Source organism: Copadichromis virginalis, linkage group LG18, assembly GCF_057382275.1.
Source record: "Copadichromis virginalis isolate Kocher_CV1m ecotype Utaka linkage group LG18, C_Virginalis_male_GT1.1, whole genome shotgun sequence".
In the NCBI taxonomy this organism is placed as follows: domain Eukaryota; kingdom Metazoa; phylum Chordata; class Actinopteri; order Cichliformes; family Cichlidae; genus Copadichromis; species Copadichromis virginalis.
In genome coordinates, this window is record NC_140635.1 from 18445465 (window position 1) to 18517553 (window position 72089).

General features: G+C 39.3%; 3 protein-coding genes and 1 long non-coding RNA gene across 4 annotated transcripts; all 4 read right to left on the reverse strand.

Moving 5' to 3' along the window:
• Positions 1-50607: 50607 nt before the first annotated feature.
• foxc1a (forkhead box C1a) lies at positions 50608-52735 on the reverse strand. The gene has a single exon (XM_085438709.1). The coding sequence runs from the start codon at positions 52510-52512 to the stop codon at positions 51094-51096; it is 1419 nt and encodes a 472-aa protein (XP_085294835.1). The 5' UTR covers positions 52513-52735; the 3' UTR covers positions 50608-51093.
• A 6266-nt stretch (positions 52736-59001) lies between these two features.
• foxf2a (forkhead box F2a) lies at positions 59002-62215 on the reverse strand. The gene is made up of 2 exons (XM_085439735.1): positions 60769-62215; positions 59002-59541 (listed from the first exon to the last, which is right to left on the reverse strand). Exons 1-2 carry the CDS (start codon positions 61757-61759, stop codon positions 59375-59377), a joined length of 1158 nt encoding a protein of 385 aa, XP_085295861.1. The 5' UTR covers positions 61760-62215; the 3' UTR covers positions 59002-59374.
• Positions 62216-63179: 964 nt separating this feature from the next.
• foxq1a (forkhead box Q1a) lies at positions 63180-64496 on the reverse strand. Its single transcript, XM_085439791.1, has one exon. It carries the CDS (start codon positions 64302-64304, stop codon positions 63483-63485), a length of 822 nt encoding a protein of 273 aa, XP_085295917.1. The 5' UTR covers positions 64305-64496; the 3' UTR covers positions 63180-63482.
• Positions 64497-71592: 7096 nt separating this feature from the next.
• LOC146687651 (uncharacterized) lies at positions 71593-72036 on the reverse strand. Its single transcript, XR_014916562.1, has 2 exons — positions 71807-72036; positions 71593-71727 (listed from the first exon to the last, which is right to left on the reverse strand). It is a non-coding gene; the product is annotated as an uncharacterized LOC146687651 (long non-coding RNA).
• Between the last annotated feature and the right edge of the window lie 53 nt (positions 72037-72089).

A 72089-nucleotide genomic window follows, 5' to 3' on the forward strand; every position in this document is an offset into this window, starting at 1 on the left:
TCCAGTGAATTTAATAGGCCAAATGGCTGACATTTTGATTTTGGCAGTGGGCTTTTGACTTTGATGTCAACCCCTACAATTTTCCTTGCAAAACAGGTTGTGATACGTCAGAGCGGTATGTGCAATATTTACTGTATTTCCCTCTCTTTCTCCCGTGAGACCACTTTAAAGTGAGGAATCAGAATGGAAATGATCAATCACAAAATCTCCTAAAATCACATATTTACTGTTCAAATACTGCACGTTGTGTTCACGTATTGGCTTGTCTTCCACTCTCTTACTTAATCTGTTTAGTTATCTGGCTTATGAGCAACTTTTTGAGTCCCCTCACAGTTCTAACACACATTTAAGTTGTTTTTCCTGCCTTCAGTCTCTGTCCACCAAGTTACATGGAAATTCCCACCATGCAACGTGATAGTACAGCAACAAATCGAAAAGGACGCATGAATTCTGCTTACGAACATTAAAATCAAAGGTCACGCTGCAAAATGTTCACTACTGGACATATTGTACTCACGTGTGGTATATTCATAAAAGCAGCTAGTTACTCATTTCTATGCAAAATTAATTCTGATTTGACATGTCATGCTCTGCTGCCAGAATTCTGAAGCCAGATTGTGCCATGTGTTTTTGTTTTTCTTTTCTTGCGCATGTGAAAGACCATTTGGAAGCAATTTTTCTCTGTTAATATGAGTATTATTTTAATTGTGGTAATTATAGGTTAAACTGTTCAACCACTCTTAGGTGCTCAGCAACTTTTGACAACAGGTCAACTCTTTTTAGTCTATTTCATCTTTTGCATTACTTCTTTTTCCCTAAAATATGAGCACACACAATAAAAATCGTAAGACTGGTCATTTTTGATCAGTCTCTAAATACAATTAAAATAGTGGCATTTTTAACATTCCCATAAGAAATCTGTGCTCTGTACTTTTCAGTAATCGTGAACATACATAAAATAACATCTAAAGAATAGGGCTTGTTTTTCAAATAAATAACCTGTCTTTGACACAGATTACCACTGTGACAAATCAGCACAATAAGCAGCGAGAAACTGAGGAGAACGTTTTTAGCAGTTCGGGTGTTTGCTGACTAACTTCTTTGCGGTTTCCTGTTTCCGTGACCCCTAAATCACAAGAAAGATATAGTAGTCTAGCTTAAAGTCTGGCAAAATTTAACCATGAGCAGACCTTAGTGGTGGGTGGTACAACATATTTCACCTAAATGAAGCCTACTTACAACTGAATTCTGCCAGCGCCTACAGTCTGAAATGTGACAACATCGTCATCGTTGTTTGTCCTTGCTAGTAGAGTAATGTCTGAATTGCAGAGCAGATTCTCTGTTTGTTTGAGCTGGCCCTAGAGCCCGATATAGCTCTTTAAAGTAGAATTTTCAAGAGAATAGTTTATGTAAACTGTATTAAGGTTTTTGTGAGAAAGTGAAAGTGGTAATTGTCCACATTCCAACAGTTTCAATCCATAAACTTTGGGACCATCAGCCGTGAACAATCCAGCTACTTGCAATTTGTGTAGCAGATAATAATCAGGCTACATGCAAAGCAGCGTTCCTTTGACAGGCATTAAGGCTGTGGCCCATGCTGTAAGGGATTTGAGACATTTAAAGGAATGGTTGGTTTAGTTTAAATAACCTTGGACAAGAGGAAAAACTAGACCTCCTCTGGCCACATTAACAATTTCCCTCCAAGAGAAATCCAGATCATTTATCAGGATAAACCAAAGTGTGGATACATTCATACTTTAGTCTACACAAAGAAGATATGTGGCACTCAGCTTGCATTTCATTTATTACCTCTTCTGCACTTCCAATTTTCAGAGGCTACAAGAGACAGCTTACAGAACCCAAGTGTAATCAGAATAATAACACAAACACATCTAACGACAACTTCTCCGAAGCAGCTATGGCAACAATCTAATGTCTTCACCACATGCAGACACACGCAACAACTGCAGCGTCCTCAGTTGTGATTTATGCCCCTTCTCGCAAGTCTCTCAGGGTCCTCTTCAGCACATGGTCACCTCGTGAACAGCTGGGTGAGATAATTTGACTGGTACTGGTAGACTGGATTGCATGTCCTTTCAATGGGTGCTCTATTCTTAAATGAATGATCTGGTTTCATTTGAGTCAGATGGCTCACTCAGCAACGCTCTTACAGCATCAGGTAAGAGTGTTGCCCTAATCAGGCTGCTCTAATGTTTCCAGAAAAACTACGGGTATTTAGAAATGTGCACCAAATTGCTATAAAATAAAGCTGATGGTGTGTCTATAGATGGAGTAAACATGGTTAAGATGGGATAAACTTAAATTATAGACTGTGTCATTCTAACTTAAATTTTGCAAGCACAAATTTAGTACAAGTGATGTGAATTATATCTATATCTACATATGTCTACATAAAGTTTTAATGGAGTCCATCAGTCATCCTGATGGACCTGACGACTGGTTTTCAAGTAGCTGCCAGCTGATACATCGGGGGAAGTGTATCGGGTCAACAAAGAGCTGCCACTGATCTTGGTATTTTCTTCCTCATCCAGCGCTGCGCCAACAGGTGCTACTTCATTCAAAGAGATTAGGTGATCTCTGTCCTCAGATTCCTGCCCACTTGGAATGTCCCACATGCAGAGGGAGACAGACTTCTCTCTGCTAAGGTGGGAGGAGAAAGCATGAAAAGATCAGCCTTTCGTGCTATAATGCTAGAGCAAAAGCAAAACTTGCTATTCACTGAATCATTTAATTTTAAGGTAAAATAAATATTTCAGCTCATAGCTTAGCTTTTACTGGTTTTCTTTGTCTAACTTGTGATTGCTTTGGATTGCTAGTCAGATAAAACTGTCAATCCGGATCAAGATGTTAGATGTTGAAGAAGTTGTCTACTTGCATTTATTTTTCCTGTTGATGGTTTTATTTGTCTTCATGATAATATCCTCGAAATAAAACAAACGAGAAGAACTCAAGCAGATGAACAAATCTGATGGAAAAGAGGTGGCATTAAATAGGAGGTGAAAAGTCAGCAATAAACTTAGACTTACAAGGCAAGGCACAATGTACATTCCAATTCCTTTAATTTTAAATATGTTTATATTGTCTATCCTGTAAAATAGTCAGATATCTATTCATATTAATGTACAGAATTCACCTGCTTGCTGCTACTACTGCACATTCACCCAGTGTATATACTATATGTGTGTGTGTACATATATATATATATATATATATATATATATATATATATATATACATATATACATATATACATATATATAATGTTCTTCCTCTACAGCCCCCCCCCCCCCCCCCCCCCCCCCAATTTTTGCACATGTCGAGGAGCGTGTCAGGCTACATTTCACTGTGTGTTATACTTGTATAACTATGCATGTGACAAATAATAAAGAACCTTGAACCTTGAAAGAACCTTGAACCTTGAACCTTGAACATGCCGGAGATGGAACATTTTTCCTGTTTCCATCCCGTAGCTTCTGTCTATTATTCTTTTTCTTTCTTTCTTTTTTAGCACAACTGCAATTGTCCCCCATCATTATTATTATTATTATTATTATTAGTAGTAGTAGTAGTAGTATTAATATTATTATTATTATTAGATATGTAACATGGGGGCCTGTCTTGGGGTCTTGGAGCAGGCTGTAACCTCAACTATACTCTACTTTAAAAAAAAATCTGCCTTGTCTGATTAATGGCTAACATAAACCTTTTCAAGTTGTTTTTGCCTATTTTTGATTGAAACACTGAAGAGAAGGGTACAAAATAAAGAGGGAGAGATTATGAAATTTTGGTACATGACTATGCAGTTGACTGCCAGACAATAGCTGGTGAGACAATGTGGCAAGCTCCTTAATTATATTTAATTACAGTGTTTTGATGCTTTCAGTGCTGTTGAGGTGAGAATAGGTGAGTTGTTCTGTGTTACATGTTCACTTCATGCTCTTACTTCCCATATTGCTTCATAAAAGAACCACAGTCCCATGCAAACGTCAGGTAGAGACATAATCACAAGATATACTGGACTTATATGAATTAAATGCTTCATGAAGTTTTATTTTATGTCCACTTTTCCACTTCAGCCAGGCTTAAAAAAATGCATTTAATAACAACACTGTTCAAATTTCCTCTGATATTTCTCTTATTTTTTTTGGCAAAATCTCAAACTGCAGAAATTACCTGTAATAATCAAAATAAAGTTATCTATTTATTCACGGGCATATTTGGATGTAAAATTAAATGGTATATCTTGATAAATGTTGAAGTATGTCACTACAAATTAAGAATGGGACCATGGTGATACAGTGAGAGTAGTTTGTAGATGGGGTGCAGCCTGGGTAAAAGGAGGTCACACATGCTTTGTGTCCCCCAGGGAGTCTTACTGGGCGAGACATGAGTGCAGTCTGCATTTTAGGTGCAGCTCCTGGGCGCCACACAGATGAGCTCATGAAACGCTATGCTGTCCCCCTAACAGGGGTTGGGGCGGGGAGGGTGAGAGGAGAGGGTATTCTTGCCATCAATCACCCAGGGTGGATCTGAGATCTACTGTTCCTGGATGAGTCCAACAGGCAGGAGGAACATGGGGCCAAGGCCACATTAAAGGCATTGCGTGTCACGCCTCAGCATGAAAGGGTTGGGATGGAGTCAAAGGAGAGAGACCATCAGGATAACAACCAGGAGGTGTGGTGCCACGCAACTGGAGAGGTGTAGCAAAGCAAGGAGACAAAGTGAAGAGTGGAGACTGGGGTAGGGGAGGGACACATCTGAAGGAGAAACTTGTGAAAATTGAAGACTGAGGCAAATGAAAAGGGACAAACACTGTCAGAACACCAGCTTACAGCATAAAGCGGTATAGTCAAAATCTCTATCGTTGGCCAAATTTATATAGTTTCTATCGTATATCGTTTATATCGCTCACCCCTAAAACATTATTTGTGAAAGAATGTGTCATTTTAAATCGCTCACTGAATTTGAGGGTGTTACCAATGCGGAAAGTTTCTTACCTCTTACCATCGACTGTAAGTGGTAATTTTGCAAAGTGGAAGCATTTAGAAGCCACAGCAACTCAGAATGGGCCACCAAGTGCAGACTGCTAGTGTGTAAAAGTCACCAGTGCTGTCCTGGTTCAGTTCCTCTTGCATTCATATCAGCACAAAAACTGTGCAACAAGAGCTTGATGTTATGATTTTCCATGTAGCTCCTGTAGGTGTACTGCGTAGGCGGCCAACTACTTTTTTCCATATAACTTATCTTCTTTTGTTGCACCAGACTATGGCCATCCTGATTTTTGCCTTAAAGTGGGGAATTCTAACATGTCTAACATTCATGTAGCTTCCATAAAATTACCCACTAGATAGTGATGTTCTACTAAAATGCCTAAAGCTCAGTGTTTTCACTATCCTGGTGTTTTGGAACCACGAAGGTGAAAAAAAAAAAGAAAACAACAATTGCTCAGTAAAGAATAACCTGCTCATTTTTCTCAGACATTAGAGAAGCATCTTCTCAACTAACGTTCAGCAAGAAAATGATTGCGTTTCCAAAAATGTCCATGTATTCTTTCAAATCCTCAAGGTATTTTAAAGAGTGCCGTTTATTTGTCTTTATCATCTGTTCTCTGAACCTTACAGGTCATCAAACAGCTGCCTACCCAGTTAGCGTATTGCCGTCCTTCCAGGAAAACATGGCAGCTGCAGCCAACAGTGATAGAGAGAGCGGGAGAGAGAGGAGGAAGACAGCAGGAGAGAGCATAGCTATGTGCAAGGGAACTGGGGAGGCACTGGGGCATAATTTAAACAGGAGACGGCTGTTTCACAGACAGGAAATGAGAGGAAGGCTAGTTCCTGGGATGGGACTGAATTGGATGGTTCAGACCCAGACCGGTATCAGAAGGAGACTTATGTGGTGTTCATAAGGATAACAGTAAGGTCATTGAGAGCAGCATTTCCTTTTCTGATCATTTGGCGAGCTTGTCAGCACCAGTATCTCAGTTCCCACATCCCTCTAGAATCATTTCTATGGGCTGGATTCAAACTCTGAAATTCAGGCCGGAGCTGAATAAGACCTCCTGTTGCTGTGCCTGTTTATAAGTTCAGCTCCAGTTCTTATATGCTGACTACTTTGATTTGAAGTTTCGGGCAGCTTCCATCCGATGGAAGGAAGTCAAGTTGAAAAGGCACAATATTACATAAAAAAACAGTATAAAAATATGCTTACAGCTGAGAATGCCCAATGCGACCTGATCTCTTTGAGACCGCAGTTTTGATTTAAAACAGACACAGTACACCATAGTCAGAACCCCACTCTACCTAACGGTTCTCATGTCAGTGTTCTGGAGGAGCAGGCAGTCCTAAGCTGCTCTGGACTGTGTAACATCCAGCCATCTTGTGAGTTCTCACTGATCAGACTCATGAAGAGCAGAGTCCTGTGCCAGCCCAGCAGATTACTGCCCCTAATCAATCTGATTAGATTGAGAGGGTGGACACCTTGGCTCACATCTGGGCTACATGCTCTAACTCCCCACAGTTTAGTCTGACAGCTAACAGAGCCAAAGCATTCAGCTATGCAGGAAGCTGATCATTCAGTGATACTGGTGGTAGCAAACTTTTTATGCTTATGTGCAGTTCTGCAAGATACAGAGCGTGTGTGCCACTCCGTGGTATTAAGAGACCACCGAGCCGGGCTTTGATAAATGAAGCAGAGTAAATACAGTAATGGAGGAAATTCTCACATGTATTAAATCTTACTTTAGGTTAATATAATGCTTTGTTCTGGTAGATGACAATTTCAGGAACGTGTAGGAAGTGAGGCATCTGAACATATTAACTGCTGTCCCAATCTAGCTGTTCAAACACATCAATTTCTATAGTAACATTTCATAACACTCCCTTGTGAGGTCATTTCAACCACGCTTTAATGATATATGCGCGTAGGCCGAGTTCCTCTCACTTTTCTCTGCTCACAGGCAAGAATAACAGTCACATAAATCATCCCAGGCCTCCTATTTTAAACAGGTGTCACTTTGATGATAAAAAATGACATCTTAATTCAGAGGCGCAATGCTGTGTCAGAACGGATTAACACATCAGAAGCAATTTTTATTTTTTTTGGTTCCAGCATCATTTGGGTGGCGGTTGAGCGTGTCAGTAAATATTGGCCTCCGCTTCTCCTGGGAGGGCGCAGTGGAGTGACACGGTCAGCCTTGATGTCTCTGGAAGAGGAGTCATCTGTCAGGTGATCGCTGTTGGAGGGTCACCTCGAGGAACAGATGAGAACATTTTAAGATGTGTTTTAAATTATGTTGCTTAAGGTTCAATTTAAACAGTCATGCCTGTGCTTAGACTGCAGGACAGTTTGAGCTGCGTATCGTTATTGTCTGCCAGACAAAACTTTATAGTACCACTGTAATTTCAATTGAATGTCATAGAAGAGGTAAAGCTGACAGTATCAGGTTAAAATTACAAATGCGTGTTTGCTGTTCCAAGCTGGCACCAGCTGTGTGAATAGATTGCTAATATATATATATATATATATATATATATATATATATATATAATATTGCTAATAGGTATCAGCGAAGTGACTGCTAATACAGGCCAAGGCAGTAAGCAAGGCCCATTTTGAGTAGCATTGCCTGCTAAATCTAAAAGACTTCCTCATATTTAGTAAGAATATCCCATTTCATGTTCTTTAATGATACAGCAAAATAAATGTCTGGTATTTATATACTCTAACTAAACACTCAAAGTATTTAAATACGACAAACCAGAATAACTCAAGCATACATGACTTTATTCTATGTACTTTAATTGCATTTTTTTTATCTATTACCACCAGTGTTGGGACTAACGCGTTATTAAGTAACGCGTTACAGTAACTACGTTATTATTGTGGTAACGAGCACGGTAACTAGTTATTATGCCAAAATCAGGAACGCGTTAGTCGTTACTGGGATTTAGATAGGGTCGTTACTCGTTACTTCGTGTGGTGGCTATCGCGGAGCTTCCACAGATTCAGTAACATTAGCAAGTGGTGAGGCCAGCAGGTGGATGAAGGAAAAGGGACGCAGACGGAAAAGAGACCGAGGCGGCCGCCGGTCCAAGTGTGAACTGAACTTCAGGTAAGAAGTTATGACCTGCAGTCTCTCTGGGTCAGATATGAACCAAGTTTAGGTGGAGTTTATTTTCGTTATTCTGACTTTTTCCGTACTGCGTGCTAGCTAGCATGACGGAGTTTCTATACAGCTGGGTGGTGCTATGATGTTAACGATGTTAAACTTTATTTTGTTCATAAGTTATTAGAGTTGCCAACCGTCCCGTCTGGTATTCAGAGAAAATATTACGCGTTTCTTATTGAGGTGACAGTTTGTCCCGTAATTCAGCTACAATGGAAAAGGCACAAAGCTGGAGTTATTCTGTGTCTTTACGTTGCACAGCTGCCTCTTCTTCTCTCATTCTCTCCCCTCCCTCTCCCGTTTCTACTTCAATCATGAAAACTGATCAGTGATCAGCTGATCGTCTTTTCTCTCTTGTGTGTTTATTGCCCACTTTGCGCCGAAAGAGGAAACCAGCGGATGTCGCGCTAAACAACAGCAGCACGTTTAAGCTTGATCAGCTGTTGTTAGAATTTATTTAATATTAATTTCTAGTATCAGCTGATGTTTGCTGGAGCCACAGCTGCAAAAAAGCTGCTGGTCATGATATGGTTTGGTTATGTGGTGAGAGGGAAACATGAAGATGAAACCAGGAGATGTCCTTACTGGATCATCAGAGCTGAACAGGTGATGGAGAAACAGGTTTACCTTTTAGGTGACATGAATGAGTTGAAGGGAAGTTATGAACTGTTTCTGAGAGACAAATAACACCAGGATCCTTTTCTAAGTAGCTGACAGCTGGTAACTGTGCAGGGGCGGGTCTAGCAAAGTGTTGCCAGGGGGGCAGGTAGGGCATTAACAGGGAAAGGGGGGCACAAAGAAATACTTTTCTTTCTTATTCTCATTTAAAATGTCTAGCTTTTAAAAAATAATTATCTGAATCTTACAACAAACGATTGATAGATTGATGCATATATACCATCAGACAGTGTACATCACTGTCACAACAGTGTTTATTTTCATTCAAAGGCTTTATGATTTTTCCTATAATGGTGGGCCAGTCTCTAGTCAAAATGCCCGGGATGATTTTTCTGTCCCAGTCCAGCTCTGTATGCAGCTCATCTGCAGTCTGGTGTTGCCTACATCTTCCTATTCGGAAGGCAGAATTTCCGAGTTCTGAGTACAATCGAAAGCACCACGACTGCAGTTTTTGTGTTGGATGTAAAAGGCGCAGATGACGCTGTGACGTAGGCTAGAATCATGGCAGCAGTCAATGACGGTCCAGGCGTGGGATTTCTCTCGTGGAAATATGCACATTATCTTTTTCTTTCTATTGGTAGGTGGCACAGTGCACTTGTGGCAAGTAAGCAAGCTAGAAGATTGGCAAAGTTATGGAAGCAACACATTAACAAGAGAATTCTGAGTAAAACCAAAGTTACCTTCCCTAGTAACTAGTTACTTTGAAAGTAACGAGTAACTTGAAGTAACTGAGTTACTTTTGAGAGAAGTAACTAGTAATGTAACTAAGTTACTATTTTAAAGTAACTTACCCAACACTGATTACCACATGCCGATAGGTGCTTAGGGGACAGTTTGAAGTTCGGTATCTTGCCCAGGAATAGTCCAGCATGTGGACATGGAGTACTACCTACACGGCCTCTCAAAGTAAAGTTTAGTGATCTGACAAAAAGGTATTAAAGTAGTCAGTCAAATTAACCATGCTTTGTAAAAATGTGTTTATATCCTAAAAATGATCCTAAGAAATTTGAGTAAATTGAATAGTTCTAGTGAGGATAGTATGAGAGAACTGTATAAATTTTAAAGATATATTTCATCAGTATATGGAACTATGGGCTCACACTAAGTTTGACTTTTTTAAATATATGGTTAATGTTTAAGTCTCCATCATAATAAAAGTGTTGGAATAATCCATCCTTCATCAGCTAATAGCACAAGGGAACTGACATGCAGGGGTCTCTGCAGACTTGCGCTTTCAGTGTTTATGGACACACCCGGTAGTTACCGTCTGTTTCTTATAAAGGATATCAAAGAGGGAGCGCTGCCTGAGCCACAAAGCACCTGTTTCCTGACACTTCCATAACACGTGTTTGCCGCCGTCTTCAAAAAGCTTTCAAAGGATGAAGACACCGGCCGTGCTGCCTTAGCTTACTACATTACATGTTAGATCTAAATCACAGAGCTGCGTTCATTTAGTTGCTGACTGAAAAGTTACATTTGTTCTACGCTGTCACCACACTCTGAAATCTCTCTTAATTTTGCTTTATCTTTGCAATTATCTCCTGAGGTATTCACATGTTATACATTTGGAGTTTTTACTCTTCCATCTGATAAAACTACAGTCACAAATGCAGAGATCAAAAGTACAAAAGGACACAGACGGTGTTGTATGCTTTGATACTGATGGTCAATATAGTCAGTATTGTGGCCGTGATAATGCCTGAGGACAAACATTAGCAGGAAGACAGGAGGGTTTTTGGTCTTGCTGTATGAATAGATAGTTCCATTTATAAACACACATGTAAAGTGATAAAGTCAAACCCAAAGGAAGGAGAGGAAGCAGTGTTATCTCCCTTGTTGCTGGTAACAACAGGGTGTCTCAGGTAGGATGTGATTGTTTCTCTCTCCATGTTTGTACATGTGTGGTGTTTTTAGAAGATCTGACGCCTTGCCTGCTTGTATTTGATCTAGTGACTGTAATCATGCCTAAATTAACCTTACTTACTACCAGGGGTTAAAGTCGGATTTGGCAGGTGGGGGGAGCCCTAAGATAGATTTATAGGGGCACACTCTGAAAGAAGAATTGCTTAGGAATAAATGAGAATAATTTGTTTTGCAAGCTCCAGTGAACATTTCTTTTTGTATGGACTGTGATCAGTGCTGCTCCTATTGTATTGTGTATTTAGCCAAATGAATTCAACAAGATATAAGAATATACCAACCACTAGACACTGTAAAGTTAGTATAAATGTCAGTGTTGGGCAAGTTACTTTGAAAAAAGTAATTAATTATAGTTACTAGTTACTTCTTCAAAAAAGTAACTGAGTTAGTAACTGAGTTACAATATTCTAAAAGTAATTAATTACTTGAAAAGTAACTATTGCGTTACTTTAAAAAAAAAAAAACAACCTTTAACCCTCTGGGGTCCAGGGTATAATTGGCCATTTTTAACTACTTTTGATTTTCCCTCCACATTTTACCTTTAAAATCGATTTACTTTGCCTTGTTTGGTATCATCCTTTTCAGCACAACCTCACGTGTCTGAATTTACAGTTATGTTTTCATTTTGACATACTGTATTAACACAACTGATCTAAAATCAGATAAAAAACATACAATCTGAGTAGAAAGTTATATTTTCACTGTAACAACCACAAACATGTTTAACGAATCATATTTCATAACTTTAAATGCAAATATAAATTGTCAATTTTAAAATCCTATGCACAAGTTTTGCAAACAACAAAGTTATTTGCATCCATTTACCTTTTACCTTAATTTTTTAAATAACCATTTCAAACTATTTACAGAACAATCAGCTGTTCTGCATTCAATATGATGCCACACAAATTATTTGTGCCACTCCAAATATTTCTGTCCACTATAAAGGAGAACATCACAGCCTGATACCTGCAGGTCTGACAGCAGCAGGTGTATCACTCCTTTTTCTACCTGGAGACAGCAGTCGCCTCATTGTTTTGACACACAACACAAAACTATCCACAACACTACATGCTAACTACACAAGACAACACATTAACTACACACTCCAAACACGCTAAACGTCACAAATCTCTCACATCTTAAACCTCGCTCTCTCTGTCAACTTACATTAAAATTGATGTCTGCTGAACTCGATATAACCAAGTAGTAGATGAAACCAGTGCAACATAGTGCATCCCTGTAAGTTTTATCATAGTACTGCAAATTAACCAGTTTAGCCTGCACTAAAATGAATTAGGACACTGTATTACAGTTAAAATTTCAAATTCATAAAGATCCACTGGCTGAGCAGTGCTTACCTTTCAAAATAATATCTTTTCTTCCTCTCCTTTCCTCTCTTTCTTACATCTTTCCCCATCTTTTAGTGTTGCACACTTTCTCTCTGTCCATGTGAAATACTAGCAGGGAAAAACATGCGCACAGTTGGTGAATTTGGTGATATTTGTTGAGCTGCTTGAAAAGTTGTGTTTAAAATTACCTGTGAATTTTAAAAAACGAACGATGTTTAAGTACCATGTCCGCAACTTTACAATTGCATAATGAACACATCCCGGGAATGAGAAGGAAAAAGAACATGTTTAAGGTGTAAGCTCACAATGAAATGTCATTTTTTGGTCTTTTTTTACTGAGCAAATATAACTATGCTGTCATTGGAAGCAACATCAGGCTGCACACGAACAACAAAGTCAACTCATTCAGCAGGAACATGCATGAACCTGCCTATTGGATGTAATAACTCATTAACTGAAGGTGCCAGAATGCTGCTCCCCTGCTTTAACCCCTGCTTACTGCCTTGTGGTTGTGTGCCACTAATAATCAGTCAAGGCGCAGTTTAATTCCATGTTGGACTCATAAAATATGTAGTGAAGACTTTAACAGGTGGACACCAATTCAGTATTTTACCAAATATGAGATATGGTCATAATCTTTCCTTCTGTTCCTGAATAATTTATAACATTGCATAATATTTTTTTGCCAAACAATGTAATTTAAGAACAGCACAGTGGTGAATGAGTTTGCATGTTCTCACTGTGTGTGAGTGGGTTCTCTTTGTATAGACCGTCTTCCTACCACAGTCTAAACAAATTCAGGTTAGTTTAACTGGTGTTTTTAAACTGGCCATGAATAGTCATCCGTCTCACTGTGTTGGCCCTGAATTAGACTGGTGACCTGTCCATGATGACCACACAGTTTCACTTCCATTATATACATAAACTGTTAACACTTTGTAATTGATCAGCATTAACCCAGCAATTCCTGGATTATGGTCAAAACACATTTTGTGAGCTCACAGTTAGCTTAAGTATTTAGCGACAAAAAGCAATCAGTTCCGAATGAGTGTGAAGTTAACCCCTAAGGGTGTTGAAGAGCTATCACATTCCCAAAATTAAGATGGACTGAAGCATGCAAGAATGATGCTGGTGTAGAGGCATAAAAAATCAACACTGTGTTTAGGAAGACATTTCATGATGTGGCAATCCAGCTGTCACATCATTAACATCTACTTGTTAGATCTATTCACACACTGCTATAATGCTTTAAATAAATTCTCCTCATTTTAAATACTAAAGATGGATTTCTGCTGCTTATCCACCTGACTTGTAAAGACCTAACCAAATTACCCCGAGAAAATATCAGACCACATACTTTACATGCTGGTCCCACTAGTAAAGCGTTAAGAACCTTATGTAGACTTTAAGTCTGATGTTTTGATGTCACTGTTTTTGAATCTTTTCATTTTTCCACACTTGTGTCCCATCAAATTCCCCAATCTAAAGTCTAATTTAAAGTTCTTGCATTGCAGTTTCCTGATTTGAAAATGTTCCCAAAATCCAGATACATCAAACAACATGTGGCCACAGTCATTCATGCATATCGAGTGTAATATAAACAAAACTCTGGATTATGTTCAAGCTTTAAGTTAGGCACACTCAGACAGTCTGTAAACATGGCAAAAGCATCTACTTTTGCAAGAAAAAAAATTGGCTGAATTTGCTTTTCAGTAATTCTCCACTCTTAGTTGTGGAAATTGATTTACATATGGGATATTTGAGAAATTAGGTTACCTCTGTAGCCCAGTCAGCTATGTGAATGTGTCTGCACTGAGAAACTCACACTTATAGTCACCTGCTCCTTCTTTTCCAGTGAGAGCATGTTTAGCAAAGCAGGGTACTGCATGAAGAGATTTCCCCCCCAGTTTCTGTCTGGCTGTTCAACTGCCAACCCCATCAACAGACATTACCTACCTAACTTTGTAAAAGTCAAAGTATTTCGTCTGAACAACCAACCAAGCCAAGGGAATCAAAGTCAGGCAAACAAAAGGCAACTTGTGGGAGCAAGATCACTTAAAAGTAATTACAAAAAGTAATGAAGCTACATTAAAAGGTGCTATTTGTCTTTGAGCAGTGGTCTTGCTTTAGAAGTGAACTGAAGGGTGTAAGTACATGAACCAGTTCTTTACAAACCAGGTCTGTTGAAAAGTCGGCGGTTCATGAACGAAAGCGGTAAGGTGGTGAGATCAGGCGAATCAGGAATCAAAGGTTTGTGTACAGTATGTGCATTCTGGTGTGGTTCACAGGCGAATCTTGATTGATGACCACATTATCAGAGTGTTCATACAAAATGCTGCTCTGTAACTGATTCAAACAAGAAGTTGTCCCAGCAGATGGTAAATGGCCTGTATTTGTATAGCGCTTTTCTAGTCCCTAAGGACCCCAAAGCGCTTTACACAACCTGTCATCCACCCATTCACACACACATTCACACACTGGTGATGGCAAGCTACAATGTAGCCACAGCCACCCTGGGGCGCACTGACAGAGGCGAGGCTGCCGGACACTGGCGCCACCAGGCCCTCTGACCACCACCAGTAGGCAACGGGTGAAGTGTCTTGTCCAAGGACACAACGACCAAGACTGTCCAAGCCGGGGCTCGAACCGGCAACCTTCCGATTACAAGGCGAACTCCCAACTCTTGAGCCACGATCGCCCAGCAGAAACAAAACAGGATGCTTAGTAATGTCACATGAGTTAGCCACAGTTCCTTGATGACAGATAGCTCTGCATAAAGGGTGATGTTTTGTCATCTGGATGTCATCAGCTCTGTCTGTCTTTGTCCTCACAGTCTCTGATCCATCTCCCTACAGGGCTAATGGCAGTACTTGTGTTGACCATTACATACAAAACATATTTACTGTTCACATGCACACACACAGACACACACGCAAAAAATCAGATAAAACATCCACATTAAACTACTACCTCTACTCCCCTTTCTTTTTTTTCTCTGCCCTCCCCCCACCCCTGCCTCTCCAGTAATGAAAACAAGATGTTCTTAGTCTCCATAGACAGAGAGTAGTAGCAAGTTAGGGCTCCAGTCTCCGCTCCACAATTCTCTTAAACCCTCATCTGACTTTCTTAAATATGTGACAAAAATGCATTAACGGAGACTTTAGGGGCAGCACCTTGACTGCTGTAAATAAAAACGTGCTGCTCAATGCGAACTTTCCCTCGCCTGTTAAAGGTGGGGAAGTGGCTGAGCCTCATGGAAGTGGGTACTCTGAAGGACTGAGATGAAGCTCGTTGAATAGGACATGAGAAAATTGGGAGTTTCTCTGCCGGCAGGCATCTCTCTCTCTGCATATTTGTGTGTGTGTGCATACTGTAAGCATCTGAGTGTGCACTTTCCACTAAAAAGAGGTGAGTATTACTACCAGACTCTGCACCTGACCTTCATTTTTCAATTTGTAAACCAATCTTCTCACAATTGGGCACCAAATTAAAGGATAAACACAGAAGATATTCATCGTGTTTACTTCAAAGCCCTAAACATCACTATACCTTCCTTGCTCTGTCCCCTTCACTTAAGCCCCCATCAGCAGCATTCCCACCCAATCACTGCTTCTTTTCCTGCCATACATTAGTCCTAATCACGGTCAGTCCTTTTTTTTTTAAGCCAGTTATCGCTTGTCACTCTGTAGCAAGCGTGTGATGAAGACATATAGTTGTTGGTGCTTTCATTTTACATGTACTTTCTCATAATCAAAGTGTGTGCTTGTGTCCTCCTTCTTTAAGACTATGTGCAATTTAAAATATGTGTTAATTGTGACTGATGCACACTGTTAATGGTTCCGATCAAATATTCCTATATTCCCTGTGTTGCATGTCACTGTTTTTTTTAACATGTTTTTTTATATATGTAGCAATGTTGCTTCTTTCATGTGATTTTATCTTAGCAGAGGTTAAAACAAGAGAATGACTGTTATCATGTAGTTGAGTAACCCTGTGTTAGCAAGTTACAGGTATCCATGTTTATCCAATTTTAATACAGGAAATTCGTTTTACTTTACTTATCATTAGCAGTTATTCACTAACAGCAAAGTTAGCAATGTAATATCCTCAACCCAATGTTTCACTGTGCTACACACGACACTATTTTTCCTTATTTGACACAGTTTAATATAGGCCTGGCCATTTTAAAATTTGATTACACTACAGAAATTGTAGGAAGATATACTACATAACACAAAAGCAAGTTGTGTTATGTCTAGATTGTTTCTGATTTGTGAATGTCTGCATGTTGTTGTTTCCCTGTTTCAGAGCTTTCAAGCTTGAAAGCGCAAAATGTGCGTATGTTTACTTGGACTGACACTTGTGTTTAGTTAGCTGCCCCTCAACACATTTTGGGCAGACTGTGTGAGTGGGTGTCTCAGGCCGCCAGTTTTTCAGAGCTTTCAGACATTTTAGTCTTAAATTAATTTAGTACTAGTTTACATGGTAAAAGTGTTTGGGAGAGACATTGATCTCAGTCAACAGTTCATTATCTTTAGTGGGCAATTATCCACATTGTCACGTTTGCATTTATCCCTGTGACTCTAAGGTCACAGGGGTCTAGTGTAATTCAAGCTGCATGGATGACTCCATGGCCTTAGTCTTTAGGGTAAAGTACACCCAAGGGAACTGTCTCCACAAGCACACAAAAAGCCAGTTTGGCTCAACCCATTTTGATACCTTTGCATTTTTTTTAGTGTAGGTTATTTATCTTGCTTTTGTATTTGCAAATACAGATGTGTTCAAAGTCACCTTCACTGGTGTTTTCCTGTAACTATAATAACTCACCATACCATAAATGTCCATCTATCAATTTATTTTCTGCTCGTCTAGTTCAGGTTGGTGGGATGGGGCTGAAGTGTACCTCAGCTGTCATAGGGTGAGAGGTATAGCACACCCTGGACACATCGCCACTTTGTTGCAGGGATAACACAGAGAAATAGACAACCATCATGCATATTGTGAAGAAGCTGAAGGAGAGAACCCACACAGACACAGGGAGATCATGCAAACTCCACACAGAAAGGACTGGATTCAAACCTAGGACCTTCTTGTTGCAAGGCAGTGGTTATTCCCGTCACACCACCATGCTATCCCGTGCCATAAATAATTTTGTAACTGTTGTTTTACATACTTATCTACAAGTTTAAATACCCAATCTCTACTTGCTAACACTTGTTTTATTATGTGCAAATCATTTGCCAAAAAGAGAGAGGGAGTTAAAATCATTTGATTAAGAACTCATTTAAAAACTTTTTTTTTTTTGGCGTAAATACTGAACAGATATTTGATTGATTTGTATACATGATTATAATTAGGACATTATTTGAGTTGCAAGTGCAACCTTTAAAATGAAAACTGTTGTAGCAATACAACATCATAGGAAAATTTATAATAAGCACTGGACTTGTATTTCTAAATCCACCAGATGAGTTACGGATGTATTTAATATAGAAATGCACTTGAATCACATACTTGTTTCTTTTGGCAAGTTATCGAAGATAATATTCGTATGTTGATGATTATGAGCAACCATGTTGTGGTTTTGCCAGGCTAGATGACTCCCCCACCACCACATGTGGCATTTGGCCTTCAGAAACTCCTTAAACAATTTCTCCCTATGACAATACACAATACTTCATACCATAACTGACCCATATGTGTGCAAGTTCTACAGTTGTGTCTGGTAAACAAGATCAGATTTCGATTTCCCTGATTTTGAAGCCAACCATATGTGTTCAGACAGAACGTGCACATTTTCTGATGTGGTTTGATTGCACATGAAGTCAATGAAAATACAAGAGAGGCATAACCAGTTAAGATCAAAACAAAATTAAAATGTTACAGCTTGCAACTCTGGCAGACGCTGGCATGCTGTCAATGCATTTATCTCTACCTCGATCACTTAGTATGCTGGTTGTTCGAGGTAAATATGCTCAAAGGTCAAGCAGTAGACTGTGAACTGCAAGAAGCAATCCTATATAATCAACAAATCTATACACTGGGCCAGCTTTACTGACTACACAGCAAATTTAAGGATAAACAAGTTACTTTAAGCTACATCATGAACCTGAATGCATAACTAAAACTCTGCACAGTATGTATGTGTGAGTTGTAATAGCACAAAAATAATATCTGTGTGTACAAAGCATTTTCTCTAGGTCCAGAAGCAGATTATCCCCAACATTTCCAGTTGTTTTGCAGGTTTTCAAGTGAGATCATACTAACAGCATAAGCTTATGAATGACTCATTTTTAGTTCCAAAGAGACATGAGGGGTACTTACTAAATCTGACATGCACTGACTCTTCAGCACAAACTTCTCAGTTATGTTACATCAGTTGCTGCTGCTGTTTAGTTTATATGGATCCTTATTAGGTACACCGATGCAGCTGCTATTCTTCATATGGTCCACAAATAGCTTCACACTATGACAATATAATAACTTAACAGAGAACACAGAGACATAAATTCTCTGTGTTAAGCCGTTACAGTGCACTGCTGAAACACTAAACTACTAAACTACTGTTAACTGAATAATTAACTTGAGCAGCAATAACTTAACTATAACTTAATTTGCTTACAGCTGTAAATGTATACCAGCAGAACTGAACTCCCTGCCCTGGTCCCTCCCACCTGTAAGTATACATGCACTGGCACGTAACTATCAATCCAATTATTCATCCATCTATCTATCCATCCATCCATTTTCTGATGTAATGTAATTCAGGTTAGTGTTAGAGTAAGGCTGGGGCCTGTCCCAGCTGCCATAGGAGGAGAGGCTGTGCACAGCCTGGACAGGTTGTCAGCCTGTCACATTCTGACACATACAAACAGACAAGCATTCACGCTCATATTCACACCTATGGCCAGTTTAGAATAACAAATTAACCTAACGCTCGGGTCTTTGGACTTTGGAAGTAAAGCCAGAAATTTCAAATGTAACTTAGTTCAAGGTTAAAATATAGCAGCTGCACCTGAAGGCAAATACAAAGGTATAATTTGCATGTATAACGTTTAAGGTGTTGAATGATGCTTGGTTATGCAGGATGGAAAGGCATTATGCGGTGCACTCTCAGAAAAATCGCTGTGGCTATATTTCATTAAAAATTTCAGGGGAATATTTAAAATAGAGAAAGGCTATCCAGCACAAATATGAATGGCTGACTTTAAACACCTTAATGGCCCTCAGACCAGAACTTGGCAGTCACTGGAGTTGTGAGTAATATCCGTCTGCAGGCAGCTAGTTCATTTAAGAGACGAGCAATAAATGGCTCAAGTGAGGGGGAAGAAAATACTGTGGTTCATTTTAAACAAGGTATGGGCTTGTCCATTTCCTTTGTTTTTCAGTTCCAGAATGGAAATCATAAATAATAAATAATAGCGACTTTTTTTGGTTTTATATATAGTATGGCACAACAAGGGTGCACTAACAAATAATGGCATCAAATAACTTGTAAAAGATTAACCAAATCCAGATTTTAGGTCACAAGTTCAAATATGCATCACTTATTTGAAGCTTTGCATTCCAGCTTTGACCTTCTAAATGACTTAAAAGTCACAATGAGAGAATGAGTCACAGCGTTAGTACTAAGCACCATCTCCCTGCAGTGACACATTTTTTAAGCAGATCCTCATGTTTTCTTGAGCATTGCCTGTCTTAATCTTGGGAAAAAGGCCTATTTCCTTCTGGTTCCAAGTTCTCCCACTGAGGGACAAAGTGTGTCCCTAAGTTCAAGCGGAACCTCGGGCAATGTAAAGGGGTGAGGAGGACAAGAGGTAGACCCATGTTAGAGCCAGGATATACTGTGGGAGTGTGTGGGAGAAAACTGAGAGGTTACTGACCTTACAGGGAAATAAGTAAAGCTTGAGAAAATACACAATAAACAAGAGACAGATTACAATCATCTTAAGTCATGGAACTGAAGAATATAGCCTCCATGACATAGAAAGGTTGCAGCAGAGAAGAAGCAAAGAAGAATATCCTGCACAGATACAGCACTGCCATCACTACTGCCACCATCCCTGGACTGCGTGTTGTTGTAGATTTAACAACATTAAAACACAATAAAAATTGTATGAGTGAAATGTCTACATAACAAAGCTTAACCAAACATTTAAACATGCTAGCTTAAGTAAAGAACTGTTTGCTGGTGTGACTTTAATGACAACATCTCCCAACAAAGAGACCATGCTTCCAGCAAAAATTGATGCTTTTACAAAATCTATTGAACATTTGATTAATAGTTCATCATTACAAGTGTTCATAAGAAAAGCAGTTATTGACGAGGAGATCTTTGCTCTAGTTCACACAAAAATTGTTTTTGTGTCATTTGGATTCTTACTTGAAACAAGCAAACCACAATTTCAAATAAAATTCTAGATAACAAAAGAGCTCAGCGCTGTTTCTGATGTAACAAAACCGAAACAGTTTCCTATTAGAGTTTCCAACAATTATGTGTCACCACTTCCCTATACCTCTTATCAGAGCCCATGTACACAATGGAAGTGACTGACCTGTGCAGCTCCGATGACATACAAAATGCTCCCAGAGGCTTTTGGTCATGTAGCAGCACCAACAACCTTAGTGGACGTACTTGGGAGGTTAGCTGAACTCCGCGCAATTATTCAGTATCTCTGGGCATCTGTAAGACATTTTCTATGATATTACACAACTGTAATATTTTCTGTTAGTCGGAACATGTGATCAGATATAAATTACACAGACTTCTTACATTTCACAAATTCATGTTTAACCTGATACTTTAAATGAAAAATGTATGATTGTGAAATATAAATGGAATCACTGCAGCACACACAAACACATGCCTGGATGCCCATTAGCAGTTTAGCAAAGGAGATAGCCCCAGTGTGCAGAAGGGTAGAAAGAGAAATGTTGTCACAGGCCAAGATTAGAAGGTAGGTTGATAGATCCTCTCCTGCTTCTAATGAAGCCCTGCCTCATATTAGCCCTGGGTGAAGGAAACAAAAAGGGAGGGTAGCGTAAGAGGCTACAATAGGGGCCAGGAGGAGAGAGTTATCTCATGCTAACTTAGTTAGCTGATAGGCTCCAGGGATACAGGAGAAGAAGGGTCAAGACCCCTACCAACATCCCTCTGGGGACCAAAGCACAGAGAAGTCAACATTCCTGAGAAACTCGGAGACTTTCCTTCCCTGGAGAGATGGAAAGATGAGGGAAAGACTGATTGAAGGGGGAGACACAGTGGGCCTAAGAGAGCAAAAGAATGAGAGAACTTTGCATGTTCTTTCCATTTAGCCTCCTCACAGAATGACTGCACACACAGACACTCACTTCACTTTATGCATCACATACGTTTTCCAAGCCATTTACAATCCCAGGCATTGTTAGTGGCTCATAAACTCACATTGACCTATGTACACTCATTCCTGTCATTATTTGTGAAATATTTTTAGGCGAACTCCTAAAATAGTCTTTCTCTCTCTTCTCCCCTTGGGTAAGTAATTTCCAGAGCAGTGGTGAATGGCGCCTGCAGAAGTCTGAGGGCCAGGAGGAATTCGTACTCTTTGGCAGAGAGCCTTTGTTAAAGCGATATATCAGGCTTATCGGTTGCATGTGCATGCAAAAACAATTTGCATGATCTGTACCTGTGTTTGTTTACAGACAATATGGGGACGCAGCTAAAGTACCAAATACCATGCGGGGGGCTGATTTTCACTTAATCATCAGCCTTGTGTTAGACCTCTCTCAGCTGATGTTCAGCTGAGGCATGAACTGCCAAATATGTGAACATTAAATTTTGGAGTTCTTGAAATCAAAAGATTGAAAAGGTTTAAGTTTGAGACTTTTCCCTCTGTTTCCTTAAGCCTTTTTTGTCGATTCAATGAACAGTGAAAACCATTATAATCAGGGGATTATTTTGACCACAACCCCCCCCCCCCCTTTTTTTTTTTAAAAAACAAATTGTAATATTTTAGAGTCTTTAAAGAAACTACTTAGCATGAATGTGGCCCAGACTGTGTAAACTGTGCCGGAGCCAAGACCTCTAAACACAGCAGATTTCAAGGTCTTACAATGATGCATTTTAATGGGACTTTTTCTGACCTCCCAACTAAATCCCCATCACTCCCCCTACTGTACAGATAGCACACAGAGGAATTTGAATCTCAGCTTCGTGTGGGTTTGATCGTGTTGTGAAATCAGGAACACTTAAGGAGAGTACGCACACTGACACAATGGACATTTGTGTGTGTGTGTGTGTGTGTGTGTGTGTGTGTGTGTACTGTTTTCATGTTTTCAACATTCAGCTGGCAGAGGTGCAGATCAGAAGGCCAGTGCAGAATAACAAAAAAACAATCTTCTGTTTCAGAGTCATTTCCCATTCCAGACTGAGTAAGCACCAAAGAAGGGAACTCCGCCCTGACAGACTGAGTGAGTAAGTCACCGAAAGCAATCATTTGCCTTTGTTCTGCACAGCAGGCATTATTTTGTCCTGTGTGTAAGCATTTGTCTTTCTTCATCATCATCTAATACAGCGAAGCTTTGACAGCCCTCATTCTGCTCTAGAACCCAGCTTGTCGTCTGCATCTCGCTCATGACAGCCCCCACAGCAGAGTCCTATGCAAACATGTAGGAATGTATGAGAAATATACCCTCCTGGAATGCCCCTGGCAATCACTGCTGGCCAGCGAACGAGCAAGAAGGCGGTCACATGTCTTCACAAAGGTCCAGGCAACTTTACAGCATTCTCAATCACTCATCGATGGTCCCTTTTTTTTGCAGTCATCTGTGGGCTCTGTGCAGCGAGAGAAAGTAAATGTAGCATTGCCAGAAACACCGCACAGCGCTGCCGCGCTGCTCCGAATAGGAGCAATGCCCTCCAGGCACCCCTAGTCTGGGCTCAAAGCCTCCAATATCTGGCAGCAGTTGTTAGTGTGCTCAAGGGGTGGAAGGATATTCAAACTTTCATCCCTGGTTAAAAATAGGCTGGCCCTCACAAAAAGAAGGCCCTGCTAATAATCACAGCTCTGTACTGGCTGTCTGAAGCATCTGGTCTGAGAATGTGTCATTTTTTAGGAGGGGCCTGGGAAACTGTAGACACCATGCTTGCTGCCCAGAATAAGAACCATGGGAATGATTGAAGGGGTCTTTTTTTGTGTGTGTGGGCCGCTGAACTAGGACTAGCCTGTCTGCAGGATTGGACAGCCTTCCTTGCTGCCTCCCGGCTGCCAAGTCAGGCATAACTCACTTAATGGCTGGTTTGCCAGAAACAGATGATTTTATGGTAACACATAAATGGCTGGGGACACAATGAGGTCAGGGACTCGTGGACATGGGAGCGATGTCAACTCTTGAAGGTCAAAAAGAAATCTTATATCGACAAGAGAGCATTTCAGCTGGTTGCGGCACATGTATTCATGTAAATTAAATACTGGGACATTAGATTTGGGCTATTATTCCAGATATTTCCTTTAAACTTGAGGCTCACTTGACTTTTACATGGTGAGAGTTATTTTCTTCTTTTGAATATGTTTAGACAAGAGTTCATTTAGAAGATCCATGCCATTGTCATGTTTATATGTGTGGTAAATGTAGTTGCTAGCCATTTAGGGAATAGAACTGCATTTGATTAAGATTAAAAATATGTATTTTTTGTATGTAAATATGTAGATTTATGTATGTAGATTCTTTTATGTATAAGAAAGATAGCTGTTGCCCTTATTTCCAGTCCTCATATCAATCTAAGCTTTTTGGGGTCTACACAAAATCACATAAAATAATAAAAAGGTTCAATTCACAACGTACCAGCCAACTTAAAAAAGTTTAAAAAAGGAAGACAATTTGTTTTTTCCTGTGTTTTAAAGTGGAATGTACTACTAAATAAATGTGTCACTGTTGCTGACTAATTCCAAATAAACCACTTTGTCTGTTTATATTATATATTACAAAGTGTGGGAATGCTCAAGTATTACCACTATTCTTAATTTACAGGAAATGTGACAGGTGCACTGTGAATTGCCTTTTCTTGAGGAAGCAAACTTGCTGCTGTCATTAACCTGGCTAACAATTAGCTTTTAAAACAGAGAGAGGTGTTCATGGGAGACAAACTGGTTAATGAGTTGTCAGACCAGTACTTGGCTTGAAAAGCTTCCAGAGCTGAACCTGGGAGGGATGAAAACCATCGCAGAGCAAAATGTCACAAATAGTCTGAATAGAAAATCCGTGATCTGCAACTTACATAACCTGTTGTACTTTTATTTATTTATATTTGTGACCCAGTAGTTGTTGCTCTGAAAATAACCATTGCAGAAATGTGTTAAATTTTATAAATAAATGGCATTAATCTGCAACCTAATGCGAACAATGCATGAACAAATCCATTTTATTAAATCCATTTCATCGTGTGAACGAGCCAAAGCTTTTCAGCAGTGCTGCAGTATTAATCAATCCAAATTTCGGTTTAAATGGATATAATACTTGTTTGTTTTTGTAACTGTATATTACTTACCCCATTACTTGTGTTTAAATACTCGAGATCTAAACAGTTTTTGTATTTTTCTCTAACTCTAACATCTTATATTTTAAATGAAACTTTGCACATGTTTGCCAACAGTTGTATCCAATATAAACCTGGCTTGTTGCTATACTAATCAGTTATGATCTGTTATTGATTTTCAATTTTTCTCGCTCATTATGGAGTATGGCCATAATGAGCAAATGACAAACTGTGAATGAAGTACTTGATTTATTTTTGGATTATGGCCCTGCTGAGTATAAAACTGTCATAAACGAACAGAGGATGACCACAAAAGCTTTGTGTCCGTAATTTGTGAAGAATTAACAAAGACACATGCAGTCTCTGTCACGTAGTGAAACTCGTGACCTTTGACACCCGCTGACCCACAAAAGCACAAGCACACTTGGAGCTGCTGGACTTCTGGCTCGGTTCTGGAAAAAGGTGTATAATGATTGGCTGGGTGAAAAGTTTAACATCAATAGCACTTTAAATGAAAAATGACCGAAGTAGGACAAATATAACACGACTTAAAAAAATTGCTTTTGAGAATATTCATTTAAAATCATGCCTGAGGATGGTTTTTTTTTTTCTAAATCTGTACATTTTGTACTTTCCTGGTAAATAACCTTGCGGTAATGTACAACTTTAAAAATTTATCAGCTTGTTTGTTTGACAGTGAACATGTGTGTCAGTACTGCCTGACCTTTTTTCCAATAAAAATAAATCACATATAAAGTCCAAATCTGTTACTCCATGGTTAGTGTATAACCACAAATGAAGAATTCACAGGAGGTGAATCAACACACAACACCTTTATAAGAACAAAAAGTACATTTCAGATTAAAGAAATACGAATCATTGGTTAATTAATCAATGAAAAATTTTACAGCTTTTGTTGAGTTTGTAAGTCTGTCCTTATTTTGATATTTTTCACTTCTAATAGTTCTGCAGAGGTGAGGAAGATTGTAGTACATTGAAGGAGCTCTGTATGTGTGTTTGTAATGTGTGTGTATCCACTTACTACTAATAAAGCTCCATTACTCTTGCGTTTTAAGGCATTAGAGATGTCAACATTGTTAAGGCATGTGTATTGTTTTCTCAGTCAAGGAAAATTAGAAAATGAATTCCTCTGGGCTGAAGTGGAGTGTGTTCACAAGAGAGGGTAAGTGAGGGTGGTGCTCATGTGTGGGGGTCAGAGGGGAGGTGGTGGTGCTGCTAGGAAAGGGATGCCAAATTGTGCTCAGTCACTGGCAGATCATTTGCACTGAGACAGCTGAATTGTGGGAAAAGAGGAAGCATGGTGGCTCTGCCATTTGTTTTACTTGTTTTAGCCTCTTACCCACACATGCTGAGTACATCCTGGCGTAAACTCACACTTTTCTATTCGATTTAGTAGTAATTTTATTAGATAAAAATATTCCTGGAAACTGACTTCATCAAACTCCAACCCACAGTCTTTTTTATAGAATATAGAATAATATAGAATATAGAATAATATATGAAATCCATTGTAAGTAGCTTAAAATATTTGTCTTTGCAAAAATGGTGCATTAACTAAACCATATGCTCATTATGTGTTATATTGGTACTGACTGACTGTATACAAAGAAACTCTCTCTCTGCATCCCCTCCTTTCTCCATCCCTGGCAAGGAAAGAGCAGCTCAAGCACAGTTGAGAGCAGTTATGGCATTAGGACAACAGAGGCGTTGCCTGGCTTTAAATGAGGGGACTAATTGTAGCACAAGGAGGGCCAGGAACCAGCAGTGGCACATGGGAGGTGGCCCCTGAGCAGCTCGGCAGGGTCAACCCGGCCTCCCAACCACGTGAACAGGAAAGGTGTGTGAACTTTTGCCTTGCCTCGCTCAGTCCATCATCCAGCAAATGGAGCACATCAGCCACACTGCAGGAGAGAGGCGGGCTGGGGTGGGAGTAGGTGAACACCTCACACAGGCTCCCTTTGTGCTTTGGGCAAGACTTCGCATTACTGTGAGGGGCAGCTGTGGACTTCAGTTAGGGACATGGGCAGGGTATTGTGAAGCAATTCAAGGAGAGGAAAATACTGCTGGAACAATTACCACTTTGGCATTATGATACTCACATGTCTTCTCCATATTTGTTCATTTTGTGTTTAAGATGAAAACTGATCTAATCAGATCTGTGGCTTTAACTACGACCACCTCAACTGACACATACATAACAATTAGACCAAGCAGGAAACGTCTGTGCAAACTCATGTGTTGCTTTCTGTGGCTTTAGATGTTTCTACCTAAAACTCATTCAAATACTTGCCTAAAATAGATCGAACTTTTTTTGCATGTGTACTTAAATCAGGTCCTAAGATGGATTATTAGCCTGTATGTTTATTTTGTATAACTTCTCAGACTTGTTGGTGAGATGTCTCAAACAGCAGCCATCCTAAAATTACTCTGACTTTTCACAGTTTGACTGTCAAACACTGGCATCTTACAATAATATATGAAATCCATTTTTGTCTGTCTGTTTGTGTGTTTCTTTGTCCAGTAACCCCTCCTAGATGGTCAAAAGTTCAGTAACCACTTGGAATTCAGGTACATGTTAGACCTATGAGGGTCTTTATCTATATCAGATGTTATGGATGTAAGGTGCCTAGCAACTACCTAGAAGTGAGCTAGAATTAGCATAGATTTAGCATTTCTACACCTAAAACACCATATAAAAATCATATCATTTTCATTTCACAACAGTCACATCTAATTTATATCCACAAAAGCTGAATGATGCCTGATGTACTATGACATATTGCCTGGTAACCACCTATCGACAGGCTAAAATGAACTGTTTTTTAACCTTTATTCACCTACAGCAACTTATGAAAGTAGGTTGTTGTTTTCATTTCCCTGCAGTAACATCTCATTTACAGCCTCAAAAGAATGATACATGCCTAGCAACCGCATAGCAACAGGCTACAGTAAACCATTTTTTGCCATATCCACAGAACTGACCACTTGTAATATTTTACTTTTCTAAATGCAATTAAGAATATCAGTTTGCTGACAATACCAAAAGCCCAAATAGTACTACAGCATGGGAATGTACAAGTAACAAATAACACAAATTATGGCATTTGCAATGCAGTTGTTCAACAAAAGGAGTATTCTGCAAATGGCTCACAATACATAGTTCACTGGCACACCTTAATAGAACATGGCCATGGTTAATGTTATTAGTCGCTTTCCTTCCACAACTGGTGAGTAAGTCCTGCCACGACTGGTGAGTAAGCCCTCTTTTATGGACTTCTAACTTTTAATTATCTGTAGTGAAAGTACTGGTAAAGTATGCAATACAGCCAGTTTATTTTACAATGCCAATTCCTCCTCCACTCAAACCAGAGACGAAATTTGTTAGTTGTGCACCTGTGAGCAGATTTTCAGACTGTGAGACATCAAAATTAGATTAGAAGTGAATCTTGAGCCAGTCTGATGTGGAAACTATAATTTTTCATCATATGTACACTAAAGCCATTTTGACACATCACCTCTGGAAAGTATCTGGAGAATCGGTTCAGGGCTTTGTCCAAAGTTAATTTTCTTACCACACAATGGGCGCTTGCCTGAATCAGACATGTTCTCACCACTGGAAAAGCATTCTTTAGTTTACGGCGTGTACCTCAGTAGAGCGTCCAGAGCATTAAGAACACATAACTCTGAATTTATGAAACAACAGGATCCTGTGCTATTACACTGGCTCAGTGTGACCTTATATGGCCTTTGTATTAGGGAGCTGGCATGGTAAAATCGATCTACTGTAATATTCTACTGATTTGGACATTAACATTCTCACATAGATCTCTGCCAGGTAGATATTTTGGGCATGTCATTATATTTATAATTTCATGCCTGGGACTGGGGGGTACAATGCTAGCATTGTACCACGTTTGCATTCCTATTTGGTGCTTATATGTTGTATTAAAGTTGGTAGATTTTGTAAGGAGCAAAGTAATAAACTTGTAAAAATGACTCAAATGATTCTTCTGTTCTATGTAGATCAACTGCTGATAATCTATTTATCACATTGCCTCCTACAGCCCTGTGCTTTAATAAAATCAGGGATAACTAAGCTTTTAATATGGTCTTTATAAGTCTCTGATTTAAAAAGGAAAGGAAACAACAACTAATTGTGAAATTTATTTGTGTAATCTAATTAAGATGTCACTGAACAGACGGAATATTGGAGGGGGAAAAGCCACAGATTTTGTCAATCTTTACAATTGATTTAATTAACTGCAAATCTCTTGCTGTGACCCCTATAATCCTGTTTTTTTGCCTTTTTTCACCCGCTAAAAATTAAAGTTTAACTATAAATAGAGGTGGATAATGCAGTTGACCCGAGGGGTTAATTCTCAGGCTTTTGGATGCTTTCATCCCCTAGAGGCCCCCGGTCTATGCTCTCCTCATGTTACATTACCATGAACTCGAGAACCACCACAAGGAAATTAGTTCATATGAAGAAATCAAGCCAGGATTTGGTCTGCTTGGGTACCTTTGCAGGCGCTCCTAAGACAAGAGGCCCGAATGGGCTGTGCCTAAGTCCCGGTTAATGCTCTGACTTTGTGCAGCGTCATGAGGTCAAAGGGAATTCAGACAAAAAGAGAAGCTGGGGAATAAAAGAGGCGAATCGCTGATGAGACTACAGCACACAGGATTGGTGTGTTAGAATGTGGAGTAGCTTTCTTCTCTCAACGCCTGTCAGAAAGACAGACAAACACACGTGTGAGATGGAGAAAACTTAAATGAAATATCTCAATTAATACCAGATGAAAGTTCTTGGTGAGTTCAGCCAGTGTGAGCAGCCTCTGTGAATACTGCACAGCCAGCAGCATTGCTGACTAATTGCTCCTTTACATAATCTTAAAATGTTTTTACATAATCTCCAATAGTGTTTACACGTGAAAACTTCTTAGGATTAGCGTTATAAAGGACTTCCCAGTGCCAGGATAAATATACATCTTGTGCAAGTGAGCCAACCGTTTTAGCATTTATCTTTCTCAATTTGTTCACCTAATCAAAATAGAGTTGGATAAATAGCTATATATGGCCTGAGTATACATACAGAAGTCAAACAGCAGATGACATGTCAGTCAGTCCACACCTTTATTTGCAGTATTTATTTGACCATGTTAGTGACACATAGAACCTGAGGCCATTGGATTTATGTCACACCAATATGATAAATGCATCACGCTACAACACATTCGCACACCACAAGCTACACAGAGTCACAGTGTACAAACAAACACACGTGTGTGCGCAGCTACAGTCAACCCAAATTTAAGAAACCAAACTGATTGCCTGAGCAGCTGAGGTCTGGAAGCTCAATTCAAAGTGCTACTGTTGGACCTCCTGGAGTGCTGAAGTCTGGGAAAAATGGCCACTGAAGATTTGTTACTGAGGGCATCGAGTGACACAAGACATTGGAACTTAATGGCACGTGCACTTTTTTATTGAGTACATAATTTTACAACAAGCTGGAAAAAAAACCCCTGTTATTTCCCTTGTATTTTAAATGCAAATCCAAACCATGTGTTTTACACATATATACTAGATAGTCGATCAGAACGGAGAAAGGAAAAGAAATTTTAACTCCCAAAAAACTTGAAAAAATATAAAGAGAGGTCAAATAAAGTATGCATTAATTCCATTAATACAATACGTCCATGCTTTCTTGATTACCTTTAAAAAAAGAAAAGCTTTTTCATTTCTTGTTTTTGTTAATGTTTGTAATGCTGTTGGTCATTTTTTCAACACCAACTTGCAGATTTCCGTTACTTTGAAGGCTTCAATTCATTTTTGGGGGGGAAACGTGTTATAGACAAGTTTTCTTCTAAATCTAAACATAATGTGAAGAGTTTAGATTCATAATCTGATTAGAAGATATTCTTAGTAAATGATTGCCTGTTTTATGTTCCAGCCCTGTGATTAACCTGTTCTCATATCAGCTGGGAAATTTCCTTTCCCTGCCACTACTATCTAAAAGATAAGCAGGTATATTTGATAGATGGATAGATAAAACATTTTCGTTATACTCCTTACAGTTGCATCCCTGTACTACAGCAAGGGGGAATAAAAGAAGGTGTAAGATTTCTTCATCCCTGGGTTGTGTACATGTGTGGGTGTGAAAGCAGTGTTGTGATGCCCAACTGAGTCAGTCCAGCCCTTGCTGTTTATCCATAGCTAACTGCATTATAAATGGTCTCAACTGCTTGTGCACTCAGTTACAATGACTTATCACGCTTCAGACACCTTATGGACAAAGCCTGCAAATTCTTCTGCCATTGCAGGACATCCTATATGAGCAGCTCACAGTGTGCAGAACTGTCTTGAATCATTCTTGGTCCAACTGCACATGCCCCCCAAAGTTCCCCCCAGTGTCTCAGAACCCTGAAACCCCCAGTGCATGCATTAATCTTGTACACCCAGGAGGGAAAAATCCAGCAGCTGCCAATGTAGTCCCACCCAGCAAGCTGTGTCCCAGGAGTTCTACTAATTTCAAGGTCATGTGGACACCGCCGCCCCTTTCGCCTTACTTTGCCTGCTTACCTCAGCTGTGAGGATAGGAGAGGAAGTGAGAGAGCAAACAGCAGAAGAGCATGGAGAATGCAAGGCCTTCAAAAGTAGCACTGCCACACGGAGCTCGTTGGCTGTCAAGTGAGAAGTTCCCTCATGCAACAAATCCGAGAGCACAGATTACTGGGGTGTGACAGGGCATGTATTTCTGGAAGAGGGAGGACAGGGGAGGCCCGATGCTGTCTTCAGAGTTCTCTCCATATTCAGTGATTGAATATTTCATTACTGGCGCCCAGACCAGTACCAGACATTCCTAAACCTCCCTCCTCCTCAGTGACCCCTCTCAGGTGGCAAAGGCAATAGATGTGGCTTCTATTAACCCTTGTGTGGTGTTTAATGTTTTTGCTACTCATTATATTTTTGGGTTTACAGCTATAAAAATATATGTAAAAATACTTCACAGATGTTTGCTTTATTTCACCTCCAAGCAGAGAACATATAAGAGTCTACTTATAAATAAAAGTGCATTTTTTACGTGATATGTTGAGATTTTATGTCCTGTACATCAGATGTTTGTGTTGGTCCTTGTTGTAAGACTAATTCCTTGGGCAGTGAGACCATTAAACCTGACAACTTTTTGACATTCATATTTCTCCACTTTGTGACTGCTGAGACTAGTTTTGGAGCTGACTTCTGGTCAGGCTCATCCTTGTCTTCAAAGTCACTGTAAGACTCGAACTGATGGTGCTGAATTGATAGGTCGAGGCTGAGTACTGAAGGTTTCAGTCCTGGGGTTCTGGGTTGCCCCAGACCATTTCCTGTGTTTCATTCCCCTTCACTATCTCCCCACCTTCTTGTTTAAGTTTCCTGTCTAATAACAGCAAAAATAAAAATTTTGGCATCTCGGTGAATAAGTGGCTGCATAGGCAAAGGTGTTTATTTATTGTGTCCCATCTCCGATATGCAGCCGGTAGGTAGTGTGAGAAAAAAATCGAATGGTTCCCACAAGACAGGATAAAATGTGTGGGAAGAAGCAGGTGTAGGTGCCTAAAATGTAACAATGTTGGAATTTGTGCGGCAAGAGCAGGAACGCACACACAAACTCACACATAATATTAATGCGGAAAAAAGCATTCTAAATGTGTTATTTTATATGTTCTTCACAGAAAATAAGTCAAAGGTAAAGACTCTGGGGTTGAAAGACTAATAAATCATATTTTTTTCTTTTGGTAAATGTTGAAACGGGTCCCAAAAGACACACAAGAATTAGTCTGAGTCCACGGTGGAGACACAGAGGCCTGACCAAAATCTGCCTTGCTTTTGCAGATGTCTGAGAAAAAGCAGAAAACAAACATGCTATATTGGTTAAATATCAACTGTGTTTTGTAGTAGTTTCCAGTGTTCTTTCGAACAGCTGTGTTAGATGCTACCCAGTCAGGATGCTGACGTTTAGAAATGTTTATATAACAAATATGTACTAAATTAAAACACAAAATAGTAGAAATAATATACCGATAGCATGGGGAATGGATTCACAGAGACCCATTACATGAAAATTTTGCCTAAATTACATAATAGCAAATAGAATTACTTTCATTGTTCTATTATTATATGCTGTATGTATGCAAAACAAATATTTCTTAGTTCACTTGAATCCAAAGAAACGTTTTTTGACCTTTTTGAACAAATTTGACCCTTTGATTGTTATTGACTGCTCACAGTCACTGTACCGTTAAATAACATTTATAAGTTTATATTACCAACAATGTCTGCATGGAGAATGCAAGCTATGTAACAACAACCCAAGACAGTGTGTTCACAAAAAATTTATTTTGCCTGCTGTAAGTCAAAAGGAGATATTTAAAACAAGAAAATAAATGTTTTATTTTGGTGTAAGCCTTTCTTTGTCGTTTCGAGCCAACTCTTATGACTCTATGCTTACATGTTGCCATGACTCACATACTTTGTTCTGCATGAGTGAAGTCTTTTAGCCCTGTTTTCTCAACACTTCTTTCAGTGTAGGAAATGTGTTGAAAGGATGCCTTCTTTGTCTTGGATATAAGTGAGATACTCACAGTAATAAATAACTCCTTCTGTCAGCAGGATGAACTTTCTTGTCGACCTGGGATGTGCAGCAAAAAGTCAAACTTTGGACAGAGGTCTGCGACTCCCTCTCTGCAGAGATGCCTGCTATTTTGGCATAGCACAATATAGCGTTCCGAAAAAATGGAATTACATCAAACTTATCACCTGTTTTAAGTCATGCATAGAGAAAGAGTGTGCTTAACATGTACCGTGGCTAAGCTTTTGTTTTTGTAAGTAATCAAGTACTTTTTTTGTCCATTTGCCAACCCTATGTTTAATTCTAATTCAATCAGCAGGTCCATATGTTGCAGCTTTTTTCTCTTTCAAGAATGGGGCCTATGAGGCTGTTTCATTAATCATGCCTTTAAGTCAGCTCTCCCACCACTGTCCAGCAGACTCATTAGCTGAATCTGAGATGTGGTAGTCATAAATTGTGCTGGGTGGGTAGGCAATGGTATGTGACAGCCATGGGAGGAATTATAAGCTAGGTGATCCTATTGTTAAAAGAGAGCATGGTTACCTCCAAGAGAGGGATGTAGAGGCTGGAAGAGAGACGTTAGGTGTCAACAGACCCCAGTACCCGATTCTCAGCGCAGGTTGGTTAGTAGTAGGACACTGACAGTGGGAGATGAATGGGAGGGAATTATCTACTCACTCGGTCAGATAATTGCTCCATTTGGCCCTGAGTTAGAGAATAGCTTCTAATTAGCTCCCTGCAGTCCCCTAGACCTTCACTCCTCCCCCAAAAGTAAACACTCTCACACATGTTGGATATTTAACCAACTGGGTCACTTTGATGAAACCTACAAAGATGCAACCTCCTCAGCCACTTGGCAACATGTCAAATTTAAATGATTTTCCACTTCTTAAAAAAGTGAGGTTATTTGTTACTTACAACTGATTACCAGTTTGGTGCAGGTTTACTTCCACAGTAACAGAATCCGATAGGTGTGAATGATTTGCAGCTCTGCAATCTCATCTGCATATATGGGAAATGTGTCAACAAGGTGCCAAGTGATATCAAGTAAAATAAAAAGCTTTCTTTGCTTTAAAAGGACTAGTTTAGGGTAATGCTCAGAATTTGGTGTTTATATCATATACTGCAGAAAGCCATTTTCAGGTGCTCCCTTATTCACAACAGGTCCGCACAGCTATGCATATTTGATTTTGCATATTTATTTATTTATTTAATATACTGGATGCCCTTCCTGAAACAACCCCCAGGGGAGGATCTCTTGCTGGTTAGGTAAATGTGTAAACTACTACACTGTAGATTCCATTTATATCGTTATGGTAAATGTGAAGCTAGCCAGCAGCCAGTTAGCTGTAAAAGAAAATGTTGCACTGGCCAAACCCGGCTCCACCCTCCAAATTAAAAAACTAAATAAAAAAATCTGCATGCCAGTACCAGTAAAACTCACCAATTACTAGCTTTTATCTTATTTGCACAATCCTTATAAAACCATGTAGAAATAACTTCTGGTCTGAGTCAGATACTGAGTCATCCACTGTCTTAATTTTAGATTTTCTCATCAAACCAGAAAGTATTTTCCTCTAATGGTGAACTAGAAGAAACCTCACTTCTGCTCAAATATAATTCAAAATTAATCACCCTTACTATGGAGCTATTTTTTCGTCACCATTAGCTATTGTCTGTGATATGCATACACCTATCCTCTTCCGTTCAGCTGAAAGATTTAGAAAGAAAAACAAATCAAATTTGCTACAACAAACTTGCATGACCTTTTGGGCTGTTATCACATTTACAACCGCTGAATGGCCGTTTTCACCATCAGCGGGAGGCCATTTACAACTGAACTTCTCTAATTAGCATTCTGTTTATTTCTTCTCACAGTTCAAGAGCAACAAACCTCGCCCATTTCCTCCTGTTGTTGATAGGATCCATAAACCCACAGTCTCATCAGTAGTCTAGGCTTTACACTACAACCACAGTCTTCTTCAATATTTGTTGCTCTGTGATTCAATACATCTCACTAAATCCTGACCTCTGTTGAAAGTTGATGAATATCTTTGTGTGAATTCAGATCCCTTGCTTAACCCTTCGCAAATCTCAAATCTTGATTTAAAGACATTTTAAAGCAGAGGAAATAAAAGTCATTCAGAGGGCCATTTGGGACTTCTGTGGGGAAGATAACCTCAAGCGCTGCTGCAGTAGAAGGCGGTGACAGCTTTAGTGCACATGCCTGTGTCCCTGTGAGTGGACTGCGTAGGGACCTCTGACATGTGCAAGCCTGCAGAGTAGCCCAGTTTTGTGCTGCTGCTGCTGCTGCTAGGGTTGAGTGGGGTTAAAGTGGGTGATGATAGCTTCAAGGATTAAAAAGTCAGGAAGGGTTTATAGCACTGTGATAACCACCCTGACAACTTCTCCTGTTAGCATGATGTGAGTGGGACACTACATCAAATGTAGACATGCTACATTAGACAGACTATGACATTAACACTATCACTGATGCACCGAGTGCTCTCAAAATGGTTACACCAGGCTTTGTATTCATGAATTTCTCATGACAGTCTCAATTTCAGGTTCATATTTTTATATTTGTGGAGGTCCATCTCATCTGTCAAATGTTTATTTGAAGTGACTTCAGATATCTCAGGGTAACACGGGAACTACGGGCTTCGGCGATTTCTTTGGCAAATGGGTGGAGATAATGGGGAAAGCACCCTGGGAAAATAAACTGCTGCCAATGATCCTTGTGTGCAACAAAATCCCTTCTCAAACTCCACTGTTTATGGATGTTGGGATTTCTTTCTGCAAGTGTGAAATATTTTTTACCGAGGTCATGTGACTGCTTATTAAAGCAAAGATGGCTTTAAGGCAGGGAAACAACAAAATGCTTTGCTCATTGCCAAAGCTGACATAATTGTCCCAATTTGTGAGTTTAGCAGACATGTTCAATTGCAGGCAAGGATTCACTTCTGACTACAATTAATGAGGGTTCGGCAGTGGTCCTTAGAGACAGGGGGATATCATTAAGTCATTAGTATTGTTTGACAACTAGGAATTTATCACTTTTCCTTTGGAGGACAGTTGGAGTAAATAGGGGGTGAAAAGAACATAAAGACTTAATATGCCTTTAGATAGGAAAAGTGTAGTTACCTGTATTGATAACATTTTCAAGTCAGATATTGTGAGCATGTGCAAAACTCTGGATAAAAATTAAAATAAAATTAAAACATTAGCAGGACATAACCTAGTTTTGGTTGCTCAAATAAGCATAAATCATAATTTACAGAAGATATTGGTGAGTTGAGAATGTGTCACACGTCACCTGTGGGAGAATGAGTGTAGCAGAGCTCAGCAAAGTGGATGGAGCTGATAAAGCTGGATTGTCTGGCTGTAATCAGAGCCAGATGTGGTCAAGCCCCCACCACGGTGGTCCAACCACATCTGCTGTGTCAGAGGGACAGGAGAGGGGGGCACAGCTGGATGACCTCTAACCTAAAGAAGGGAACCACGAGCCTAGGTTGACAGCTGCCATGGATGAGGCAGGCGACCTGCTATCATATCCGTTGTTTGCGTGTTTTATGAAAATTTCATAAACATGCTTCAAATGTGGACTGAATATTATGTGTAGCTTGTAAACGCACATTTTTGGCCATTATGATTTAAACTGTGTTTCCATGCCATTGTTATGGGTATATCAAGGTAGTGTCCTTTCACACTAAGTCGGCTTCCTGTTGAAATGCACATAGAAGCGTTTCTTTAAGTTTTTGTCCACTGAAGGAGTTGGGTGCAAACAGCAAGAGGAAATCTATCACTACTGCAGCTAAACTGACTGACATTATCTCCACGTTCACTCTAGCCCAGAGACGAAGGGAACTGTAGCCGGGTGATGGACAGCTTTGTGCCTGGAGCTATTAGTAGATCATGGGAGAAGCGTACCCTTCCTATTCTCAGTTCTCACTGGGAGGAGGGGGAAAAAAAGATACTGATGTGATTTAGCTTACACGACCACATTGCTGCTGAGGTTAGCCATTTGTTCCATCTCCATGGAAGGTGAAATCCTACATAAGCATTCATTTGTCTGTTCATTTGTTCTTCAAGTTTCTCTCCATGTTTATCTTTCTAATATTCTGTGTGTTGATTTTCTCCACCTTTTTCCCCCTGAATAAATAATAGGCACTAATCCTCTCTGTTTTTTAATGTATTTTTTCCCTTTAGTGTGCACTGGACTTTATGTATTTTCATTGCTAAACAGTCTTACCCGTATACATGGAAAATATTTGTTGAATGTGTTTAACATGTGTCATCAGAAGCCCACAGTGTAACCCCCCATTTCAGCCAAAAAGATGACACAAATCAAGGCCTTTCATATTTGGTCTTGATTGATAAGAAGGGCAGGCAGTCAAACATAACTCCCTATACTTGAGGTCTGTGAGGTGCAGTGATAGGGGTGGGTCGTCATCACCGTGGCAGCGGGTGCTCTATCTCCTATGCCTGATGATGGAATTGCCATAAAAAAAGAGATTTATCTGTCTTCACAGCACCAGAGATGAAGGAGGTGGTCCATGAAGTATCCCCACCAAAGCCTGTCTCCTTAGTTTCACTGCTTCAGGTGCCTCATATTTCCTTCTCCGTACCCCCTCATTTTACTCCAGTCAAGGTATGCATTTATCAAGAGGAAGAGAACTAAATCATTTCTTCCACCCAAGCTAGGGGTTGGAATGCCATGGCTGATATGGCTGAACACACTTGTGCTTGAGTGTGCATGCCTCTGCTTATGTGCAGTATGTCTTGTTGCTGTTCAGGTTTTCTCTTCAGTGTGCTCTAAAGGACACTGGAGATGACTCCAGGTTAGCCAGGAATTACATATTTACATTTCAGTTTAGGATTTACAGCCTTCATTTAGAAATAATCTACAATGTGTTTGATGCATTTTGGGTTATTCAAGCCCCCCTTTATGCCTGATTAAAAGTAAAAATGTTCCAAAACTATTGGTCCCTGTTACAGTATCCCGAGTTCAAGTCTGCCCCAGGTCATTTCCTGCCACTCATCCTTCTTGTCGAAGCAGTGGAGGGCAATAATAGCAATAATAGCTTGCTGTACATGTAGAATTTCTCCATTTGCTGACGTCAAAAGTCTCAGTTCAGTACAATATCTTATTTGTCTGTCACCAGTTCTCTCGGTGCCATAATTACCAACAGTAATTGTGTAGGAACAATAGGAAGAGAAGCTCAGAAGGGGTGTGATTTTTTTCCCCTTCCTGTTATCAGGACCCAGCACTCCATTACATAAAAGCAATAACACCCAGGACTATGCTAAAAGTAACAGAAGGAGGAGGGCTTGGGGGTGGGATGTAGAAACCACATACACCTCCTTTAGAGCTCAGGTATTTCCTTCTGGGATATTCCCCTATTTTGACCTTTAATGGTAAAAGAAGAAATGGTGTTAAGCAGGGAAAAAGTGAGTGTAAAAGTTGCAGTGTCCATTAAAATGTTTCCTCCTGAGGCTCTGAGGGTTGGAGGGTAGCAAGCTACACTGACCTTTAATGGATTTGAGTGACAAGCAGTCAGCGGTGGATCAGCCAGAGAGGAGTGGCTGGAAGGAGGCTCTTTGTCCATTGTTCTCTCTGTGACGTTCCCTGCCATGCTTCAGTGAGGGCAGGTGCTTTAGGGTGTCAAAATAGGAAGACCCACGGACAGGCTTGGCTGCAGTCCATGCTCCTTTGACATATGACAAAAGCCCCAGTCTCACTTCAGTACAAAAGGGAGACCAAAAGTAAGAGCAGGTCATTTACAAAGAGCTGCTGGAGACTCTCTGTGCTGTGCTTAAACGGGAAAGGGCTGACTAACCTTTGGACCTAAATGAGAGCATTCTGGAAAGATTTTCTCATCTCCTTTTTTTTCTCTCTCTCTGTGTGTGTATGTTGTTGTTGTGTAACTTTGCCATGATACAGGTCACACTGATAACTGTTTCTCCATGGGAGATGGATGATATCACCATCTAATAATTGTTTTGTTTCTTTTTGACTTTCCAACAAAGAGCTTCCCTTAGTAACTTTAAAACATCGTCAGAAATCAAGTGACCAAACCACACTTTAATGGCTTGTGCATGTTTTTATTGAATCATTAAAACACATTAAAACATGGCAAAACCAACGCAAGATAAATAAATAAAAGTCACAGATAATACCAAGCCAGAACTGGACACTACCCAACTGAAGACTGCAAGAAAAAGCCAAGTTGTTATCAAAGCCCAAGTTATTATTTTCCACAAGATTTTCCTGTCAGGATGTTATGAATGTCTCCATGCTCAGTGGTCAGTGATAAATAGTGTCACTTTTGCTGTGCTGATGTCACCCGCAGCCTAAAGCCCTCTTGTCCTGTCCAGGGCAGATGGTATATATGTGTGTGTGTGTGTGTTAATTCAGCATGGTGCTTTGTGCTTCCATACTTTCCACAACTGTATAAAGCCTTTAGGAGGATTTTAGCCACGGCTAACCCGCACAATCCTCACTTTTTTCAAGTATTAGAAGACTGAATGCAATTCTGTACAGAAGCAATTGGATCTATCATCATTACAGCTGCTCCAGGGGACATTATTTACACTAGTTACTACATTATTGATTGTATTTTATCCCTAGTATGTGCTATGGGAGAGTGGAATGTATTTTTGTTGGCAGTGAAAAATCCTTCCACCGCAATAATGTATGCCATGGCATTGCATTAACAAGTCTCTATGCATTGTTTGTTTTTATAGGGTATCTGGCCTTTACTTTGCATTTAGGTAATTGGGGTTAGGTTTCCTGCTGTGTAAAGAAAGACATGGGAGGAATGTGAGCATTTCACTGATGCACTGTGGAGGACAGTCACATAAAGCATGTTGAATGGAGATTTCAGTGGATCATGTCACTGCCTTCAAACCGATCTGCTAACTTTGTGCGCTCTAATTGTGGGAAAGGAGTAAAGGTGTACTATCATTACTGTAGCATTAGTAACAAGAAATCCCCTAGAACCCACTTTTAAGTCTTCTGTCCTTTTGAGATAGTGCATTAGTTATGTAAACTCCAAAGAAACAGAGGGGAATCTAATGTGTACGCATGCATGGAAGTGAATATTCCAGGATTCCTTTCCCTTATTTGCCTCTTAACGTTATCTCTTCTCTCAGTGCCAGCGAGATTGCAGGCTGAGTAACTTTTCCCGATGCCATGGGAGTCTGCGGCTATTGTTCTAGGCCCTGACGGCAGCATAGCTGTCGTTGATGGACAACACCACTGATTCGCCTGTGTTTCCTGTGCAGACCCAGACAGAGCACACAGTTTGCTTCGCTGGCCTTATCATACAGGTCACAGTGCCAAGAGAGAAGGGGAAAAAAAGGGGGGGGGGGAGTCGGGGGAGTATTAAGAGCAAGAAGAGGGTTTTTTCCTTTATTCTTCTTTGCTGGACAAAAAGTCCACAGTTAGCCTGAGTTGATGGCGTATTAGTTTCAGAATATCCAATATTTATGGCAGAGCAAGTAGCTAAAACGCTGCTTTCATTATGATTCGGTTTCTCCCTGTTTGGGCACGATGAGGTGCAAGATTGTTGCTGCTGATAAGATAAGAATGTAGCAGTCGCTTTGCTGGTGAAGAAGGAGGAAATTCCTATCTGATAGGATTTTCAAATTGGATTTTGAATGGCCAGACAGGGAAGGAGAAAAAATATTTACATAAGTGACATCTCCATCAGTGGGAGCTGTAGGCATGGGCCCTGGGCAGTATTATAAACAACAGAAACACATAAAATTAAACTGCTGACGTTTGCAAGATTAGGTGACACTTGGCTTTGGGGGATTTGCTGATGTATTTGTCATAGTTTGACTCACTTCTCTCCTTTGTCTTTTAAACTCATTTGATATATGAAGTGTATTTTTTTAAGTGTTGACATGCGCTAAAAAATCCCCTAACTGAACGTTTAAGGTGCAAATTGTATCAATATAATTCAATCTGATGAATTACATTCCATGCTATGATAGCATAACATGTGACGAGAATATTAACACCTAACCTGCATTTACATAAGTCTGAGCATAACTTCAACCCTGTTTTAACTTTAACAATGTCCACTAAAATACACACAGTTCTTCCTCTTTATGAAAAAATACCAAGCTATTTTCCTCACAATAGAAAAATAGAAAAAGTTTTGAATTGCTTATATTTTTGTAGTAAAAGATATTGTGCATAAAGACTCCAAAAGAGAGGGGAAAAAAAGTTTATTAACTCTAATGAAATTTTATGGTTACCCATCAACTGCACTGACGCTGGAAGCACAGCCATGGAGCCACCAGCCCGCATCAGGAAGGTGAAACCTGTGTATACTCCCACATGGCCCCTGTCTACCTGGCCTTACTGTCCGCTAGCATTCACCACCCACCAAACATATCTCTTTCTTTACTCGCAGAGAAAAGGCACTTGAGTTGAGTTGTCCAGATCAGATATGCAGGATGAGGCTTGTGAAGGAAACGGGTTCAAGCATATGTGTACATGAACAAAAGCAAATTTTGTAACAAATAACAGAGGAGACACAAGGCTTCTATTGTGTCTGTTTTCTTTAGAAGTAACATTTACGCTGCGCATTATCCAAGAGTGTTCAAATGCTTCTCAGTTGCTTTGCTAAATAGCAGAAAACCACCAACAGAAGCTAAATTAAAGGCACTCAAATGTGGACCTACTTACTGGACTCTTGACCAGTTGTCAGACCCCATATGTCTGCCCAGTAGTACAGCAAATGCAAGTCAGTTATAGAAAAAGTGCATGAACAGAGGGGTCAGTGTTTTTTGAGAGTTTGCAACCTCCGCACGGCAGATTGATGGCTCCCTCACAACAGCCAATGAAACACGCATCCTGGGACTTTTAAACTTCAGAGTGGCCAGAAACCCTGGCGCTCAATTTGAAGAAGGTGCTGTGCCAGGTGGCTCAGGAACAGAGCTGTTTGTTTCTGTGAACTGCAGGGGACTGCGGTCCTGCAAGGAGTCCCAGAGCCTTCATGTTTCCCCCGTACACCACATGCCCTATGCAATCCGCCTGTTATGAGCATGAAGTAAACAAAACATTAGGTCATCATAAATCACTGGCCAATGACATGTCTGGAACTGAGATTAGACAACCAGAGTAGAGCAGTGGAGCACAGGGAAGCCAGACTCTCCTCCTGCAGCCTGCAGCTCCTTCGCTCCTCCTCGGTCCCAATGTGTAAGATCATTATTAAAATTGCAGCTCAATTAAGATAAGACTAAATTACTTTCTCTGTCTACCTCTTTGATGTACAGGGGATTTTTCTGCTTTCTCCAGATGAAAAACAGGCAGTTTAAAAGGAGCAGGGGCAGACAATTGTTCTGGCTGTGCTTTGATGTTGGAGTTGTAGCATTGCATGGGGCTTGGATTTGATTGGAAATGTGCATGATTATTTTTACCAAGATTATTTTCAGACAAAGCTCTATTTTCAAAAGTGAATGTTACATCTCATTTGCTTCATTGCAAAGACAATTTAACCTTCTGGCAGAATTGTGCATTCACATGTGTTTGCATGTGTGTGTGTTTCATTCCACTTTTCCTGAACTCTTCATTTTGGTGGCCAAAGGCTCTGAATGCTGAAACGTGACTTTTTTTTTCTGGGTCAGCCCCTGGCTATGCTGAAGTCATGTAATTGGGCATGTTTCCTATTGCTTGTAGAGTGTGGTGTGCAGACCAGTGGGTGTAGAGTGTGGTTACAGCTCCCACGATGTTGCAAGAAGGGATAAGAAATAAAATAATAATATTTTAAACAGAAAGGAATTTAGCAACATTGGCAGTGTTTTTAAATGTTTGGTAAACAGAATGAAAAATTAAAATTAGATTTTTTTATGCAATTACTAATGTTTTATCATAAATAAACACCCATTTGCGCGATGGAACAATTATAATGTTTCTCTATAATCAATTGAAGCATTCGGCCACTCAGTCTATTGTTCGCCCTTGTTCTCTTTGTCGTAAAGTTAACATATTTGCCTGACTTCTCACTGTAAACACAAAGGCCGAAACATCAGAGGCCCATGAACTGGGGATGTTTATATGAGCTGAGAACCTGGAGATGGAACAGAGATATGAGTGCTGATCTGTGAAAGGAACCACCGCTGTATCGCTGTTGCTCGCCATCACACACAAACACCATCTGGCTGTCTCTCACCGCACAGAGAAAGCCTCACACCTGCGCACATAACAGAAATTCATGGAAAACCACTGGCAATATTTGAATTTGTCCAAGCAGTTGGCAGTGCCTTTTGAGTGTCAAGTTCTGACTTTTGGGGTATGTTAGGTGTTTTCTAAAGTCAATACTAAGAATGAGAGAAAGCAGAAAGCCTTCACCCCTGCTCCTACATATATGTAGCACATTATATATGTGTGCATGTGTGCGTGCGTGTGTGAGTTAATTTTCTTAAATTATCATACTCACCCCTGTGTTTCTATTTCGAATTCTGCTTGTAGCACAACCAAGAATGAAAACGGAGAAAGGATTACTTAAAAAAGAAAATTGTTAACTGGCTGAAAAGTAAACAACTGACTGCTGAAACGGACCGTCGGGAGGAAGGCTTTCCTTCTCAGAGGTCAGAGGGCAGTTTGTCTGCTTGACACAAACTCAGACAGCTGACATTTGCACTACATTTCGAATCACTGTACACTTCAAATGTAAGAGCACTGCATTTTCCACAGATGGGTATATCGTATTACGAATTTTGCAAGAATGTGTGAGAATGATGGAAGTTTACTTTGTGATTGTAAAACGTTTCATTGTTCTCTGTCTTCTAATATTTCAATTGACTTGCTTCAGGTCACAAATTACATGAATAATGGAGGCAATAGAGCCACTGTTGATGAAACTTCAAATTTGTCCTCATCAGTTACTCTTTTCAATGGTAGCGATTTGTTTTTACTTGCCTGTGTTTGATTGTGTGTGTGTCAGTGTCTGGAGGGGGGGGGGTGCAGGTAAACCCCTGCTTCCTACTATTCTGGTTGGAGATGTAACAGGAAGCAGCATGTGTGAGTGCAAGCCTGTCTCTTGAGCACAGCCACACCAATGGGTCAGCACATACACTCTCTCTCTCTCTCTCTCTCTCTCTCTCTCACACACACACACACACACACACACACACAGAGTTAGTGAAACATTGTGTTGTATACTTTTTTTTTTTTTAATGCAATTTTGACAATTGCTGTTTCTGACCTGAAGGGAAATTCATTAATAAGATAAAAAAAAAAACATTTAAAGCTTGATTATGTTTCAAGCTTCAAATTGTGTTTAATCATGATGCCAGCTATCATCACATAAATAGGAGGAATACAGCCGTGCAATTACTGAGTGACTGAAATAAATCCAATGATTACTCTAAACCTCATTTGCCTAAACATCACTTAACAAATCTGTCAGCAATATTAAAAAGGCAGGAAGGACTGAGGATAAGAGGGAGGAAAGAGTGGCGTGAGATTTTCCCTAATTACATGTGTTATTGTTGACATTCTGATTAGCTGTAGTAGCTCTGAATTGTCAGCACTTTTTAATCAGATAATTTCATGACCTGTTGACCACCATGTAGGCCATGACTGAGAGAAGCAATATGCTATCAGATATTTTCATCTCTGACTCGATACATTATATTGGATTAGTGTAACCTCAGGGGCGCAGAGCTGTTGTCAGCATTGTAGTCTTTTTGATTTTAAGATTTTATCTGAAGATATAGCAAAGACCCTTTATAAGACCGTAGCAGACAATTTGGATTGCCATGCGTTTTTTACAAAAACAAACTCTGAATTAATTATTACACACATACTGAATATTACAGAAGAGCGCACTCTGCCAAAGTCTAAATGACAAAATGATGGTTTAAAACCATGCACTGATTTACCTCTTTAGTCACATGTTTTCCTCAGTGATCTACCTCCTGTGTGTGTGAAGCCACGCTCCTATTTCTATTTTAAGAGAGATAGCTTTTACTCTGAAACCCAATTCATCACTGTCTCTGCCTCAGTTGGTGTTACAATCCTTTTTCTTCCATGGAAGTACTATAGAAGAGGTGGAGTCGCGAGTGGGTTTGAAAGAATCACTTCCAGGACTGTCCTTTTTGTGTGTGTTTTTTTTTGTTTTTTTGGTCACCCACCCACCTTCCCGAGTTTAAAAGATGTGAGGAAAAGGTAGGAGTCTGGAGAAAACAAATGAAATGTGTGTATTTGGACTGATCAACTGAAAAGAAAATAAATATTTTAATCGGCATTTCTTGAAAATAATAGTTATATTAACCTTCAATTATTTTTGGAATGTCATGAGCAAATTTATTTCAACAAAATAGCGTTGACCTTTGTTTTTCGGTGTCTTTTTATTTTCCAAGTTTCAGTTTCTTTAATTCAATTATTTTTGACTGGTAAAATGTATTCAGTAAATGAACAAAAATATATATAAGGAAAACTACGTTTGCATTTTATAAACTATATTTTATTCAAATATTCCGATATGTTAGTTTAGTTCTCATGATAAAAACAAATATTGTAGAGTCATAATAAAAAGAGTTGAAGGATTCCGTTTGAGATATATATATATATATATATATATATATATATATATATATATATATATATATATATATATATATATATATATCGGACTTACAGCAGTTTAAGTCTCCTGGCCGTGTTTTCATAGCTCAGTGGCCGCCTTGCGCCATAAATGAGAAGAGACCCGCGAAAGACACAGACAACTGCTACTGTGGCTCAAATAGCAGTAGCTCGACAGCTTTGAAGTGTCCCTCTCTTGACACAATGTTACGAAGTTCAAGTTGGTGCACTTTACTGCCTGCCATCAGAAACACTGCAACCGAATCCGTTCGTCACAAGAAAACTTTTTTTTTTTTTTTTTTAGCTAAGAATTGTTTAAGTATGTAGGTATACATGTATGAGCGTCGTATTCACCCCTTGTAAGTATAAGGCCTGGATTTTTTCAAGTGTTTGTTTGTTAACAGACCGTTGGGAACTTCTTAGATAAATATTGTTAATTTTAAAATTGTGTAAACCGCTTTGTTATAACGTTTCAACTCCATATATGTGTGTGTGTATATATATATATATATATATATATATATATATATATATATATATATATATATATATATATATATATATATATATATATATTATATATATATATATATATATATATATATATATATATATATATATATATATATATATATATATATATATATATATATATATATATATATGTATGTAAAATGTGCTATAATTAGAAACCGCAGGCCTGAGCGGCAGAAAAGCATGTTTTGTGTAACTTGAAGGCAAGTCTGTTCGTTTTTTAGGTATTTCGCCAGGGCTGTCGGGTTATTCGCAGGTCGGCCGTTTCCCAACGGTATGAATTCACAGTACTCCATTATCCCACCCTCCCAGTGGTTATGAAGTCTGCACAAGTACATTTCTTTTTTTTTTATTTGAGGATGCTTTACCATTTCAGGATCATTATTTAATTCAGAAGCTTTGTTTACAGCTCGCTACTCGGCCTGTTTTGACAAAGCGGGGTGAATCATTTCTTTGAAAATTATCATTTGTCTCGAAAATGAGACGTGCAGGATGAGAGGCTGCATGCGGCTGGACCTCCAACCTTTCACTCTTTTGGCCGCAGAGCAGACAGAATTTGAGTCTATGGGCTCCTAATTAGAAACAGATGGCGCTTGTAGCAACCGAGAGCTAAAACACAGCATTTTCCATACTGGGCTGTGCTCACTCAGCCATACAGGTGCACAAAGTCTGCAGGGGCTCGCTGAGCCTTTACCTCATTTACTTTCTCCTTTTCTGCCCTCCCCCCTTTAAACCCAGCGGAACAGGGGGGAACAACTAAAAAAAAAAGAAGAAAAAAAGGTGCATATCCGAAATTACGCATTAGTATATTCCTGTTTGCAGGTAGTGTTAGGAGGAAAAAGTTCAGTCAAGGTAGACCTACTTTACGCTTTATACACAGCTGGTCGCAGTCAAGGCCAACGTAATAATCCAGTATTTAAATAGTAGTTGGTTCATGAGTTATAAAAAACAACTGCAAATTTTATAAAGGCCACTGTTTTACGACCTTAAAAATACTATAGAGATGGCGAAAGGAAAGTGAACTGTCTTTTGTCCTGGTAAAATATCCGTGTTTATATCAAAGAAAACTTCAAACTTTTATCCACAGCCATAACAAGTTATGATAAAACAAAATATAAACCTCTAATCTGCCATTCTGCCATCACATTGACTGAGACAAGTCAAATCTAAAGCTGGAGTGAAGCTTTGCCTCTGACTTGCTACCTGCATGCGCATCACTGTTTTTCGTTAGCTGTAATCTATACATTGAGGAGAATATATTATGTAATGTTGTTGCATATATAAATATGCAACAATATATATATATATATCTTTTGACTAACACGACGTTTGTTTATATATATATATATATATATATATATATATATATATATATATATATACATATATATATATATATATATATATATATATATATATATATATATATATATATATATATATATATATATATTACTCGTATATCAGTTGTTTACTTCTTAGGTGCATTTGTTGAACTTTGACCTGACCCACAAACAAAACCTCCCGCTTATGGACGCCGTAGTGTGTCAGTCAAACCTATGAAACATAAATTACGACCAAGCTGTATTTGACAAAAATCATACTCTATAATATATTTCAAAAGAGGAAGCTCGTGTAACACGACTTTTATCTGCTTTCAAATCAACGATGTAACATATTTAATTTTTTTTTAAATTCTTTATTGTTATATTAAAGACAGGACCAGCACTGACTCTTTTATCTTTGCTAGATGACCCAAAGCAGTGAGGGATGTTGTGCATTTTCAGGAATGTAGCGGAACGTTTCAGGGAGAAGCAGACTAAAGCCTCTACACAGACTCAGACAGTAGTCTCCAAATGTCTGCTTGTTAGGGAGCCATAAAAAGACGTGCCATGTTTAATGACAATGAGCTCTGAGCAACATCTGATTAGAGTGTTTTGCTGTGAGAAATAACGGTCACAGCCATCTCTACTGTAGGTGGAAATATAGCTGTAAGCAAATGAATAAGAAAAAAAAATTCATTCTAGTCCTTCCTTCGAAAAAGGAAATGAAGGCGAAATTTAATTTGTACCTATTTTGCTGTGGGAACCCTCGGGATGGATGAAAGCCCCCGGGCCCCACGTAGGAAACTTCCAGCATGCTGCTGATTCCCCTGCAGTATCATTCTAGTACCACCTATAATCTTTTTCTTTTCTTTTTTTTTTTTGTGGCATGCCTAAATTCTGCACATTTGAAAGTCGTTTCTGAAACATTTTGTTCACCATGTTTACAGTTTTAAGCAATCGAAATCATATGGGATAAACCAAACTAACTCATCATCCTCTCCCTCTCTCTCTTTCTCTTGCTCTCTTTGTATGTGCTATGTCCTGTTATATTGTTGATGGTGCTCTGGCGACCGACATCCTCCTCATTGACCCCCGTCTCCCTCTCTGCCTTTTCCGTCTCATGAAAAACGATTCCAGCTCTCTGATTGAATTTTATTCCTTCCTGACCTGGTCCATTCTGTGAGAGCGCCATCAATCTTTTGACTAACACGACGTTTGTTTATTAGGCCTACACTTGAGAAACTATCTAATGACTTTTATGAGCCTGATTATGGTGCAATCGGAGACCCGGAAGACGCACATAAGCAGGCTTTTGTGCTAAGTTGGACTTCTATTCATAAAAATATAAACATGCTTTAAGGCCTCATATTATATTCACGTGGCATGCAGTTATTTTGTTCTATTATCCTTCATGTTGATCTAAAGGACTGCAGCTGCCGAAAGAAAAAGATCCAAACCATTTTCCATTTTAGAAACTGGGTTTTAAAACATGCAATAAGAATTGTCGTCAGTCACGGAGTTGTAGACGCGTTGTCCTCCGTTTCTGTTCAGTGGGAAACTATTTTATAGAAATCCTCTAAATTATCCTCAAAAAGTAAGTAAAACGGCGTTAACAGAAACTCGAGTAGAAAATCTGTACTGTAGCTTATTACAAGTTATTTGCCAGCTAAAGGCTATCATTCCTGTTTCATTAAACCATATATATATATATATATATATATATATATATGGTGAGATGCCTTTATTATTATTATTATTATTATTATTGTTGTTGTTGTTATTATTGTTGTTGTTATGCAAACTGTAGATCTTTATCAAGGCTATTTCATAAAAGGCTACTAAAGTAGAAAAATATTTAAAATAAATTTGTCTGCATTTAATAAATATAACTCGCAATAAATTATAAAGTCAAATAAGATAAAATGACGCTTTAATCATAAATTAGAGCAGTGGGATACCTTTTTTTTTTACCTTTTTAAAGGAAATTCGTGAGCTGCATTTTAACGCGACTCTTACCATTAATCCTACTAAGGAAAAACAAAACTTATGCTATTAATAAATATATATTTACATCACCTTTCAACAAGGACTACAGTAAAACCTCAATTGGACTAACTTCTACTTATTTGTCTTTAGTTAAATACCAACAACCTTTTTAAAATAGCGGTTTACATATATTGAAAAAAAAAACCGTGACGGTTATGTTTGTCAGCGTCACGTCAGACTAGTCAGAACTCAGACATCAAAACTGAAGTGACAACGGGACTATCTTTGGCATGTGCGGTATGATATTAAGTAAGCGCTGGTATGCGCCAGTAAACACACAATGCAGTCCAAAACAAAGTTGTGCTGTGTGCAGGCTCTTTCCAGGCGCTCTGACTAAAGATCGTTTTGAGTTCTAATCATCTGTTATAAAACTCAACGCCTCTTGCTTGAGATTGAAATATATATATATATATATATATATATATATATATATATATATATATATATATATATATATATATATGTTGTATGAAGTACGAACAAGAAACAGTACATCCTAATATTTTTCATAATTTCTACATCTCTCATGAAGAAGATATAAGGCGACCTCCAGGGAAGTTTTACTTTTATGTGTAAATAAGGTCGTGTCCTTGCAGCAGATCACAGTACGAATATATTTAATTGTCTTTAAATTATTTGGGAAACAAAACACACACACACACACACGCACACACACACGCACACACACACACGCACACACACACGCACACACACACAATTAAATGAATTAAATCCGAGGGGTCACTTCACTAAACTAACAGCTCGGGTGTAAAATATCGCGAGCCTGTTTTCAAGTCTGCAAGAAATGAGGCGTAACTTTAACTCTCATAAAATGACAATTTATTAAACAAACAAACAAATCCTTCAGAATATTTTTTCAACAAATGAAGATTCTTTGAAATAGTACGGCGATATACACGTTCCTTTTTCTTACTTTTATAATGGAACAATTGTTTAGGACACTTAAGGCAGTTCAATTTAGAAACACTTTTTTGGTGTTTGGTCCATAATATCCGGCTACAGTTTAGAAATAAATTACTATATGCATTTTACACGTCCATGAAAAGTGACATATATTTAACACATCACATAAAGCCACAAAAGCAAAGGGAGACTTACGTGTTATTTGCAGTAACACTGTTCTTTAGAAAGATCAAGTCTTTTTTTTGTTTTCTTTTCTGTTTCATATTAGTCCATGTGGGAGTGAGGGAGGTAAGGAAGGGCAACAACGCTGGATTTAACTGAACGAGTTCAAACACCGTGAGGGGGAAATACTGACCCTGTTTTTGGGCTGTTTTTGTTTTGTTGGTCAGAACTTGCTGCAGTCGTACACGAATGCTCCCGATGTGCGATAGATGGACTGGCTTGGTGGGAATGACATCTGACAGCTGCTATTCCCATTCACAGGTGAATTATTCAAGCCAATTCTTTGGGATTCAAACATCTCTCTGACCGCATGGAAGTTCTGCTGTTGTGCTGGGTAAGCTGCACCCAGATGGCCCAGGTCCCCGGCCTGGTTGAGGTACCATGAGGTCAGCCTTCCTTGGTGGGGATGGTGGCTTTCCTGCCCAGAGTTTAGATTACCGTGGGTCAGGGAGGATGAGGTGGTTGTGACTGAGTAATCTGGCAACGTTTCGTCCACGGTGGTGCTCGGTGCCAAATGGCTAGATCTGTCCCCAGCGTAAAGGCTCATGGCTTGCATGTTACAATGATAAGTTGCATTGGAGGTAGTGGAGATGGAGTTTTGGTTACAGGGTGAACTATAGACAGATGTCTGACTTGGAGAATAGTTTAAGGACAAAGACGGTGTTATACCTGTCCTGGAGGAGGCGGTGAGGCTGGAGTTGAGCTCAGTGGCCCCTTGTGGAGATCCCCGGAGGGAGGTCATGATATTGTCTACGCTGAAGCCCTGCGTCGAGGCCTGGCCGTGATGTTGGTGGTGCTCGGTACTGTCCATACCAATGGACCTATTGGAGGGGATGCTGTGGGGGCTCCCGCTGGACATGCTGCTACTGTCTGGACTCTCGATTTTGCGAACGGAGCTCAAGGAAGGCGACTCGGCCTGTGGTGGCGTGACCGCCCCGTTCTCGGTTTTTATATCCTGGATCCTCACAGGCTGGGAGCCCTGCACCGGCTGCTCCTGCTCCCGGCCCTGTTGCCTCGGCGGTATCTCCTTCTGCAGCCGCTCTTCTTTCTCTTTTAGTGCGTCCTTCTTTTTGAAACGCCGTCTCCTTCTCAAGAAGCTCCCGTTCTCAAACATGTTGTAAGAGTCTGGGTCCAAGGTCCAGTAGCTGCCTTTACCGGGCTTTTTATCATCACGGGGCACTTTAACAAAACACTCATTCAGAGACAGATTGTGTCTGATACTGTTCTGCCAGCCCTGCTTGTTGTCTCGGTAAAATGGAAACCTTTCCATGATAAACTGGTAAATCCCATTCAGGGTCACCTTTTTGTCAGGCGAGTTTTGGATAGCCATAGTGATGAGCGCAATGTAACTGTAAGGGGGTTTGACCATATCCTTGGGCTGAGGCTGGGGTGTGTAGGGTCCATACGCCCGGGCCATGCTGGCAGGGTACTGGTCATGAGCCGCGTGAGAGTACATGTTCATAGGTGCTGGCATCCCCGTGTATCCCCCAGTGGTTGCGGCCCGATAGTAGCTCGGGTCGCTGCTGATGTACGGCACGACGCCCAGTGAGTTGGGACTGGAGACGGAGTAGCGAGCCTGCATGTCTTCACTTTGATCCGGCCAAAATAACGCTCCAAAAAACGCAGAATGAGTGCTCCTCTTCTAACTCCTTTGGAGATAGTGGCGCTCAAATCACAAGACTTCGTTCCTCACTTAAAAAAAAAAGCAAAAGAGGGAAAAGTCTTAACCGCAGTGCAACTTGTTGTGTTTAAGCTGTCCCCATCCTTGTGTCCCAATGAAACGCACACTGAAAAACTTCTGAACTTCGGACATCCGTCACTACAGAGGACTTTTGCGCAGTTAAATTCTTTCCTCCTTTTTTGCTGCCAGGGAAGCTCCGCCTACAAAAGCGCAGGAGCTGTCCAATGGGATGTCCGGGCGTGCAAAGGGAGCAGAAAGCTGCTGGCCAAACTCAGGGATTTTAGAAAGACAAAAAAAAAAAGAAAAAAAAAAAAGAAAGAAACCTAGGAGGTGTAGCTAACTCCCAGTCCGCTCCAGCCAAAGCTTCGGACACGACAGAGCAACATGTACACAGTCAGCTCATGGAGTTCATTTCCCCGCACTCTGTGTTAAGATCAGACATGGTCTACAAGACATTTAATTAAGCTGAAATGGCACAAACATGGTATTTATATTTCAAATGTAGAAGTGCAGTAACTGTCCGCTATTTTCAGTGCCAAAATATTTCTGATCCCTTTAAAACAATCACATTGTATTTAATTTACATTTTCTCCTACGGTCATTGCTCTGAAAAATAAATTATTTCATTGCAATATTTCCTTTTTGTTTTTGCAGAAAAGGCGCTGACACCAGCGAACCAAATGGTGCAATTTAACATCTTTAAAGTGCATTTGATTGGTTAAAAACATTCAACACCAGCAGTAGGTCAGTGTGAGATCAAAGCGGGAGAGAACCTCACAGTGCTGGCAGTGGGCGTTAAGTGCGACCTCATTACAGCGAGAATCAGAGACAATTTGGGCTTCAGGTGACCAGAGTTGTGAAAGTTTATTCAGGGAGAGCATTTAGGACCGGGAACCAAATGGGACGACACCTTCCATGTGTGGCTTTTCATCAAAAATATCTGAATATTTGTTGCGCGGTGATGGTGAAAGCTCATCTGGAAATTATTATCCTAAAGAAAACTGGACTGTAGAGAATAATTTTAGCATCAGCAAACAATTATTTACACGCACAGTTCTTCCGTTTCTTTACCCAGATTTAATTCTTTGTGTAATTAAAAAAAAAACTCTAATGAGTTTATAATGTAAAAGGTCTGAAGCGCAAATCAGATAAATAAGACATTTTGACCAAATATAAAAAACAGTTCAATAAGTCGACCCTGAAGGGCCATAGATGTCCCCTAACTGTCAAGAGCGACGGTGCATGAAATTGTTAATGATCATTTTGAGACAAGGTTACAGTCCCAATATCGCTGTAATCCTTCGCAGGTCGTCTTAATTAAATATCCGTGCAGTGGCCTGGTTTCTCCTTACATGGACCCGGGCATGAACTTTTTCCACCGCCCTGGGCTGTTTACACAATTCACGACGGGCCTTTTACTTAATACCACGGCCTGCTCACCCACTCCTCCCTAACCCTTTATTTACAAAAAGAAAGAAAAGAATTCACGGCTGGATCACAGTGAAAGACATGATATAGTGTCAAATCAATAAACACAACTTCAGGCGCTTTATGTGTGTCTTTTCTCGAACCAGTGGCAGTACAAGTAATGGAGATGTTATTCTCAATAAAAAAATATATATTCCTGATATAATTTGTTTAAAAATTACATTTGCCGTCAGTTTATCATATTTGTGTGTTTATGTTGATCATCACTTTCTGTCTTTCGCCTTCATAATTACTTATAACATTATACTAAGGGCCGAAATCATAGCAAACCACATAAAGAAAATATAAACAAATATAATGGCAACAGCCTAAAAGTGTGAATTTTGAATGAACTAACTATATTGTAAGCTGTATCGTCTTGCTAAACAACCGATGTTTCAAAACACAAATACAATACTGTGAATATGAAAAAATATGTATATCAAACTTGAATTTTTAGTGGAGTGTAAAAAAAAGGAGAAACAGAGCGGGGGGGGGGGGCGGGGGGGGGGCGTTGGAGGGTTTATCCCAATCACTATGAACGTGGCTCCCTCTAGCGTTCAGAAAGGGTACAGTTGCAGTTGCAGCCTGTCGTCATGTCAGTCTTAGCTGAGTTCATGAAGTTCAGCTGATTTCTACAAACGCAATAATTTATTAATGAGACAGTGGCGACACTGAAATAAGAGCTGTTTGTGATCACACCACATTTCCCACATTGACAGGGACTTGCTGGTGTTTCGAGGATCAGGAGAATCACAAACCAGTGAAACAGTAAAGCAGTGCCAAGAGACATAAACATACAATTCAACAATGTCGCCGATGCGCTCTGAAACATATCGTTTCCTAAGGCTCACACCGCGCACGAACGATTTGCCAGTGCGATGAGAAGTGCGCCATCCGGTGAGCGCTCTCGCAGTATGACGTACGTTCTCCCAACCAATAAAACCGCAGAATGACAGGGAGCGAGCGTGACCGAAAAAAGTACGGATAGAGCACAGAAGCAAGCGCAACACAAATTTCTGGCCATTCATCCAGTCTAGCGGTCAGTGCAGCGCATACAACTTCCTGTGTGAAGGGGCTACAAGAGTGGTCATGGTGCACAGAAGGCAAAGAGGTCATATAGGGGTCAGAGCTAACTGAGATTAAACTAACTGACCATTACCTCAGAATAAAACAATGATTAATGGAGAAGTTGGGCGGTGACCAGGTTATACTTTTAGGGCGCCTGAGCTGCCATTTCACTGAGTGTGGGAAATGCATGAGAAAGTTCCACAGACAAGTTTTTGGGTTTTTTTTTACCACTCTTTGAAAGCAATTTTTATGTTAATTAATGTGTGAATTAATATTGGTAATACTATGTAGGAGTTATTAGATTGTTTTATGATATAGCAGTGAGGATGGTGTTAAATCTTTGTAACGGTTATACATAATAAATGCCAACAGTTCCAGTATGTTCTTACCTTGTCATGTTTTCAGGTCTTGCTATGGCCTCTGGATCACACTGTGAAGGGATGAAATATGACCAGTATGTAAGAATTATTTCAACTCTTGTCAGCTGTTGCTGTTGTGGCCATCAACCCTTTAACGTTAAACCTAACTTTTCAGAGGAACTATAATAAATATGAAGAAAGAAACTTCCTAAAAATCACCCATAGCGGCCAACGAACTAGTCTGTTTATTTTTTTGTGTACATGATAACGGTATATATATTCAGGATATTAATTATATTCAGTGATCCACATGAGCCCCCTGAGCAGCACTGACATGGGTTTCAGAACATTTTTTAGCGGCTGCTGCCATCTCCCGATTTAATTCTGTACTACAGTTGCTGACTGACTGAGCAAATCAGAAAATACAAACAAGCACCTTCAGTTATGTGAAAGGAACAACCTTAAATACTATGAAGCAAAACTGATCATAAAAGCCTGCTTGTTGTTTTCATGCACTAAATGTGCGAATAAACTAAAATAATTTCCACAGGTGTTTCAGGATACCAGAGAAGAGCATTTTCTCTGTGGCTCTCTAATGTTCCAGGTCAGCGTGTCAAGCAGGACTAAAGAGATTCATTAAATGGCAAACAGACAATTTTTGTTGGCCTATTTGAAAGAGTAAACAGGTTGTATATGGATTATGTGTATTTAACTTAGTATGCATAAATAGCATACTAAAGAACCGTTTGGGTTGCGGTGTATAAGCATGACCTTTTAGGTTAGTAAAACAATTCCTTCATAAAAACGTGTATTTTTATCTTTACCTTAATTTTAACAATGACAAGTGTAGTGCCACAAATTCCTTTAAATATTCAAACAAATAGAAAAATAAAACAAAAACAAAACAAAAAGCTTCTTACTGTAGCCAAAGCATTACGATCAGTATTTCACAAGTCATTTGCCTAATAAAGTGACAAACGAAACAAAAGAAAACTGTAAAATTTTACAGTAAATTACTGGCAGCATCGGTGATTTCCTGTAACTTTACAAGGACCATACTGTAAACATACTGTTTATTTAAACATATTTAATTTAATTAATTAATTTATTTACAGGATGATACCCGATTGTTTATTGGAAAAAGCTGTACAATTCTAATGACGTTATACTTTTATATACATCTATCTGTCTATCTAGATCTAGATAGATAGATAGATAGATAGATAGATAGATAGATAGATAGATAGATAGATAGATAGATAGATAGATAGATAGATAGATAGATAGCTGTGCTGTACTTTTTAAAGTATTTTCTCGGGTACTACTGTATTTCACTTTTTTTCTGAATCTAGACTTCTTTACAGTGATATTCCGTTTTCTGCTTTTACTTTCTTTGCTTACAATAATAACAACAACGACAAAACTAACAATAACAGTCATTTATATTTTGTAAATAGTTATAGTTGTTAATGATAAAAAAAAGTTTGTCTTATTGTAAGTACTGTATTATGGTAATTTGTTTATATGCAATTGAAATATCTCATGTCAATAACTGTGCTTGTCACTGACACTGACTGTTTCAAGGCGCAAACCACTTCTCTGACCCATATAAATACAGCGGCTCGTAGCTTGGACCATTGTCTCTTGCGGTCTTTGGTCTCATTCCCTTCAGTGACATGTTGAATGAAATTATTTTCATGCGTTTGATGAATTTTCTGCTTAGACCTTGTTTTATCGTCTTTAGCTGCTCCGACGCATGCCTTTCATTCTCTTGGTCAGTTAGCAGTCACTATAAAGAGTAAAGTATAAAGATGTCAGTCATGACTGAAACAAACTAAACCACATCAGAGCACTGATCGAAACTGGAGTCCCAGAATTCAAAATAACCATGTAGTTAATTTGTCATTTGCTGGGCTAGTGAGGAGAATTTGACTGTTCCTCCAGAAATAGAACAACCTCCTATTTCGGTTTTTGTTTGAAATGTTTGTTTTTTCTGACTGCATGTTACGTTATGTTAATTTGTATTAAAAAAAAAAAAAAGAATAATAATGCCAGAATTTTAATCTGTGACTTCCCAATGAAATTTAACCTTGAAGTGATTCATTAGGAGAATGCTTGGATAAAGGAATACGCTTGATGACTCTTATGCTGTCAGCAGTATCACATAAAATCACACCTACAAACACCTCAATATTTGAGATGCAATTTAATACAGTTAACCTTTGCCTTTATCGGGGCTGGACTTGTAAACCCACCAACTTTGAATTACCGATCTCTATATCACATAAACACAGTGTGTGTATTATTATATACCGAGGGAGTATTACAATCTTAAAAATACAGAAAGTGCCCCATTACTTTTGCGTTTATAATAAAAAACGTATCAAAATAAAAAACACATATTCAGCACCATGGACAGCAGAGCCGTTAATAAGGTTTATGTAGGAAGAAGCCTTTGCTTTTAGGAAATTTAAAATTATGTAGTAACTTTCCAAATATATATACATATGAACATGTACTTTCATACTAACAATGTGGATTATGTTCGCAATAATGTGATATAAATCGATATGTATGACGATAGAACGAGACCCACGTGTGGGTAATTAAGCGAGAGTATGGCTGTCTAAAAAAAATCAGGGTGCGTACACTGTCATTAGTCTATGTGAAATATAGTTTATTCACCTTGTCACGTTTTTATGTCTGGAGGTTCTTTTGGTCTGAAGGTTCAGTTTATACCAGAAGAATTGTTGGGTTTCTTTTCATGTTTTCATGTTTATGTTTTTGATCGATAAATACCGTTTCGTATACCGTCTGCTAAAGTGACTGAATGTCCATCTGGCTGTTCTGTGGGACCTTTAGAATCCTCTGCAAATACCAAACGCAGAAATTTTATTTTAGAATTCCAAAAACTTTCACTTACCACAAGATGGCAGTGCAAGTCAAACCAAAAAGCACTGAAGAAAAATGTAAGATTTTGTCACTTCACTGTTGCTCACTGTACGTGGCCTCCTCTCCCTCTTCTTTCTGGCTACTAATTATGTCAGTATTATATTTTACATCAGTGATGCTGTTGTGGCAGCAGTTTAATGCAAAGAAGTCACAACGTATACATAAATTATCCTCAAAATATGAACAACCTTGAAGATGAACTACTTTTCATTAAGCCCAACTTTTCACAATAAAAAAAAGTGCAAAAGTCGATATAACATTAAATAAAATAATCTATACTTCGTTCATATTTATGAAACTGAGAAGAAAGCACCCATAACACAGCTGGTGTTCCCTGATGAGTGTGTCTTTTACTTTTGCTTTCTCATGGTTTCAAATTTGTGCCTCTGCAAAACTTTAAAGACTACTGTTCTGCTGAGCTCCTGAGAAACAAAACTTACTTTTTAAATCCAACATTTAAAAAAGATCTATACTGTTTTAGGAAACACGTTGTCTACCCTTTCTTATAGTCATTTAGTATTTAAGACATCACTTCGAAATGGTCCTTTCAAAAATAAATCTCTTTAATGATTAGGGATTATTACAGGCGGGAAGCAACAGTTTAACCATCAGAAAAAACACAAAACAAAATTAAGTGAAAGGTTCAGATATATTGACGTTTTTGGTACAATATAGATATTGCTTATCCATGTGTGTGACGTCAGTCGCATAAGGAAAACGTGAAGTGCTAAAACAAGTCCCCACAACAAAATGATTACTAAAGAAATTGAAAGGTCAAAGTTCATTGGAAAGAAAGATGTGCTTCATAAGCTGCCGTATAAGGAAATGTTATGTTAGAATCACTCCGCCAAGGGCTTAACTTAAATGAAGTGGATTTGTGGGTTTTATTTTAGGAACCACTTTGCCTCTTCTTGTCACATTACACATGGCTTTACGTCCTGATAGACGCTTTGATGATGATGATGATGATGATGATGGAGCTGATGATAATAAGATCCACTGGTGTTGGGATGAAGGTTTAAAACGAATTCCTTCCTGTCACACACGGGAGCTGAGTGGCTGGAATATCGAGACAATCCCACTGTAAACAAACAGGATACAAGAGGTCAAGTAGTCATTTCTTTGGTCAAGCTGTAGATTTATTGAAGCACGCAACCAAAAAAGGAAAGAAAGAAAAAGGGCCACAACTTTAGAGCATTTCCTTTTAGACAATTTTAGACCTAAAATTGGTTGGCGCTACTTTTGAACAACATTTATTTATTTCTGTCTTTCTTTTTATCTTTTTTCTTTTAAAGTTGTCATATTTTCCATAGCTGCCTTTATCCAAAGGATATAAGAGCAGTTCATGTTTACACTGTTAGGCAGTTGATGATGCAAATTCTAGTGGATTCCTCACTCTAACATCCTAAAGTCACAAATCGTAATAAAACAACAGATTTTTCCCATTGCAAACAATAAGGTATTAAACGCATTTTGAGACAGATTCTGATAAACAAATCAAGTCTGCTGATTTTCCTAATTTTATATTTCTAAAAAGAACTACTTGTAAATATATATATATATATATATATATATATATATATATATATATATATATATATATATATTAATGAATGTTTTTCATTGTATACAAATGTGCCTTTTAGCGTATTTTAACAAAAAAAAACGTGTTTACAGACTAATCAATAATACAATAAAAGCAGGTTTGACATTTTTAGTGAAGTTTATGAATCTGCTTGAAATTTTTAAAAAAGGTTTGTTTTCATAATTAACAGTTTTAATGAGCTGCTGTTATTGTGTATTTAGACCTACATTTGTGTAACACGGGGACCTCTGAAAAGGCTTCTATGCAGACGCTATGGCATGATAATAAAATGTGAAATAACAATGATAGCAATAAATCAGTTAAATGAAACAAAAGCCACGATTGAACACCAATATTTTGATGCGTGATAAAAAAAAAAATAATAATAAATATCAAAAAATATTTTATAGCCTTAAAAACTACTTTTCTGTTCATCTTGCTGCTTTTCAATTTTAATTTTAAATATATTACAAATTGATATGTTTTATGTATAGATTTTTAAATAAACCTGTTCGCATAAAAAATACATTGTAAAATCTTGATTTTTCTATGTATTTTTTTATGTGTGTGAAACATGAAAATCTGTTTTTTGTTTTGTTTTTTGTTTTTTAAAAAGAGCGTTGACTTTATCTGTGATAGATAAATGATCAGTTATTCACGGCCTCAAGTGACTCACTGTGGTAAGCAGAGAATATAAAACAGTGTAGGTAATGAAATGCATACCTGAAATGTCAGAATCTCGTGCATTATGGTGCAAATAGCCCTGGTCCAGCGCGTAAGACGTCATTCCCGCATGTACGGCTGAGGAGTTTGGACTGCTTGATCTCACCGACTGCTGTTTGATGTACGATGACACACCAGGTGTACTCCAATGTGAAGCTGCATTTGCATATGGAGACTGACAGTCCAAAGTGCCTATCATCGCTTGGGAGGACTGCAGGGGGCTGCTGCTACTGTCGGGGCAATAGTCTGAGTTAGAGGCCACCTGACATGCGGCCATATATGACGACCCGGAGCTCGATGACATGTGCGGGAGGTGATGTCCTCCTCCGAGTCCATCGAAGCCACCTGGAACTGTATTACCCATTAAATCTAAGTTGTAGCTGTTATGACATGCTAATGAGCCTGCGGGTGATTGGAAATCAAAGTTCTGGGACAGCATGGATGCACCAAACCCGATCCCATTCATCATCCTGTACATTGGTTTTAAAGCTTGGCATTTCCTCCGGAACCCCCGGGGTCTGCGACGAAACGAGCCCTCCTCAAACATAAACTCACTGCCAGGGTCGATGGTCCAGTAGTGCCCTTTGCCAGGTCTGCCTAGACCCTTGGGTAGTTTTATAAAGCACTCGTTCAGAGACAGGTTATGTCTGACAGAATTTTTCCATCCCTGGTATGATCCCCTGAAGAAAGGGAATCTGGCCTGGAGAAACTGATATATTTCGCTTAAAGTAAGTCTTTTAGTTGGCGAGCTTTGAATAGCCATCACAATTAAGGCAATGTATGAGTAGGGAGGCTTTTCGGGGCGCCTCAAGCCGGAGTTTCCCTTTTTCCCTTTTGCTGATTCATTATGCGCGCTCTCCATCACTGGCTGTGGGCTCAGCACAGATGCCCTTAGAGCACCGGCCGCTGGACTTGCGCGCAGAGGACTGGGTAGATCCAGATGTTGCTGGGAATTCTCAGTCGTCATAGCCGTGCCTCTTTCTGGTTTCATACAACATGCAACTCTCTTTTCCTGTATTTTAAGCACCGTTAAAGGCTTCCTAACGCAGAATTCACGGAGGTCAGTGTCCCGTTGCGATGCTCGGTAAGATTATAACCGTGAAAATCAAGAAACGCAGGCGCTGAGCCTCCTTCCTCTCTCTGCCCATCGCTGGCAATAATCCCATCAGAGAGGGGAAATAAAGCTCCTAGACTTTGCTTGCGCATATCCACCCGGCCAAACACAACTCGACCACCTATCAGTACTTAAATCTCTCTCTGCCCCTCTATTCCCCCAAATCCCTCCAAGAAATCGCCAGGAACTACTCCCTCCCCATCTGGCAAGTATCCAGCCTAGAAGCCGGACACTGCACATTGGAGTAAGACAAATCTCCTCCCACGACTCACTTTCCAAAACACTTCTGTCCACATTTGACAAACCGGTATTTGTCACGACATCATGATGAATGAAGTCTCAGAGTTCGATTAAGATCAAATTATTTCCTTTTACCTCCCTTTACAGCAAACACTGAAGGTGCCCAATTGCAGCTTTAGACTGTAAAGTTGTGCGGGAGAAGCACCGACTCCTGATTTGGTTGGGATCTGTTCAGGGTTAAGGGCTCTGACATGAGAGGCCAGAGCATGTTTTTTCCATCAGAGCGTGCCAACATACCACACACAGCGCCCAAGTGTCAGTTTACCTCTCGGAGCCTGGATTACATCCCTGGAGAAATGAAAGTAGCCACTCTAACAAAAGTCTTTGGAAGGATTCAGATGATAAAATATGAACATGTCGCTATGCAAAGTTCCTTTCTTCTGTGAAACGTTTAGAGCAATTCGAGTGGCTTAAGACGTGAAATAATGTCACCATCAGTGAAGTTAAAAGCACAATCTGCGCAAGCTGTTACCAACACGAAACTCGTGCGTCCAGGATGCACAGCTGCTTTAGAGGAAATTTACTTTCTAGTGTCAGATGAATAGCACAAACTGGAATACCCTTCTTTCTGCTCTGAATTTGAGTTGAGCTCGCATTTGTAAAAACCCTTTCCTGAGTATGTGTGGTGACTGAGGCGACAGCTATTTGCAGCGCCAGACAGAAAACATAAATATTGGATGCCCCTATCCGGCAGCAGCGAGCTTCATGAACATGAAAAAGTAAATACTACTATATGATATTTCTTTTGGCAGCATGAAGCAGAAAGAAAGAGGGAAAAAAGAACAATACCAAGTTTATTATTATTATTATTATTATTATTATTATTATTATACAAATATTGGGCAATGCAAGATTTAGAAAATAGTTTCGAGGAGGCGTCAGACGAATACGCCCTCATGAATAGTGCGTTCTATAATTGCACTGGCAGTTAACTATGCTTTTATGAAGTATCTATAATTCCAGTTATAGATATATACACAACAACAGGAAACAGATATCAGCACAACTTTTTTTTATTATTAATTTCACATTTCTCAAAATAAAAAGACATAAAAACAGTCAAAGTGCATATTTTTAACAGGTTTGTTAAAGAAATAAAGTTAATGCTCTGCTCGGTAACATTTCTAACAGAGTGTGAAATTTCAAGTTTGAAAACGCTTTAAGGATAAACTACTACAAAAATAAAAGGGAACCACCATCCCGCCACAGTTATGTCAGATTAAACTAGCGACTAACTCAAGGTGATCATTTTGAGTCACCGAACAGCAAGTCCACATTTCTTTGTGATATTGCAAATTGTCTATGAAAGAAACCCACCACCATAGGGGGTTGATACATGCTGGGCACTGGAGTCCACATGACAGGGTGACTTAACATATAGATATGAGGCAGGTGTGTTTGAATGATAGGTCATTAGTTCAGTGTAGTAGGGCCAGGGGAAGGCAGGAAAGGGAGGCAAACGTTCGTTATTTAAGTCTCTCTTGAACGGCTTGCTGAGGATGCTGTCAATAGCGAATGAACTGGTAAACTTGGGACGGGAATCAGTCTTGGTGCTCGGGGCAGACTGGTGAATGAGCTGCGGCTCCTCTGTGTGCTCGGGCTCCTCTTGTTCCCTGCTGAATTTTTTGTTAATGCGCTTTCTTCTGCGCCGGAATACCCCGTCAGCAAATGTGTATTCGCTGTGAGGATTGAGCATCCAGTAATTGTCCTTTCCCCAGGGTCTGGAAGGGTCCCGGAGCACTTTGAGAAAACAATCATTAAGAGACAGATTATGACGAACCGAGTTCCTCCAGCCGGTGTAAGTGCCTCTGAAGAACGGGAACTTTTTCATCAGATAGTCGTTTATCTCCGCCAAAGTCAGACGTCCACTGGGTGAGTCCCGGATGGCCATAGCGATTAGAGCGATGTATGAAAACGGGGGCTTGGGTCTACGTGTGTATGGCTTGGACTTGCCGCTGCCGCCGCACGGGGTGACAGGTGGAGGACTGTGGGCCACGCAGTCCCCATCCGACCCCAGCTCCTCTTCAGGAGGGAAAGGAGATCGCCCATGACCCTCAGCATCACTGGACATCTCGAAATGCTTCATGTCATAGTGACTCCCACACAGCACCTCCAGCTTCATTGTTAGTGTGCTGCTCGGTAGAATCTGTCCAGCAATAAACCTCGGAGAGCTCTTTGCGTAAAGTCCGAAGCTTTAGTCAAGCTTTAGTCAGCTGTGAGTCAAGATGCGGAGAGTCTTGGGCTGTATCCAAAGGAGTGTGTCTTCTTAATCATACCTGCCAGAGCGCTGAAGCCCTTCTCACCTTGGGTCCGTGTTAGCGGCACTTTATAGGCGGCTTACCTCAGACCCAACCCAAGGGGGCGGGGCATGTGAGTTTAAAATATTGAGAATATCACAAATACCTTCACATTGCGTTCCAGTGTCTTTAATAAAAAAAAAAAAATCATAATGACCATTTAATATAATATTCCGAACATTCCAACCCACACCTCATTCAAAGCCAGTTTAACAGTCTCACCTGTGAAATGTTAAGGAACACACACTGGGACTATTTTACCTGAGACAACCAGGGGGCGTATATTTCCTTTGCATTTAAGGTGCGGTGCCTACAGGTAGTTTTATTTGTCCCATTCAGGAAGCGCCGTAATCACAGCAAGGGCTATCTGTTTTCGTGTGTGTGTGTGTGTGTGTGTGTGTGTGTGTGTGTGTGTGTGTGTGTGTAATTATTTACTTCATCTTTTTTTTTTTTTAAACAACCGTTTTATGATGAAAACAATCAACTGCACAATCTTTCCATGCTGGTGTGTAATATTTAAACAACACTCGGGTCTCTGTGCCAGCACTCGTCACACATTCACCTGCTTTCGAGATGTCTCATATCAAAGCTCAGTGTTTAGGTGTGAACTTTTAATGTCATGCCAATTTACCAGCCCACATGGAAACTTGTGTTATTGTGTTTTTGTCACTTAAACAGTGCATTCTGTCCTTCCTGTTGCCCAGAATTCACCTACCAAATGATCATTAATTTTCTGTTTTTGGTAATTGCGTTGAGGTTTTGGAAGGCTTTAGAAATGTCTAAGTCTTGCAATTTCAGCCTGAGGAAATTGCAGTACAATTGCACCAGGTGTATCAATTGAATCATGGAGATAGGAACAAACAAGACAAATTGTTGATTTATATTGTACTCTTGTTGGATGATGCCAGTCATCTTCTCTCAGCTACTCCCCCAGGTCAAACTCTGACTTCTGCTGAACAACCCATCTTTGTGCAACATACCTCCGGGAAAAAGATGCAACCAATTGCCATGACAGGCTGTGCAGCCACAGTGTCATCACATAAACGGAAAAAAATATATATCCTTGTAAAACCACCTGGAACTCGGTGTTGACATTACCCTCATGCTGTCACTGTGCCAAGTACAAAATTATTCAACTGCTGTTTATGCAAACTGTGCGTTCTGTAAGTGTTTGTAGAAGGTAGGCCGAGCATGTTTGTGCTGGTGTGAATGTTTTGATTTTCAGGTAATAATCTGTTTGCGTTGAGTGTGACACAGAACCTGTAGTGAAGTCACTACTTTGAATGGTGGCATGTCAAGGATGGAATTCTGTAAGCTAACCACACAATGACAGCAACTCACATACCACCGTATTCACTCTGCTCAGTGCATGTAGTAGCTTGTGACGCCATGTCTCAATGTGTACATACATGGTGATATGTGTATAAAGCTTTAAATCATTTATTATGGCTTTATAATAAGATAATTTAAAAAAAAGTATACAATATCACAAGTGGAGTAATTAAAAGTTACATACAAAATCATAGATACGTATTTATGTGTGTAACTGTTTCTTATGAAGGAAAGACTGTAAATATTCATTTGATAGTATGGTGTACTTAAAGCCAGTATACTAATGAGCAGTTATAGTAATTCTATGCTACTCCAATATTTCTAAAGGCATGTGTGTGCAGTGTTCATACTTAAACAACATATAATTTTGTAAAAATACACAATAATGCAATAATTTAAAATGGTCTATTTTAAGATGATTAGATAATAAATCTGTTTTATAAGCTTCTTCTTTGTGTGTTTGTGAGTTTAGAATATAAAATTAAATGCATGTAGTGTGAAATATAAATGAATTGCATGAAATTTTATTTATGGTTTTAAAGCCCTTAAACCTGCAAAGCTATAAAATTGAAAAACCTCCAAAGAATGAAGAATGCTTTTCTCTGAACAGCACAATAATGATAACATTGTTCGCAAGCATGTTCGTTGAGCAACGGAGACACATTGGCCGTGAAAGCGCCATCTTCCTTTGTCAGAACGTCAACGTTTACTGCCAGCATGGCCCTGATGTTGTTGTTGAAACATAACCTGTTGATATGCTGGAATGAGGAACACGGTAAAGTACATAGCCAGACACTTAGTGACTAATGCCCTGATGGTTGTGAATACTGTGCAGTGATTCACTGGCACCATTTTCAGTTCCAAAACATTCAAGAATTCCAAACTTTTGCCAAAATAATAAAAATGCATGCCAAGATTTTTCAATTCAGTACAATAAAGTCACGCCTATTCACAAGCATGTAGTAGTTTCATGAGAACCCATTTAAGGTAGAGCATACCTGTGTAGCACATGCGATCACTCACAGACTTCATGTGGCCAAATTCTATGAAGTTTAAGTTCAGTCAATCAAAGTGTTGGTTTTGACTCACAAAACAGTCACAACCCAATGATTTTCCAAAGAATCGTTTGTTTAATTGTTTGTCAAGGAAAATAGTTTCCCACTCATTTGTCAGTGAGCACACGGAAGAAGTTAAATAGTTTTAGTTGACTGCACGATTAAAAGACAAAACAGCACATGAAGGGCAACAAATGTGTTGTGACTGTAGATTTAACAGCTATGTTGAGCGCTGCTCATTTCTCAGCGATACACCTGCTTCATTTTGCTCAAGCTGCTGAGTCACTAAGAGCTTTTGATTTTTAAACTAAAAAACAATGCACCCTAGTATAAAAAGACATGGGACAATGAAATAATAATAATGGATTGCATTTATACAGTATATTTATATTTTTAGACACTCAAAACGCTTTACAATTCCACTATTCATTCACTCTCACATTGACACACTGGTGGAAGCAAACCACAGTTGTAGACAGCTGCCCTGGGGCAGACTGACAGAAGCAATATAGCTGCCATATTGTGCCATCGGCCCCTCTGGCCAACACCAGTAGGTAGAGTGAAGTGTCTTGCCCAAGGTAACAATGACCTGGACAGACAGAGCTGGGGTTACAAGATGCACTTCCCAACCCCTGAACCATGGTCGCCCAGTAAAAAACAACAGTGAAATGTGCTTACCTTTGTATATGCATCAAGTAAATATGGCTTCCACTTATAAAAATATGATTGCTTACAGACAGAGTTGTCATGGTTTTCCTTAACTAATATTTATCAGTAGTCTCACTATTGTCTCACATGTCCAGGACAGATAATGACTCATCATTAAAACATATAAGAGAAAAACATTTAAACCCTTCTTAGAATCTCAGTAATCTCAGTGTGTGTGTGTGTGTGTGTGTGTGTGTGTGTGTGTGTGTTTATCCAAACACGTTTTAGTTTTTCAGTGCAAAGCTGCAGATCATTTGTGATGCGTTTGGTAAACAATTATAAATGTAAGAGCAAAGATCTAAAGGTAAAGGCATCTTCAGAGGTGGAATTAAAATTAAGTGGTTCACACAAAAATATAATTTCTTATCTATTCCAGGCTTTTTTTAGGGCTATGTGTGGAAACTATGTTTTAATTATCATTTTAGAAAAGTCTGACCTCAAAATATTTCGTCAGTTACTAATTGCTTTATTTTGACAGCTCAGTTTTGAAACCAGCTTGCCAGTGTCTCAGCACTTAACTGGAGCATTATGGTTTTGCACAAACATTCTTAGTCATACTCAGACAGCTTATAGACATTGCTTCTTCATGTATATTTTGCTCCACATGTTGGGTCATGTATATCTCGCCCCGGCCTCTGAATCCACACATTCTGTCTCTCGTGTAAGAAAGCTGTAAAGTTTAGCCGTTTTCTTTCCCTTTCAATAAGTAATTTGTGCAACACATATTTAAATATGTCAGAAAACAAATTTCAAGTTCTTTCATGTCTCTCAGCAGTTAAAGTATGAGAGAAGGAATGAAAGCAGGCCATTGCCTGTTGCTGGTTTGGGAAGTTTCTATTCCTGAGCTTTCCCTTGGAAGGCAAAGGGTAATGAGGTGCTGCAAAAATGAAAAGAAAAAGTATTGGAGACACAATAAAAATGTAAGAGAAGCTTTCTGCAGGGAAATGAAGATATGTATTTATGTATAATATTACTATTAAACAAGGCAATTCAAACATAGTGAATAATATTACTGAATAAATTAATACTATTTAAAGGAGAATTGCAATACTGCGAACAGAAGCCACTTGTAGAATGCATTTAAAAGTTAAAAGGGGGTGACGGAGGTAAACATTGCCAAAACAGCAGCAAGATGGAGTTTAGCTTTCAAATAAGGAACAAATTTCCACACTAAATGTGGTTAATATGTCAACAGTTTGAGCGATGATTGTAAAAAACGTTGAGAAAAGGGGTCAGTCCATTATTTATTCTCTCTAGGGCTCTGTGTGGTGAGATCTAGGTTGAGGCCTTGTGTATCAACATACAGAGTGTCATAAGCTGTTACTGACAAGCAGCACGGCTACAAAACCGTTACCACCATTATTCTAGAGTAGAGAAATGCCACGTCAACAATGTATATACATATATATATATATATATATATATATATATATATATATATATATAAATGTGTGTGTGTGTACAAAAAACTCTTTTGCACCTTTGTCGACGTTATAATTTACAGTTTACAACAAAAATAAAATGTTCAGTAAATGCTTTCCACACATAAATCCAGCAACTGTTGAACATTTATCAGCTCTCTTTATCTCACAGTTTATAAACTCAGCATCCAAGAGAGAAACTTAAAATGAAATATGCGCGACGATATGATTAAAGGCCAGGGTTAATCATTCGTGATTCATAGAGTTTTACAATTTACCATTTATTCTACCTAGTGCTTTAGTACCCAGGACATGTTGTAAATCTATATGAGAAGATAACGTTTATTTATGCTTTGTTCTGCGTGGTTTTTACCACAAGCTACCAGTCTGATTAGTGTTAAACTTGCAGCATATAGAAATGTAAAAAAAAATGCAAGGGTAAATTAAAATCAAAGGCAGATTTGTAATAATCAGAAAAGTCCTTACTATAATGCTAGATTTTCAGTGTCTCTGGATACATATTGTGTTGTTTCTATTCACAAAATCATCATCTTACTTTCTCTCTGTCTACAGTGCAACCCTCAAATGTCTGGAGTTTTTAGTTACCATCTGTTTTTGTGCCTAAGGCTTTGAAACGTGGCTTCACTAAAAAGAAATCATTTAAACATGTAAACAAGCGCTCATTTTCTTCCTGTGCCTGTACTTATGATGCCATAGCAACCGGTAAATTCCGTCAGATTCAATCACATGAAATACAAAGACCCAACAAGGAAGCTGTGCCATCAGCAACCACAAAGATCAAAGGCAGGCGGCATGAAAATGTAATAAAATCATTAAATTAACGTATCAAGGCAACCAGCTGATCCTACATTTATAAATATGTTTTGTCAAATTAAACATAATTGTATTGATATTAGTCTGCTCCCTGTATTATTTAAGACATGAACTTTGTGGCTCATCTGGTTGTTTCCTCTCTGTTTGCATGCTTCTGCTGCATGTAACACATGCCATCTCTGCAGTTATTTGAAAGCTAGCATGAAGCTGTGCCAAACTTTACGTTGCAATAAACAGTTATTGCAACTTGTATAAAACATGCTACATTCATACCATCATTATGATAAATCTTGTTGCCTTTTATTTCTTTGCTTCAGTTTTACATACTTTCATCTTGAGTAGTGTCAAAATCTTTGCAAGAATCGCTAATGTTTGTATGTATTTCGGGGTTATGCTTGGATTTTTTGTGTATTATGTTAATTTTAGGTTAATTTAGCATTTGAGAAAATCATCTATAAGCACTTTTCTTGTGCTCACAGAAAACATTATATTTAAAAGATGTTATTTGAATTAATATACTAATTATCCAAAAGTATTTTGCTAAAGAAAATAATTTGAGTAAAACAAAAAACTGTAATAGTCTCCGGTCATTACCAGAGTACCTTATCTCTGCAAAGAAGGAATGTCAGGTTAAATAGAAACGGTATGTATTTCCATGCTGGTTAGTTTGTTTTTTCCTTTCTTTTTCTTTTTACAAACAAGTGAATATACCAGTATGACTACTGACCAGAAATCTGGGGCCATTATCTACAGGGACAACAGTTGCGTGAGGCCACGGTCTGCTGCCCTGTGCCTAAACATTTAAGGCAGCTTTTGTAAATCTACATGTGGGATCTTTATGGGAGTCAACATACTATCAATGGTTTAAACATGCCTCATTTGAAGTCTTGGTTTTTCAAGTGTTACACATATAAGTACATACATACATAAAGGCAGACATGGATATTTGTGCCTTTACATATATATAGATTTCCTAAGAACAGCCTAACCCTACTGGGCTTCAGGAGAGGAGAGATGTTTTTATGTGTGTGTGTGTGTGTGTGTGTGTGTGTGTGTGTGTGTGTGTGTGTGTGTGTGTGTGTGTGTGTGTGTGTGTGTGTATTAGCACAGAACTTGTACTCCATTCACTGCAGGACATGTGTTTTAGAGTTCATAAAGCCTCCGTACAATTTATCATCTTAACTGCCATTTATCTGATCTGCACTAAACAAAGGTTTTGGATACTTTGAGTCTATAAATCAAGTGAACTTTGTATTTACAGCAACCTGTTAAAAATATTCTAAAAGCTGTTAAGAGCGCTTCGCCTGCCCCAACTCAACTTGTTTTGGCTGCCTTCAGGCCTCCCCAGTCTCATTCATGCAAGCAGGAAACCAACAAAAAAAAATCTCAGTGTTGGGATCCCCTTCAAAAAAAAGTATGCTTAGATAATATCAGAGTTACTACGCCAACAGGACTTGTTTGGGTTATGTACAAATGAGAGAAAAGAAGACAGGAGAAAAAAAGCGCCGGCAGCACAGACAACAAAGAGCCTGCGTGCCAATAGGAGGAGGAACTCCCTTTAGGTGAGTGTCTTTAAAATGCTAGCTTTGCACGAAACCAACACAGATCTACCAGCACACACCTTATTTACACCCACTCAGATAGAAGTCAGTCAGAGGGCAAATGCCATCCTGTCAAGAAGATTTAATGCAATATGAATCTAGAGTGATCATGATCTTTATTACTGTCACGGAGGAGCAGGGAGGACTCGGCGCAGACTGAAGTCTCAGAAAAACAGGTTTATTTACACACTCCAGGTGCACTATATACAGGTGAGGGAGAAGGGGGCCAGGGTTCCCAGGGGTGCAGAGCGGGGTCGGGAAAAGCGTCCAGAGTCTCCAAACCAAAACACGAGAAATCTGCATACAGAGAACAAGGGTTAGCACGGAACTTTTACGGACAGAGCTCAAAACTGGCTGAGGCTAAAGTAGCACTGACGAGCGTTATTCAATAGTCCAGCGGCGAGGTGCTCTCAGTCACTGCCTTAAGTAGCGGGAGCAAACAGGGTGAGGAGCCACAGGTGATTGCCTACAGGTGGTGGAGGCCGGGAGCTCACAATGAGCTCCGCCCAGGCAGCGAGCAGAGAGAGAGGAGAGAGAGAAAAGACAAAACATAACATGTAGCCACACAGGGCCAGCCGAGCAGGCACGGGGACCGTGACAATTACAGTGTTTATTTTTAGTGTTTGGTTGCTATATTATATAATTGTTGCTTTTGTTAC

What these genes read in the sequence shown, in the direction of transcription:
- foxc1a (XM_085438709.1), bottom strand. Translation starts at nt 52,512, where the DNA reads ATGCAGGCTCGCTACTCCGTCTCCAGTCCCAACTCACTGGGCGTCGTG.
- foxf2a (XM_085439735.1), bottom strand. Translation starts at nt 61,759, where the DNA reads ATGAAACCAGAAAGAGGCACGGCTATGACGACTGAGAATTCCCAGCAA. An exon ending in ACGAGATTCTGACATTTCAG is followed by an intron (nt 59,542 to 60,768) that starts GTATGCATTTCA and finishes GTTTGTTTACAG; the next exon opens with TGGGATTGTCTCGATATTCC.
- foxq1a (XM_085439791.1), bottom strand. Translation starts at nt 64,304, where the DNA reads ATGAAGCTGGAGGTGCTGTGTGGGAGTCACTATGACATGAAGCATTTC.